This window comes from Ostrea edulis, chromosome 10 (genome assembly GCF_947568905.1).
Source record: "Ostrea edulis chromosome 10, xbOstEdul1.1, whole genome shotgun sequence".
NCBI classification, from domain to species: Eukaryota; Metazoa; Mollusca; class Bivalvia; order Ostreida; family Ostreidae; genus Ostrea; species Ostrea edulis.
The window spans coordinates 7630754-7702842 of NC_079173.1; the positions used below are offsets into that span (position 1 = coordinate 7630754).

Consider the following 72089-nt stretch of genomic DNA (forward strand, 5'->3'; position numbering starts at 1 on the left):
CCACATCTGGTATGTCCACTGGTTGGTTTACTCTACTCCTAACACAATTACAGGAATTAAATAAGATTTATCTTAGTTCATTATCTCGACCTTTTCATGCGTAGAGTTTGGCAGGATATTGACAGGTATAGAATTTGGTAGGATAATGACATGCTTCTAAAGAAACCATTTCGATTTACACGTTGAAGTCAATGAAATAAAGTTTTAGTCTTTAGTTTTGCAATGGAGTGGTGCATTTAAACATCGATAATCAATTATCCAATCTTTGTCAAAAATCGCATACTTGAATGACATTTTACAAACACCTACTAAATTAGTAATTCACGATTATTTACATTTATCTATGAAACATTATATTATAAGAATCTTTCAACTCCAATAAATCGTTCCTAGCAAAAAAGACCCTTATCTTATCCAACAATGTTTGAAAACGTCAAAGGATCTCTTATTTTGCATAATTGTAAAAAAAAAAAAAAAAAATTCTTCTGTGGAATTTATACTTTAGCCCTCTTCTGCTCGGAATGGCTCCTATGATGTGTAAACGTCCTCTTGATAATTAAAATCGGTAAATCGATCGTGCTCTGTTGTTAAACATCTTCCCAACAGCCCGAGAAATTAGATACAAGTCGAATGTAAATCCACACTATCTAGCAAGGATGTCGTTAGTTAAATAGTTAAATATTTTTGGACGTCAAATTCTAGACACATCCGACACATAGGATGTAAGATGTGGACAGAATTTGAAAATTTATTAGAAACATCAAATGGATTTTTAAAATATTGGTAAAAAAAGTGCGGATACCCCAAATTAGAAACTGAAAACCATGTCAAGATTATATAACACGGATTACATAACATCCGGATTAGAGAGGTTGTACTGTGTCTCCCTATTTTTGAATGTTGTATTTTTGACTGAAGGGTGTACAAATTACAGTTCCATTCGCGGAGAGAGATATATCGGTCCTGTTGTTTCCATAGTTACCATGGTGGGACCACAGCAGTGTGTTAAGGAATGTCTGGCCAGACCCACCGTCTGTGGGGGCGTGAACTACAAGAGAACACACTTCCTCTGTGAAATCGTAACATCCATTGATAAAACGGAACCGGATGTGGAGTACGTTAGAATTAGACTTAATGATGTAAGTGTTATAAAAGCTATTTTTATATTCATGAAAATAATTCATCGTCCTTATGACCCAAGCTGCATTTTATCTATATTCATAATGGAAACCTAAACTTGGCATAGCCACATCTTTGAAATACATCCGAAGTGATCGAAAACAACACGAATCGGTAGATTTTTGGACTGTCTGTTTGTCCGTAAATTTTTTAACCTTTACCATAATCTCTTAACGCTTTGTGCTAAGGCTTTTAAATACATAGTGTATTTAACAGTGTGACATTTAACTCCGAACACGATAAAACGTCCGGAGTTTCGCCAGCCCTTTTATCAAGGATTCAGATAAAGCCTTTACAATACAAATACGGGATTTTATGTTCACAAGACATTTACGCAAAAACTTGAACCTTGATTATAATCTTTTCACGCTTTGTGCTAAGGCTTTAATACATAATGTATTAATTCAAAGTGTATATTTTGTGAAAATACCTTTTCTTTGTATCAAAATGTTTGACCTCATGACCTTCACCTTGAAGTTTGACCTATTTATGAAAAACTTTAACTTTGACCTGTGTGAACGCTGAGAGCGAGGGATTTCATATTTACATTCCTTGAATTGTGAAAAGACGGCTAGTTGTGTTCGGCGCGTCCGTGTGTCAATGCTTTCCAGCAGAAATCATCTGTGGTAATAAACACTCAAATATGCTTGATTCATCGCTTCTTTATTACGGAAATAGCATACGCAAATATCAAGCCCAATCAAAAGTTCGAGGAATGTTTTAAGCACTAAGCTTTTTTCAAAGTCAACAAACTAGTGATACTTTGCATCTTTTAGTTGTTCTATTTAATAAACTTTAAAACATATATTCTGCCCTAAACTAGTACTGTTTTTATTTTTTATTTATATGAGAAATCTCATTATTACGATACAACACAGTGGTTCCCACTTTTATGATCCCCCCCCCCCCCATATATATATATATACCTTAACTCTTGTCTGGGTCCACTTGAAGCCAGCCCCCCCCCCCCCCCTTTGCTTTTTTAACATGTCATATTGAATCGAAACCACGTATATAAAACTTGAGCTGGTACTTGATATATTAGGCAGGGTGTGATAAAATTTCAGATAAACTCGTCAGTATTTGCACTATACGAGAATGGATTTAAATTATACATTGATATACAGTTCGTTTGAATAAATCCATGTTCAACTACAGGACTTGGGGCATGGATCATGCTACAACCCCACCCACCTTATTCCTTCTCTGACCTGGGATCAAAACATTTATTTTCATTTTACTTATGTTTTGTAACTATACATTGAAGATTAGACCGATCGAAAAATGCTATTGTTATATCTGTTACGCATTAGTTCTTACAGTCGCTGAAAACGTAAATTCTACTAAAACATGACAGAGGCGAAAAAATACATTTTAGATGATCTTTTTACAATTTATAAGTAACACAAAATATGTGTAGATACCATATCAGAAAAAAGTAAGTAGCCGACAAGACCTTTCTTGAACCAGAATTACTTTGCTTAATACGGAGGCATCAGTGTTCTATGGAATTCGATATATACACATTTTAATATGCAAATTACATGTAAACATCCGTTCAAATTTTCAAATTTAAAGGACTCGGCTTTGCTTGTATTTGTAAATGAAACTAAACATTATACTTAGGTTTCCTTTGAAAGTTATGTTTGACAATTTCTATGTCCCATTCCTATCGTTTTCCATTCATTTCAGTTTCTGTTTGGTGACGTTCATGTTCTATCTATAGAAGATCTACAGGTGTATAACTTCTTTCAATTTGATATCAGATTAAAAACTCTTGATATCGACGAAAACGCTTTCTCAATCGTACAACCGGTCTCGGCAGATCAGTGGTAAAGCATTCGCTTTGTAACCGGAAGTTCGTGAGTTTGAGCTCCGCTCGTGCCATGACCTCATCAAGCCTACGACGTAAACTTAGGGTGGTTTTATTGCAGAGAAACCAGTTTAGGTTCCAACTCGGTTTTTAAAACTTTCCATTTATTTTCAAAACTGGTTTTGAATCGGTGTCAACCCAAAACCCCCTTTTTTTTATCGGTCTTAAACTGAAACTAGTTTCTGGAAAACTTGGGGCGAATTTGTTGCTCATCAACTGGTTAAGGTTTTGGTTTATGAGTTTGAAAATAGTTTTCAAACCAGTTTTGGTTTCACTTTGGTTTACAGCGAAGAAACAAATGAGCAGTTTAAATAACAAATATGGCGTCTAGAAGACAAAAACTAGTATGTGTATCTCTAATCCTTCATAATATATTATTAGAAAGCGATGATACGGAAGATCCTGAAGTTGGGCTTTCTCAAATCCAAATGCAAACATCAATGTGCTCTGCTCTGATGAGCCTGGTCCCCCAAAGTCGGATCAGAGTCCCTACATATCCTTTTTATGTTGAGGAGGTAATTCCCCAGTATACCGAGCATCATTTCAGACACAGATTTAGAATGAGTCAAGACACTTTTACATCCCTCTTGTCAATGTTTGAAAAATTTAAAGACAAAACAATAATATCAATGGAAAAACAATTATTCATTTTCATACGCAACCTAACGACTCAAATGACAATACAAGCCATTGCTGACCAAATTGGAGTATGTGAATATACAGTATTTGGTATCGTGAAACGTCTTGCTAATATTGTTTGTCGAGAATTTCTAAAGGAATACATAAAATGGCTTGTTGGTGAAAAAGTTTCCAACATCGCCATGCTGGATTGATTTCCCGCCTCTTTCGTAAACCGAATAAAACTGCCCCCAGAGGTGGTTTAGTTGGTTTAACGAACTGGTTTAAGTTTTGGTAAAAACAAATAAAAAACCAGTCTTGGTTTTAAACTAGTTCAAAACCAGTTCGAAAAACAAATGAATAGTTTACTAAACTGATTCGAAACTAAAACTAGTTTAAGCACAACAAATTCGCCCTTGAAACCACCTCCGGGTGCGGTTTCGGCGGTTTTAACTCTGTTCAACATTGGAGACTACAGAAGTTTTAGACTGGAGTGTCGCACTAGCCTCCAACAGTTTGATCGTATTGAGCAATTTACTGATCACCCTTGCTGTGAAAAAAACATTAACATTAATTCAGAACATATAACTGACAAAATGCATTTCATAATTATATTGAAAAAAGTCATCTCACACACTCCAAATATCCCTGGAAATATATCTGCAATTGTTTGTAGAAACATATTTGACATAAATCAACAATTGTTTTTCAACTGTGGTTTTCACACAAAAGTTCAAAGATAAGATGAAGAAATATCTTCTGATTCATTGTACGAAAAAATCAAATAGGTACAGAGTATGTAAGTACTATGTTTGCTATTTTTATGCTTTTTTTTCTAAAACCGAAACTTTCCATTTAGTGCCAAACCTTCAAACCGGTTTCGAACTAATGATAAAAACCTAAACCTAAACTCAAACTAGTTTTTAATCAATAAATTCGCCCATAAGTAGCGATTAGCCCTTGACAATCACGTTTCTTTCGAATATGACCTTGAAAACGGAGGTCCCATGTCACGGCGGGCGTCGGTACGTTAGAGAACCTACATTGATACAGCCCTGAGCGATAAGCATAGGTCTAAATTTGTGATGAATCACCTTCAGCGGTGACATTTCAGTGTGAGTGTAAAATTCTCGACGGGACGTAAAACAATCATGCATCCATTTTTGTATAAGCTTTGATTGATGATACATTTTGCTAAAGGCTCTATCAGATTGTATTTACTTATTTCGAGGTGTCTTGTGGCCAGTCAGAATGCATATCGTGTCTACCAGGCGAGAAATGCGTCCGATTATCCAGCAGTCGCACGCATTGTATCAGAGGTACGTCACACGACTCATTTACTTATAGTTCAAGGATATTGCATACCAGTGACCTCTATAGCGAAGGTCATATAGTGTCTGTCAGTATCATGCTCCTCTGCTTTTTTAGGGGTCATCCATAATTGTCAACCATTTTCCAAAGCATGCAAAAAAGCACGCTCGGGGGGAGGGGGGTAAAAAATCGACAATTTTACCGTACGCTCTTTTTTTCTCTTCCGGATTTATTTCATAAAAGTATTGATCATTGTACAAAAGTGTAATGCCTATAAAAAAAAAAGACGACAAGATAAGACAAAGACATCTTTATTTTTTTCTATAAAAACAAAAATCTATTATGTACACAAGATTTGCACATTTATAAAACATTATATCATTCATATATAACAAGAAATAGGGGTACCAATATTAAAGAACTCATTGTTTGAACTAAATTGCTCATAAACTTGATTGTCGACCTTCTTGTTGGGAATTTAAAAATGGTTGATGTACACTTTTTGAGGGGGGGTGGGGGGTCTCAAAAAGTGTGCTTTTTGCACACTTTGGAAAATGGTTGACAATTATGGATGACCCTTAGCTCACCTGATCATTCGTTGTCCGTCGTTTGTTTGTAAACCTTTCACAATTTCATCTTCTCCAGAACCATGGCCAATTTCAATCACACTTGTTACACATCATCCAAGGGTGAAGGGGATTCAAATTTGTCCAATGAAGGGTCATACCCCCTTCAAAGGGGGGGGGGGGTAATCATGAAATGCAAAAATAGGGTGACGTCATTTAAAAATCTTCAAGAACCACTGGGTCAAAGAATTTTACATTTACATGAAAGCTTCCTGATATAGAACAAATTTATTTTTGTTCAAATCATGGCCCCGGGAGTAGGTTGGGGCCACAGTAGGGTTCTAAATTTTAATTTCGAGTATATAGGAAAAATCTTAAAAACCCATCTCAAAACCACTTGCTTGTCGTAAGAGACGAGGCGACTAAATGGGGCGGTCCTTTGGATGAGATCGCAAAATCGTGTCACAGCAGTTGTGGCACATTAAAGATCATTCCCTGCTGAAAAATCGTATGCCTATATAGGCCTAAATTTTGCAGCCCTTCACCGGCAATGGTGACGTCTCCATATGAGTGAAACATTCTCGAGTGGGACGTTAAACAAGATGCTACCAACCAACCTACTGTTACGGCCCTGTGCGCCACCTACAATTAAGGACATCGTGATATAAGTTATTGATTGTGTGATTGTATGTTGTTTAACGTCACTCATCCGAAGGACCGCCCCATTTAGTCGCAAAGGAACCCATAACAGACAACCATAATAATTTACATCCTTATTTTTCAGATGACTATGCTCCAGCTGACTGTACTGCGATATACAGAATGGAATCGTCCTTACCCAGCGGGCTGTACCAAATAAAAATTCCCGCCATTGGTTATTTGAATGTTTTTTGTGAAATGAAGACCGATGGAGGAGGCTGGACAGTAATTATCTCAATTAATTAATGATTAACTATAATTAATTTTACTTATTGATTAATGAACAGATTGTATAAGGTTTACTGGTTACAGAAGCTAGTGGTTATTAGCCAAAGGGGACTTTAGGTTTGCGCTCCGTCTGATCAGTTTTAAGCACTTTTTTCTCTGTTCTTGCTGATATTTATTTGATATTTGGTACATTGCTTTTCCATAACAAGTTACACATTAAGTTCGAATTTCGTCTCGGTCCGTTGATTTGTCATTAAGTTAAGGCCTTTGGTTTTAGAAAAATAGCATGAATTATTAGTGAACATAACAGTTTCTTATTTCTGTAGATAAGAGTACTACACTCATTAAATCTTCTACAGGTAGCATAGTAATACCACAATGTAGCTATATTATTCATAATCACCAACATTTCACAGTTCATTAATTTGGTTAAACACTTAAACTTAATTATAAAGAAGTAAAAATCACTTGGTATGCAATTTCACCTACATAATTACTTTTTTCTTGAATGTCATTGGTTTTTTTTACAAATATTCTGTTATATACTGTCAATTTATATTTGTGTTTACCCAAATTACTCAATACAGATATCTATATGTTGATAGTATCTTTATTTGATAAGCATAAACATCACCGTCATTATATAGAATATATAGTAGATATAACGTAATAGGCATAAACAATTGCAAACTGATGCAAAAGGCCACCTTAAACCAGGAATAAAACACTGAAATTGTTTTACTTGAGTATGACTGTACATAAGTCCATTTGAGGAAATTTGGTTTAAAGTGGCCCTCCTGTTGAAAATGACTGAAATATGGAAAAATCGTTCTCAAAATTTACCTCGAGACTTAGCAGACTGTCAAACGTGAAACCATTAAAGTTGCATGCCTGGGTAGACTAGTGGTTTAGGTGCTTGGTAATCTTACACTTAAAGCATACATTCCGAGTTCAATTCCAATATTTTCCCAATTTTTTTTTTTTTTTTTTTTTTTGGCTTTTCATTGGGGTGTCATCTTCTTGGGGGGGGGGGTATAAATGTGAAACATATATTTTAACAAATAGTAGCCATTTTATCATAACTTCCAATATTTGCAAGTTACGACTTAAAGAAAAGGAATTTATTCTGAGATCACTGTAGTTCCGTTTGTTTACACTAACCTGTTCCTGTGTGCATATGATTTTCAAACTGTAATGTAGCTGACGAAAAGCTAACCAAATACTACAAGAAAAGGGGCACAAATTCACAGCATGTAATAAGTGAAAATAGGTCAAGGGAGGAAAACAACTGTTATACAGTTTGACTTTCTCAAAAGTAAATATAAAAAATCATATAGCAACTGTCATATGATATTAAGCCAAAGCTAGACACTCAAATTATCAACCAAAGGTAAATGTATTGATGAAATCTATTAAAGGTGCTGCAACCGTGTCAGAAAAAGACAGTGAGCTAAGTAATGCCATATGTAAAAGGGTTGTTGTGTGATATGAATGCACCTATGGAAATATTGTACTGTTCATCATTCCACATAGGGACATGGTTTATTGATTACTCATATAAATGTCAGTAATGCTAAACTGCGGCAGTTATTTATATTGGTTAACGAAACATTAAAAACGTTGGCCTTATATTTAAAAATAACACGCCAGTCTATTATTTGAAATCGGTGTTTCCCTTTCAATTTCTGAGTCGGCTGTTTCGTCAGCAAAAGCGCTATACCTCTTTGTCTTTTTTCCTGATCTAGTCTTTGTATCGGAATAGTAGTTGATTTCCAACCATTTCTATCCTGGCTCCCCTTTACCATTAGCTATTTAATGAACTTTGAATATTGTTGCGGTCTAATCATTTTTGCGATCGGTAGGGGACTATATATTGCCATGTAATACTCTCAGAATGCCTGTTTTACCTTATCGATGGTGTTTTATCCATTACCATTATTCATTTTCATTAATGTGCCAAGTCGATATATCCCAGTGAACTCGAAATAAAAGACACCACAGAGTCTTCCACATCTACTTCACACTTGGATATTTTATTGACCAAAACTAACAACTCCCTTTATATGATAAATGGGATGATTCCGGTTTTTCCATTGTTAACTTTCCATATTTATGTACATGAAGCAATATTCCATGATAATGTATGTCTCTCAACTGATTCGATGCTTTATAGCATTTTCTGTGTATGATAGTGTTAAACCAAGGCAGGTTACACACAAGTTAATATTACAGAGGTATCAGCAATCGTTAAAAAATCTTGATATAACGATGTAATTTACAAATATAACCTGTCGATATGTCGAACGCTGTCTGGCGTGCTTCATACCATTTCCTACGCAGTTCTTCAGATACTCATTTTGACTACGAATTACTCCGTTTATCTGGTCAAGGTCACAGCGGGAGAGATCGGTCAACAAGGGGATGCCTACTTCTCCTAGGCACCTGATCCTACCTCTGCCTGTGTTTGCCTCCATCTTTGTTCTGTATTCTTTATCATACTATAGGAATTATGAGGCTGTTCGTTATTTTCAGTTTTCATATAACAAACATTTAAAAACGCTATATGTATAGATACCATCCATGAGTTGTAGTAGTGACGTATGATTTCTCATTATGATGTCATGTAATGTTGTGGAGTTTTGTTGATATTTTGGAACATACATATGTACCCGTACTGCATTGTGATGGACAGAACTGACAAAAAGAGTAGTCCTTTTACTTTTATGTGTACATGTATATAAACTTGGTATTTGTGAAATGATTAAAAACATACAAGTTTGAAGGTAGTGAAATTAATTTCTAATAATATAAGCGATTAAATTAAGGCTTTAAACTGAACTATTCTATAATCACTCATTCTTTCCTACTGAATCTTATTTCTTGTAAGGCAATAATTTCAGCTAGGACTCTGTACTTTCAGGTTTTTCAGCGTCGATTGGACGGCTCTGAAGATTTTTATCGAACATGGTCGGAGTACAAGAACGGCTTTGGAAATCTGACGTCAGAATTCTGGCTAGGTACTAGACAATTAATTGTATTTTTGGCAAATTTTGTTATATATTAAAAAGAACTAAAGTTAATGTGAACTTCAGCAAACATATCCATTATTTCACAATACAATAGCTTAATGGTTAATGGTACTTTCACATTCACGGATTTTTCTTACGGATCCTTACGTATTCCACAAATCCGTAAAAGTACACGGATTGTTACGATTTAGTCACGGATACCGACGAGTGATTTACGAATGCTTGTGATTGACTACGAGTTGGAGATCCGTAAGGACTTGTAAGAAAACTCCACGAGTGTGAAGGTGGTATTAATCGTAAAGTTTAAGTATGTACTCGTAAAGTAATCGTGTCTATACGTAAAGCGCTCGTAATGACTCTGAACAATCCGTAAAGCGATTGTAACCCAACGTGAATGAAATCGTAAATATCACTTAGGCATTCGTAATAATTCGTAAACAACTCGTAAACTATCCGTAACATGTCGTAAACTAACCGCAAAGATTCATAAAAAGAACTTTTTACGAGTGTTTTACGGATTCTTACGAGCAGTTTACGTGTTCTTGCGATCAGTTTACGATATTACGGATTGTAACAAGTTATTTACAGGTTATTTACGGAAAATGAAATCCGTGGACAATGTTTTTGACATGTCAAAAAATTTGCCCCTACTTTCACGGATTCCTACTAGTGTGTGCGGGTTGTGATGAGTTATTAACGGTACCGACGAGTGATATACGAATGCTTGCGATTGACTACGAGTCGGAGATCCGTAAGGACTCGTAAGAATCAAAGTACTTAAAGTACTCGTGGGAGTTGAACATTGTGGAAATTCAGTTAGAACAGATAGCACTGGAAGGGTAGGGGGATAAATGACTGAATATTATCATGATTTTAGATACAAATCAACTGTTGTTGTTTTTCAAAGCGTTACAACAGTAAACATGGATAATGGAAGACCCATGGGCCATAACGCTCCTCGAGTAACTGAAGTCGTGTTGTTGTTTTCTAGAATTTCACCCCTTTATATTCTCATGAAAAATGTGACCACATATTATGGCCCAAACATTCAAATCAATATGGTTATCAATGCCTTGCAGTTATGAAGAAGTTTTTTCCCCTGTATATATACATTCAAGTTTAATCCTAGTTGTAGCTAATTCTAAGGATTCATTACTTGAAAAGGTAGTCCAATATGCTAAACTGTCACCTGAGTATACTACAGTCCTGTAGAGGATCAATGGAATGGTAAATAATTGTATAATAACTCAAAATAAATGAAATGCAAAAAAAATAAAAATTGTCCGGCATCGGAAATGCACAAGCCGAGTTGCGCAAGGAATGGGCATAGAGGGAACCGGCAGAAAAGTTTGCAAGAATTATCAAGAAGGGAGCAAAATTTTGCGTACATAAATTTCAGCAGACTTAAATCCTTTGTGACCTTGACCTTTAACCCTTGACCAAAATCAATAGGCTTCTTTGTCTCATCAAGGGCGATAATCCATCTAAGTTTAATTGAGATCCTATAATTTGTTAAAAAATTATAGTGCAGAAAACAAAATTTTCTCCAAATTTCAGTCTATTTATAGCCACTGTTACTTTGTCCTTTGAGCTTGTGACCCCGTAATCGATAGGCTTCTTGTCTTACTTAATCGATCTAAGTTTGATTGAGATCCTATAATTCGTTCAAGAGCTATGGTGTGGAAAACAAAATTTTCTCCAAATTTCAGTCTATTTATAGCAAGTTACCTTGACCTTTGACCTAGTGACCCCAGAATCGATAGGCTTCCTGGTCTTACTGAGGGTGACAATCCATCTAAGTTTGATTGAGATTGTATGATTCGTTCAAGAGCTATGGTGCGAAAAACAAAATTTTCTCCAAATATCAGTCTATTTATAGCCAATGTGACCTTGACCTTTGACCTAGTGACCCCAGAATCGATAGGCTTCCTCATCTTACTGAGGGTGACAATCCGTCTAAGTATGAATGAGATCCTTTAATTTGCTCAAGAGCTATGGTGCGGAAATGAAATGTTGATGGGTGCCCGCCTGCCCGCCCAAAGGCACTTCATCAGATCATAAGCCGTGTTCGACTTCATCGCAACTCCGCTAAAAATGAAACACTAGTCAAATAATGTTATTTATAGCCAAGGTATTTGGGATATTATACTGTGGCTCAAACTGGGGGTGAATGAACCTGACAGTATGGGAAGCATATAGTGGAATCAGACTTGTGATGCTGGAAATCTATTGTGATTAATAAACTATGCATGTACAAGATCCATAATTATTTTTTTTTCAGTTGGTGAGGGAGAATCCTCATGTCTCTTTCATCTGTAGACAAATAAACAATGTGTTTTGACCAGAGCAATTTCCAATCCTTTTTTGCAGCATAAATTCAACATTGTGGCAACTGGGTTAAACTTTGATAGTGAAGTCATACATGGCAGCACCTTATCCCATGCTCTTAAAATTTCTGTTTGACACACACTCATGACATCCACTCAAACATTACAGAGTGCAGCAAAATCCCATTGTAATAGGGGATTCAAAATGGATAACTGGTACAAAATATGGTACATACTATTCAAAAAGGATAATGAATTTGACATATTGATGTGTTGGAAAAGGAAATTCTGACATCGGGGCTCTAAGCGTTTTCAAACATTGTCATTTGATAAAAGTGTTCTACATTTTTAAAAATAGAGATTAATATGTCTTTACATACATAGGTGAGAAAGTTTCCATTATTCCTAGCCGAGACATGCCATGTATGCACAAAAAATTCATAAACAAATATCACACTACTCACGTAGAAAATGTGGACCTTACCGTCATCAAGCGCAGCGAAACACGCCATTTCGAGATTTTCGTCGACGAAAGCTCGGTAACAGTAATGAATAAGGTACACTCATTTTGTATGATCTATTTTGTGACTTTCTTTATTAAAAGGAACAGTTCTCTAATGTGTAACGTGCAATTACTACGTAATTCAATAACTTGAAGCAGTTTCACTTTGCAACCGGATATAAGAAATTTTATTTCGTATTCCGATCCCAATCGAAAGTTGTTGACTGGGAATGACGTGTTTTAATTCAATATACATGTAACATCAAGCATTTTTTATATCACATTAAAAAAAACCAAATATATACACATACACAATGTTGTAGAGTTATTTCTTGTAAATTTTCTGAGGTTTCGCCACGGTGTCAATAGGTCTTGTGTGCAGTTGTCGTTCGTTTCCCTATCAATATTTATAGGTGACGCTGCGCTACAAACGACAATTTTCAACCTTATCTTTTATTTTTCTATGTATATCAGTATCAATTTGATCGAAATCTTGTATTCAAATTGATTTGAATACAATATCATTGCATTTACTTACATGTCAATTATCAAAATTAGATTAATTCAGAAAAGTTACATGGATTATTTAATGGCGGATGTTTATAAAAGTTTATGTTGATTTACCTAGGAGTAAATCAGCTGACACAGAACCCCCGCTGACGACCACTATACAAATCAATACAAATTACTGCGCAGAAAAGTGCGTGATGACCCAGGGAGATTGAACATAGTTCAACTCCCAAAAATCCGTGAGTGTGAAGGTGGTATAAGACTCGTACATGAAGTCTGTTGAAATCGTCAAGAAAACAAACTACATATATAGCATTTCACATATATGTACTACACACACACGCGCACGCACCTTTCTTTTGACCACCAATCTTTTGAAACCACTTTTCAGAAACATCGTCATATTGTCACCTGTAATGCATTAGTGAAAGGGAAGAACATTGATCAATCTCATATTTCCCATAAAGCAAACTTAAGAGTATGGCACACCCAGAACCCTGAACACACTAGAGGCGAGATCCCAGGAGGAGTAAGCATCCACTGTATCCTGTATTTTCTCTGCGAATTTTTACGTGACCTTATGACGTATAATTAAAAAAAAATAGCAAAACTCGCATTCCAGGTCACCTGACTTCGGGGTCTGTCTGGTGACGTAATGCCAATCATAATTTTAAACGAGAGTCCCACAGGCCGTATCGGTCGCCTAAGTATTAGTTATAAATATCACTAGTCCCGAGTGGTTAGAGCATCGCGCTCAAAATCACACGGCCTCTCACTTCTGGTCGGCGCAGGTTCGAATCCCGCTCACGCCGGTAAGTGAGAAAGTTTCCCAGTTTACTTTCGGAAGGTCGGTGGTCTCTTCCCAGGTACATTGTATCTGGATTCTCTCTTCTACCAATAAAAACTGGGCGCCACCAGATAGACCTACATTCTGCAACCCCTCACCGGCCATGGTGACGTCTCCATATGAGTGAAAGATTCTCGAGAGGGACTTTAAACAATATTCAAACAATCATTCAATTAATTTAGTATCAATAGCATTAAAAAGGTATCTAAATGTTTTACACATATACACTGTATATACCAAGTTCGGCCACGCCCTGGAGTCAGAAGTGAAAACCTCTACCCCGGGGATCATAAAATCTATAATATTGGTAGTAGTCTTCCTTATCTACATGCCTTTAGCTTTCTTATACATGTACGGTTATAAATAAGAAAAAGTTTTGAAAAATGGTCAATTTCTGCTGTGCCCCCAAGACTCCAGAAATTTACAAATTAAGCACCCCTCGTCCCAACGATGCTTCATACAAAATTTGAAAAGAATTGGAATGGTAGTTATTAAGAAGTTATAAATGTTCTATTGTTTACACATTTAATAAATGACCATTTTGGCCCCATCCTGATACCAAAACCCTAACCCTGGGATCATCAAATTTACAATTTTGGTGAAGGACTACCTGCTCATTTTAAACATTCATTTAGTTTTTATTCAGTATCAATAGCACTAAAGAAAGTGTTATTTAAATGTTTTACACATAAATGCTATACCAAGTTTGGCCCCGCCCTGGGGTTAGAACCTCTATCCCGGGGGTCATGAAATTTACACTTTCGGTAGAGGCTTTCCTGCTGAATATCATTATGCATTTGGTTTTTCTAACACATTTTGAAAATTGGTTAATTTTTATAAGTTATTGCCCGCCCCTCAGGCTCTTGGGGTACAAGTGTCCTGAAATTTACAATTATGTTCCCCTTGTCCCAGTGATGCTTCATACCAAATTTGAAAAGAATTGGAATGGTAGTTTAAAATATTCAATTGTTAACACACGATGGACTCAGATAGATTGCAATAGGTCAACTGAGTGACTCAGGTGACCTAAAAAAAAAAAAAGCAATCATTGCGTTATGTTCGATTTCGCATAAATTATGACATTCGTGTTGGGGGCGTATACATTGTAAACGCTGTTAATGAAGCATATCATTCTTGCTTTTTGTTAAAGGTAATGACAAACTACACTATTTACTGAGTCAAGGAGAGTACGAGTTCCGGGTAGACATGGGTGACTTCAACAATCAGACACGTTATGTAAAATACACCACAATTACCATTGGCAACGAGGCTTCCAAATACGTCATATCTTTGACTGGATTTTCGGGGAATGTCGGTAAGATATAACCCAAATCATGAAAAATAACGTCTCCATATGAGTGAAAAATTCTCGAGAGGGACGTTAAACAATATTCAGTCAATCAATCAATTGGAAATTGAAGCTTCAAGAATTTGAATACAATTTGGGTAAGAGGTGTACGGTTAAAATAAAAATTTACACCTCATGAACAACTAAGGGTGTCACTTCTTTCAGGCTATTTCTTACTAGGATCATTGTAAAAGTCATTTATCCATCACGATTTGTGAAGTTTGAGGTAATCTTGAAGTCACTTCCTCACCCAGGGAAGATGACGTGAACAAGATGCATAATAAGAAAGGTGTCATGAACAAGCTATATTTTGTATCATGATAAGGGAGATGTAAACAAGTTACATAGAGATGTCATGAACAAGTTGCATTATGTATCATGTTAAGGGATATGTCGTGAACAAGTTAGATTCAGGATCATGTTAAGGAAGGTGTCGTGAACAAGTTACATAAGGGAGGTGTCATTAAATAGTTACATAAGGGAAGTGTCATGTTAAGGGAGGTGTTGTGAACAAGCTACATAAGGAAAGTATCATGAACTATTTTAAATAAGAAATGTGTCGTGAACAACTTACTAAGGGAGGTGTCCAATAATTTTTGCGACCGGTAAGGGACTATGTATTCCATGCAATATTCTCAAAATGTTTGTTCTGATGGTGGTGAAATCAGATATCCTGGTGATGGTGATGGTGAGTGTGGTCACCTCAGTAGTGGTGAAAACAGATATCCTGGTGGTGGTAAATATTGTTAACCCGGTGGTGGTAAGTGTTGTTAATGTTATTTACCTGGTGTTGGTAAGTGAAAGATGAAGATGACGAACAGCAATCAATCTCACAACTCCTATAAGCAATAGAAAATAGAGAGTTGGCAAAAACGGACCCCTGGACACAGCTGCCTAGGAGGAGTAAGCATCCCCTGTCGACCGGTCACACCCGCCGTGAGCCCTATATCCTGATCAGGTAAACGGAGTTATCCGTAGTCAAAATCAGTGTGCCAAGAACAGCCACCTAACAATCGGTATGAAACACGTCAGACAGCTTTTGACCCAATGATAGGTTGTAGTGGCAAACTAGATCGTTACAACGACCATAGAATTTGTGAAATTCTTACTTTAAACGATACTGTTGAAACCCTTGCACCATCAACTTGATTGTCAGTAGCCTTCCTCGATTTAAAAACTGACAATACACAGAACAACCTCTTGCGTATAGAATCAGTTGAGAGATATAAACACCATATGCAGGTAATAATGGAATAATGTTACATGAATATGGGAAGTTGATGATGGAAAAGCTCTGTTGTTAAACTTGTGGTGGTAAGTGTAGTTAACCTGGTGGTGTTAAGTGTAGTTGACCTGGTGGTGGTAAGTGTTGAAAACCTTCTGGTGTTAAGTGTTGTTTACCTTGTGGTGGTAAGTGTTGATAACCTGGTTGCAAGTGTTGTTAACTTTGTGGTGGTAAGTGCTGTTAACCTGGTGGTTGTAAGTATCATTAACCTGGTGGTGGTAAATGTTAATAACCTGGTAATGGTAAGTGTTAACCCTGTCATGGTAAGTGTTGATAACCTGGTGGTAAGTGTTGATAACCTGGCGGTGGTAAGTGTTGTTAACTTGGTGGTGGTAAGTGTTGTTAACTTGGTGGTGGTAAGTGTGGATAACCCTGTGGTAGTAAGTGTTGTTACCTGGTGGTCGTAAGTGTTGATAACGCTGTGGTAGTAAGTGTTGTTAACCTGGTGGTCGTAAGTGTTGTTAGTGTTGATAACCTGGTGGTGGTAAGTGTTGATAACCCTGTGGTAGAAAGTGTTGTTAACCTTGTGGTGGTAAGTGTTGATAAACTTGTGGTGGTAAGTGTAGTTGACCTGGTGATGGTAAGTGTTGAAAACTTTTGGTGGTAAGTGTTGCTAACCTGTTGGTGGCAAGAGTTGATAACTTGGTGGTGGTAAGTGTGGCTACCCTATAGTTATCCTGTTGGTGGATCCAGGTGTATGGTCCACTTGTTACAGAAGCAACAATTCTATATTTAGTTTGTTTTATTTGTTGTTTTACTCGGGTGACCCTTAAGGTCAACGTATTTTATAATTTCTGTTCATTTGCAAATGTCCATAGCTTGTCTAATCGATATGCATTAGATACTCTCATACTAAATCCGTTTCTCTTTCTCTTCTAAAGACGATTGCTTCACATCATCAGGACAACCAATAAACAATATGAAATTTTCAACAAAAGATCAAGATAATGATGTCTATTCCGGAAGCTGTGCAGTGAAGTTCTCATCTGGATGGTGGCACAGGCATTGTCATTGTTCTAACCCGAATGGCCTCTACCTGGCGGGGGCAACGGTAACATTTGCAGATGGCATCACGTACCACCCGTGGCATACCCATTATTACTCTCTGAAAAATATTCAACTGATGGTTAGAAAAGTGGTGTAAAAAAGTGTCTGGTACAAGACAAAAGTTAGAAGTGTGGCATTGATTCCAGCTGTCGCAGAACAGGGGTTAGATCCGTTCACTGTGGGTATTTTGTGAATGTCATTATGATATACGATATCATTTCTGTACCTTTAAATATTCTTCCTTTACTGACGACTGTATGATTCAACACTTTCCTGACGTTCCTCAGTTTTATTATACTTGCCAGTTAATAACGATATCTCGAATTCCACACCGTTGCATTCAGTAAACTTTTATCCATATATCAAGCATTTATCACCTACATATGGTGTTTATATATCTCGAAGGATTCGATACGCAAGAACTTGTTCTGCGTATGGTCAGTTTTTAAATCGAGGCAGGCTACTGAAAAACAAATTGATGGTGCTGGGGTTTCAACAGTCTTATTTAAAGTCAGCATTTCGCAACTTCAATGGTAGTTATAGCTATCTAGTTTGCCAATACAACCTATCTAGTTTGCCAATACAACCTATCATTGGGTGAAATGCTGTCTGACGTGTTTCATACCGGTTGTTACACCGTTCTTGGCACACTGATTTTGACTACGGATAACTATGTTTACCTGAACAGGATATAGGGCTCACGGCGGTGTGACCGGTCGACAGGGGATACTTACTCATCCTAGACACCTGATCCTACCTCTGGTGTGTCCAGGGGTCCGTGTTTGTCCAACTCTCTATTTTCTATTGCTTATAGGAATTAGGAGATTGGTCACTGTTCGTTATCTTCACCTTTATAGGAATTATGAGATTGATCACTGTTCGTTATCTTCACCTTTATAAGAATTATGAGATTGATCACTGTTCGTTATCTCCACCTTTATAGGAATTGTGAGATTGATCACTGTTCGTTATTTTCACCTTTATAGAAGTTATGAGATTGATCACTGTTCGTTATCTTCACCTTTATAGGAATTATGAGATTGATCACTGTTCGTTATCTTCACCTTTATAGGAGTTATGAGATTGATCACTGTTCGTTATCTTCCCCTTTATAGGAGTTATGAGATTGATCACTGTTCGTTATCTTCACCTTTATAGGAGTTATGAGATTGATCACTGTTCGTTATCTTCACCTTTATAGGAGTTATGAGATTGATCACTGTTCGTTATTTTCACCTTTATAGGAGTTATGAGATTGATCACTGTTCGTTATCTTCACCTTTATAGGAATTATGATATTGATCACTGTTCGTTATTTTCACCTTTATAGGCGTTATGAGATTGATTACTGTTGGTTATCTTCACCTTTTATTACATTAATCACGAGTTCATGGTGTTGCCTTCTTGTTTATGATTTCGTTTAAAGCAACGTCAAAATGGCACATCATTATACATGTACTATATTTATATATCTGAGAGGTGAAATTCATAACAAGGTATCATAGGTGTTGACAACCTTTAGCTTGCTGCCATATTTGACAACCTGAATCAAAATATTCCCCAACCAACTTCACCCAAGTCATTTTCATTCCATGGTTGCAACATAACAATAAACTATTGTGAACTCATGATTACATTGTACAGATATAGATTTGGTAGTTACGTCTTTTGACAGTTTTGTTCAAAGTATTTTTTAGTTTTGAATGTTAATTGAATACCAAATGCACATTTCAAAGAGTTAAAGACATATTGCAATTCAGAGTGTTTAGAGGTGTTAAATGTTGAAAAAATGATAAATCTTTTTATTGTTGTTTTTGTAAACTGTAAAGTCAAGTTGTTATTGATAGTAAGGCAGAAATCACTGCATTTACTCAACTAATGTAAGGATAAACAAGACAGTTATTGACCGGGTCCTCGGACAACAGTTATTGACCGGGTCCTCGGACAACAGCTGTGTCGTTTGGCCCTCAAACTGAAACAGTTCAGTCCTCGCTTCAAACAAAACGCTGTTGTCCTCGAACCCAGTCAATAACTGTAAAATATTGCCCGGTCAACAGTTCGTAAACTGTTGACTGGTCAATAGACCACGAGCTGGTGACGTCTCAATATGAGTGAAAAATTCTTGAAAGGACGTAAAACAAACAATCATATGGCAACACAGTCAAAGGCTGATTCCTCGGACAACAGCAGCTTTGTTTGACCCTCGAACACATCGGTATGCAACTTCGCCAACAAACAAAAACCCAGTCAGTGATTGCATTATATAATCATATGATTTCAATTCACATTTCATTATTATCCTAATTGCAGAAATATAACCTTTTAGGGAAAATTGGAATTGTCTAATCATTGTATTTCAGAGAGCTTTTAACCGGTCCCGTAGCTAATTACTGTCTCTAATTGACTTTCATCAAATCTCCACGTGCACTTTGCAATTATTATCTGGGAGGCCACTATCGCGTTATCTCCAAATACACAATACTTAAATCCCAATCTTTATGTTAACATACACGATTTATCGTTACGCTTTATCGTTCGTGATTAACATCCCTGCTGCAATTACAACAATTTATAAAGTGTTTGACCTGAACTGACCGAGGGTCTCAGAAGGTTAGACCCATTAAAAACCTCTATAACTGTAAATTTGTCAGTAAGGCACATTTCACGAAGGTCAAATAACTCTGTAACACAATATATTTTCAGCGTATTTTATTTCACAACATGTAGAAGGCAGCGTATCTAGAATAAATCGATCTATACATTGTATTATCACAGTAGCCAAACATGGACACCACAGAGACGTCCATTTCTGCTTCATACTTAGATATTTTATTGAAGGTAGACATTAACAGCAAACTGACAACTCAACTGTATGACAAACGGAATGATTTCAGCTTCTCCATCGTCAAGTTCCCATATTTGTGTAGCAAAATTCCATCATCACCTGCATATGGTGCTTATGTAAAACTTATACGGTACCAATTTTGATGCACCAGATGCGCATTTCGACAAATAATGTCTCTTCAGTGATGCTCAACCGAAATGTTTGAAATCCGAAATAACTATGAAGTTTTAGATCTAAATATAGCCAAAAACAGCGTGCCAAACAAGTGGAGCCAAATTCGTCCAAGGATAAGAGCTATGCATGAGGGAGATAATCCTTAATTTTGAAATGAATTTCTAAATTTTATCTCTCAACTGATTCGATACGCAAGAGCTTGTTCTGCGTACAGTCAGTTTTTAAATCGAGGCAAGCTACTGACAAGTTGATGGTACAGGGGTTTCAACAGTCTCGATTGAAGTCACCATTTCGCAAATTTTGTGGTCGTTATAACGATCTAGTTTGTCAATACAACCTATCATTGGGTCAAAATGCTGTCTGACATGTTTCATACCGATTGTTAGGCCGTTCTTGGCACACTGACTTTGACTACGGATAATTCCGTTTACCTTATCAGGATATAAGCTCACGGCGGTGTGACCGGTCGACAGAGGATACTTACTCCTCCTAGACACCTGATCCCACCTTTGGTGTGTCCAGGGGTCCGTGTTTGCCTAACTATCTATTTTGTATTGCTTATAGGAATTATGAGATTGATTACTGTTCGTTATCTTCACCTTTCATCAATATTACTATGAAATATAAATTATCGTTAAATACATGGTTCTTGCAAAGGGTTTTATGAACTGTTAAAATGGCAGTGTAGAGCAAAAGGTAGGCCAATCTTCATCTGAGCATTTTGTCCAGTACTATTGCAAGGATTTCTTGTTTATCAACCGCCGCGGTGACCTAGTGGTTAGAGGGTTCGCCCCGCATGCGGAAGGCTGGGGTACGAATCCCGGCCGTGACAAACTTAAGGTGTTAAAACAGGTAGTGACAGTTCCATCGCCAAACGATCGGCATCAGGTGTGAATGTTACGGGTCCTCGTCGATGATCTTAAAAACGGATGACCCGTGTCGCAGTAAAGAACCGCCACTGCTCAAAGGCCGTAAGCGCCGAGCAAAGGCCTTAATTTGAAGCCCTTCACCGGTCTTGGTGACGTCTCCATATGAGTGAAATATTCTCGAGAGAGACGTTAAGCAAGATACAACAATCTTGTTTATCAAGTATCATATTTCTAAGATGCTCAATATATTTTAGTTTCATGATAGATTATTTCTAATGACCATCATTATCTGTCGTTTTCATGCTTTTACTTTTAATTTATATTTTATTTGTCGATGTACTGAATTGAGAAAAATCATCAGTGCTTCATTCTTGTTAACAATGTAGATCATTAATACTAGTCGTTTTCTCATGGTGTGTGATATTTGTGTATGTAATATATGTATCTTGATAAAGACGCGGGTTGCGTTGAACATTTGAGGTTTGAATAACAGTCTTGGCCTTTCCAATGCGTGAATGACGTCAAATATGGTTTTACTGCGAAAAATGTGATCAAGTAGTATTTCAGTCGTGCTTAAATTTTCGTAGTAGTAGCAATGAATCATTTCCGTACGAGATTTTTTTTTCACCCATTACAATCTCTATAACTGACGGATATTGGAGGTCTCGCACATTTAAAATAAACATAGCTTAATCATTTCATCTGTATGTGTCTATGTCTGTCTCTCAGACTATAAACTCCTGTCCCGTGGGGATCCTGGTTAGAATAGATCCTCGGTACTCTTTGCTTGTCGTAAGAAGCGACTAAATGGGGCGGTCCTTCAGATGGTACCACAAAATCCGAGGTTCCGTGTCACAACAGAGGTGACACGATAAAGATTCCTCGCTGCTTCAAGCACCGAACATAGGCCGAAATTTTGCAGCCCTTCACCGGCAACGGTGACGTCTCCATATGAGTGAAAGATTCTCGAACGTGACGTTAAAATCAATCAACCGACTAACTCCTATCGTTTAATTTTTCACCATTCAAAACCATTTTTTAAAGAAAAAATAAACATCAACTATGAAAAATCAATAATTCAAATGGAAGTCCGTGTCAAGCAGCAGGTACAGGAAAAGTGTATGGTTGTGTGTAAAATGAGTCACAAATTAAAATGTAATTGTAGTTGATAAACAGTAGAATTATTTTATACGTATAATATAGGTTTCCGATTTAGCACAAACATTTAAAGGAATTATTACAAAGGTTGTTTGTTTGATGGTGACATAAAAACTTGATTACAAACGAACAAGATACATATGTTTCGTAATTTTTCTTTTCTTTACTTTTCCCTTTTGATGACTATAAACATCTTCACTGATATATAAAATACACTAAAACTCCATTAGGTTTCATACCGACTAATTAACTATGCAATTTTTATGTATATGCGTCTTATAATATATTACTTCCTTTTCGGAATCTCATTCGCAAACTTCATTGCAAACAATAAAGCATTGATTTATTCATGATTGTATATTGTTTAAGGGAGCGGTCAATATTTATTGGGGGGGGGGGGGGGGGGGGGACCGGTGCAAAATGCAATAGGACACACATTTATTTTGACTTACATACTGGTAGGACTCCAACTTTTTTATTTTCAACACTGATAGGACAGTTATTTTTTTGTTGCAAATGTAGCATTGAACAAAAAATATAATGAAGTATTTCAAACTTTTAATTCAACTATCTTACAAACAATAATACTGAATTGTATGCATGTTTTATTTCATGGCCAAGTTGAATATAGTACAGACAATTTGCAATAAAATACTGGACCTTTGAAAATTTTTAATATCAAAACATGTAATTAAAAATCACAAAAGAAGTATTCAGTTGTTAATAAAATTGCAAAAATTACATGTAATTTTTGCATGGAGTGCGGATTTCAATCATAGAAAATAAAAATGGTATATCATGTTTGTCATAGCTTGAAGGATACAGACCTGAATTTAACTGAAGTCTAAACACATCTTTAATAATTTGATAGTTTTTCAATACAACCTATCATTGGGTCAAATGCTGTCTGACATGTTTCATACCGATTGTTAGGCCGAATAATTTGATAGTTTGCCAATACAACCTATCATTGGATCAAATGCTGTCTGACATGTTTCATACCGATTGTTAGGCCGTTCTTGGCACACTGATTTTGACTGCCTTTCATAGAGAATACCGAGATGTGAAACATACTTGTAAGTACATGAGACAACAATTCGGTAAAAAAAAAATAATAAGCAAAATGTAGCACAACAATTTAAGGGGAAAAAAGATGAAAATAATGAGATTTGTAACTTCACTAGAAAATCACCGAACAAACATGGCAAAGTGAACTTGAATCCCTCAACTGATATAAAATGTTTTAAAGTGATAATTATGAAGAACCCCAGAGAATTTTAAAATGAAGTAAAAATGTTTAATCATGCAAATATATTGCTTTAATAGATAGGCTACACACATTTTTATTACACGTCTGATATAGGACAGGAACTTTTTTTGTATTCTTAGAAGATAAAGCATAGAGGTTTCTTTTTAAATGAAAATATATGGAATGCACCGGTCCCAACCCAATCCCCCATAAATATTGACCGGTCCCTAACATCCCTCTCGAGCATTTTTCACTGATATGGAGACGTCACCACTGTCGGTGAAGAATTGCATAATATATGTCTATGCTCGACGCTTACGGCCTCTGAGCAGTGACATGGGGCTTCGGTTTTTGCGGTCTCATCCAAAGGACCGCCCCATTTAGTTGTCTCTTTCGACAAACAAGGGATATTGGTCTGAGGGCCTATTCTTTTCTTTTTTTTAAATCAAATTAAATAATTACAACATCTGAATTAGTTCCTAGTCTCAACTACTTGTATCATAAATTATAAAATTGAAATACAAGTATAGGGGTATAAAAATTGACGATATAAACCGGAACCTGTAAAATAATGCAGATTTAGAATCTTTTTGATTAAACAATTCTTCCGCCACAAAATGTAGTTCCTATTGGAGTAGATGTGAAGTTACCTGATACTGATTACATTGTTACAGGGTTTTTTTTTTCTTCTTCCCCCATTTTTTTTTTTTTTTTTTTTTTTTTTTTTTGTGATTTGAGAATTTTAACTGTCAGAGTTGCAGAAACTTCATGAGATTTCGACAAATCGGAAGTCATTTCAAATAATAAAGATGAATATGCCCAAATTGATGGATCTAACGACAGTTTTGAAAGTTCTCTACCTAATGAGCCAATCTATAATAATAGGAGAAGTGTATCTCCTTAAATTTTCTCCTGCAATAAAACAGCCAAGCTGATTAGGTGAGCCTTCGTCTGCCTATCCGTTTGAAGAACAACTTGTGGAAAAACTACTTTCCGCACAATCAAAGCAGTTTCATATCTTGTAAGTTTTTATTGATGGATTAAACGTTCATATGAACTCTTGGTTGACGAGACTGAAAGGGAAACACCCAAATGGGAACCAGCAAAAGAGTTTCTCTGATTAGTCAATGTGTATTTTCTCTATCCAAAACACCGATAATATGTCTTTAAGTTAGTCATTAGTATCGTGCGCACACACACACACACACACATGGCGCTGCAAACACGAGTATCCTTTGATAACAATACCTGAGAGATGCTACATGTAGCCTTAGGACACATGTCTTTGAAATCTAATGAAATTCAATTCTCATCACTACATATTTAACCACGTGATATTAATTCTATTTTCTTTCATTTGCATCCGATGCTATTTTCACATTTATAGACTTTCAAATATTTCAAACTTTAATGTCAACGAGGGCATTTGTGTCATACCGACTAATCCAATTCATTAATTGATGATGATATCCATCGTAAAGTAAGCAATATAGTGAATGGTAATTAATTCCCGTCTGGACTAATGAATGATCAGATAAACAATAATGTCATTGATTGTATATTGTTTAACGTCCTGTTCGATAATTTTTCACTCATATGAAGACGTCACCATTGTCGGTGAAGGGCTGCAAAATTTAGGGCTATGCTCGGCGCTTAAACGGTCTTCGAGCATGGAAGGGTCTTTACCGTCCCGCACCTGCTGTGACACAGGGCCTCGCTTTTTGCGATCTCATCCAAAGGACCGTTCCATTTAGTCGCCTCGTACGACAAGCAAGGGGTGCTAATGACCTATTCTAGCCCGTATCCTCACGGGATTACACAATAATTTGTATTCAGATTACACTGGTTCGTACAATGGTTGTCGAACTTTTAGACAGCCGATACTTCGTGTCTTTTGGGCGCCAGATCAAAGAGATGCGACGTCTCACCTTTGGGCTGTAGATGAAATAAATGATAGGGTTAATGGAAAGGTTAATGAGCCACGTGATACGACCACAAATCTGTATCATCTTACTGTCACGCTCACTGTGCACTTGAAAAAAGTTCAACGCGAAAGTAATAGGGAAAATAATGGCTGAAACAATGTAGATCATAATAATGATAAGAATCATCGTAGACATCCGTTTAATTTCTTTGCTGATTCGATACGAGCTGACGGATCTCTTCAGATTATATATCTTTCGTGTATGAAGCACAGTCATAAATGTACACGGAACCAAGATAAGATAACCTCTGAATAGCAGAACAACAACCCCTACGTATTTTTCATCCACTTGGAATCTGGCTAAATAATACGCAAGACCGAATATCACACTAAAAATCCACATCAGAATAGACGCTGATATAACATTGCGTGTCCCCACGGTTCTCGCCTGGAGGGGCATTGCGATCAGGTAGTAACGTAGTCCAAGCAACAACACCACGTGAGCAGCCGACGCATGCGCTGTGATATAAACCAGCGTCATAAAAAGTTTGCCGTAATCATTTGCTAACGTCATATCGATACTCGCTACCATCAAATGGCATACGTATTGTAGCAAAGACAAAAAGTCCGCAACTGCAAGCGTTCCTATGACCATGAATGTAGGCTTGTGGAAGTGTTTCACATGAATTATAATTCCGATTGTTATCAGATTACCGATCACGCCGATGGCTGATATGACAAACAGAAACACAACAGTGGGCGTGTCCTCCACTTCTAGATGAATAGGAATAATATATCGTGTCCCATCCTTCAATGCTACCGCTTTTGTTGTCGTCGCATCAAAATAGAAAGATAATTCATGATCTCCAAATGAAGTGCCCATGTCTTCCTGAAATGATAGTATCAATATACAAATATAGGATGAAAGGTGACGATAATGAACAGTGATCAATCTCATAACTGCTATAAAGACTTGGGCAAACATGGACCCCTAGATATACCAAAAGTGGGATCAGGTGTCTAGGAGGAGTAAACAAAAAATATTTGTAAAATTGGAACAGATTCATGTTAATAACGACTTTAAAGTCTGCAAGATTGCGTTACCCACCAAGCTGTGGGTGAACTCGTTCTGTAAATACAATAGAAGTGTTCTTTGTACACCTACTTCGTCAAATGAATTGTGAAACGCTCCGTGGTGATATTTACAAATATCAATTTTCAACTAACATTTCCGGGTTTATTCTGGAACCTCGTGTCATTATCGAACAGCTGATGCCTTCATTGATTACACTAATTGTCATTTCACCTCTGACCCTTCTACATGCACAGTTGTATATTTCACAAGCCCCTAGTGCAACTGGCTCGTCTCGCTGTGTATGAACTGAAATATTTATATAGAACGACTGTCGTAAGTAATTTTCTGTGAAAACGAATCTTTTTCAAGGTAAAGAACTTCCTCAAATATTTATCCATGACACAAAAAGATGGAATAGTTGGAGTTGAAAATGCTAAATACATGCCGGTTTCTATAGAAACAAAAGAAAGATGCAGTTTCGGTTTATATAGTAAGGAAAGGAACTTGCATGTACTTTTGAGAAAAAAAAATTCAATTTTTGGATCTTAATGACGCTTAAAGCTGTATGGTCCGAATTACAATATTTTTTTCCATTTCGTAAAAACGCTATTAAATCATCGCATCGTATGTAGTTATGAGGCTGTGCGACATATCATAAATTATTTCACCTGTTTTAACCCAAATAATTTGATTTTAAATCGATGTTTACAAATAACCGCGTCACTCTGCCTTTTCAAGTCATAGTCACGTGACCAGTTCAAACTTTCAGATCTCTGTGTAAAGCTGTGTATTTTGTTATAACAGTACTGTACCATAAGTTTAATAGAAATAAAAATATCAAATACCTCTTATTAATTCATTGTTTTACGCTCTTTTAGCCTTAAAACTAGACAGTTGCGTATGAGTTGATACACCATGTTGGGATTCCCCTGACGCGCGTGGGTCTATTTATAGACGTCTATTATGGGATGATTTATATATGTACCCACTATATTTACTTTCTAAATAATATTCGCACTGTTTTCGTTTACATGCAGATGTTTTCAAGCATGTAATTATGGGAAAGTTAATAACTTTATAAAGTAATTAATCTGCTTTAAAGTAATTATGAACAAAAATAATACATGAACATCGGGTCATACAGCTTTAACAAATTAAAAGCAATGGAAGAAAAAGTGAGCAAGCTCACATATATCACGCCCCCACAGTGAATGATAACTGCTTAGTACTCATAATGAATGGCAATGATATGCATAAAATACAACAAATTGTTATGCCTCTGTGCTATACTGTACTATTTACACACGTGTACATGTAACATAACTCAAGTCATACATGCACGTAATATTGTTGAGAAATTTAAATTGTGTAAAATATTACAACAGAAAATATTTTACTTGACTATGGCTTAAAAACCGGCTTCACGCAAGTTGCACAAAATATACATGTAGTATATTTTGGCCAAACTTCTATGTTCAAAAAGGGAATTACTTTGTAGATAATTCTCAGATTTAAAAAAAATGAAATCAGAATTTCTTGTGAATATGCACATCTGCACAGTATGCACACATTGTATACATGAAATTCTGTACAGCAGTTTCAAAGGAGTTGCGCTGACAAACTGTTTTTGTGATATATTCAATTTTGGCCAAACTTCTAAGTTGAAAGGGGCATAACTCTCATAAAAACAAGCATTCTGAGATTATTGCATAGCAATGCATAAAAGATAGTCCTCTACCGGCAGATTTTTTACAAGAATAGAATGCAAACTTCGTGCATAATTTCTGCGAGCATTACAAACAAGTACGGAAAACTGAGTATTTGCGCTAATTGTCTGAATCCAAGGGCCATACCTTGGCACAAAAACCCATAAATAAACGGATTAAAACAAATTCGAACCTGATATATACTTGTCATGGTAACGCAATGTACCAAATACCAAATGAATATTTGCAAGCATGACCAAAAAAAGTGCGTTTTATTTTCTAAGATCAAGGCCCGTAACTCAGTAAAACAAGAGGCCCCGTGAGCTTTTACGGTCACCTATGCACCACGCATCACATTTTCCAAGGTCCATGACTTGTGTGCATGAAATCTTGAAACAATATTAGGTCTAAATCTGAAAAAATCATTTTGATTTGAAAATATGCTATGATGATAGCTTTGTCTGTTCCTTTAACTATAATCATTCAGAAAATTAAAACTAAATTCAGATTTTATCAAAATAATGATTTTGGTTCTATTTCAAATATAGCATTATATAGAAATTTTGTACGCGAAAAAAAAAATGTAATTTTGCTTCCTAAACCTAAATGAAGTAAAAAATAATTAAAAAAATAAACAATTTAGATCATAGACTTTAATTGTACATGTACTTCTACCACTCAATTACAACGTCCGAAAGAGGAAAATCGAGGTGTTTACATACCACTGGACCGCGGTTGATGGATAGAACCAGCTCAGTGTCCACCCTTAACGTCACGTGGTGGATTTCTAAACCGCAGTTTGAGTTAAATCATACTGTATCTGTATTGCGACTATTTACACCCAAATAATAAATAAATGTAATTCAAATTTGCAGATAAACGGATTCAATGTCAACCTGAAAGCTCGTTGTTTTCTTATCAAGAAATAAAACATTGAAAAAGCATCTAGATTTTATCACGGACGAAACAGTGTTAGAATTAATCATGACACACACATGGAGTAACAGGACGGAGACTGATACTCCGCGGACTTTATGAAAGAGACTCTTTGGCGGATTGATTGTATATTGTTTAACAATCTTTCACTCATATGGAGACGTCATCATTGCCGGTGAAAGGCTACAAAATTTAGGCCTATGCTCGGCGCTTATGGCCATGGAGCAGGGAGGGATCTTTATCGTGCCACACCTGCTGTGATACTTTGCAGTCTCGTCTGAAGGACCGCCCCTTTTAGTCGCCTCTTACGACAAACAAGGGGTATCTCTACGGGATATCTATTAAACGTCTTCATTTTAAAAAGTTCCATCACCAATTCACGGTTGCCTGGTAAATAGAACGCTGACTTTTTATTGATTGAATATTGTTTTACGTCCCTCTCGAGAATATTTTACTCGTATGGAGACGTCACCACTGCCGGTGAAGGGCTGTAAAATTTCGGCATATGCTCGGCGCCTATGGCCTTTGAGCAGGGAGGGATCTTTATCGTGCCACACCTGCTGTGACACGGGACCTCAGTTTTTGCGGTCTCATCCGAAGGACTGCCCCATGTAGTCGCCTTCTACGACAAGCAAGGGGTACTTAGGACCTATTCTAACCCAGATCCCCATGGGGTATCTTCATTAGTATGCCTATTAAACGTCTTCATCCTAAAAAGTTCCATCACCAATCTGCCTGGTAAATAGAACGCTGGCTTTTAAACTGGAATATCCTCGACAGTCACGTTAAACATTCATTGGGTCAAATGCTGTCTGACGTGTTTCATACCGATTGTTAGACCGTTCTTGGCACACTGATTTCGACTACGGATAATTCCGTTTACCTGATCAAGATATAGGACTCACGGCGGGTGTGACTGGTCGACAGGAGATGCTTACTCCCCCTAGGCACCTGATCCTACCTTTGGTATGCCCAGGGGTCCGTATTTGCACAACTATCTATTTTGTTTTCCTTATAGGAGTTATGAAATTGATCACTGTTCGTTATCTTCACCTTTTATGCAAGACATTTGAAATAGGTAACGACATGCTCTTCGGACGAGACCTTTAACCGAGGTCACGTGTCATGGTAAGCGTTCTCACGATAGAGAAACCTCACTACTATTCGGCTAGACTTCAATCCATGTACGTAGACAAAATTTGTAGCACTTTATATACAGCTGGTGACTTCAAAATGAGTGAAAAATCTTGAGTTGGATGTAAATCAAGTCCTCTCTTCGTATCCCTGTATACGTCACAGTCTAATGGCTTAACTTGTCGTTTCATTTCCGTAATATTGACTATAGATTAAATCATTTAATTTCCTGTAATAGGCGTTTACTTTCAATGATTATCTCGAGTAATACGATTGCGGCCCATAGATTACGGTCTGATAATTGTTACACAGCGGTCGTTTGATGAATCACGATACCGGAACCAATTAGTTTATATATAAAAAACAAAACAAAAAAACCCGCTATTATCATGTCATCGAGTAGTCGTGTTCGATAAAATTTCCAAGGCAAAAAAAAACAACCAAGATGGTCATGGGCCACATCGCTGACATGAATCACCTTGGCCCTGCTGTTCAGCTACTGTGATTTTTAAAAACAAATTTTTGCAATTTTTAATCCCATGAAAATTTTTGACCCCATATCGTGGTTCCAACCTAGCCCCATAGGGCCACGACATAACAAGGTTTGATACAAAAATCATGGTATCAAATGTTTGGTCTTTCCATGAAGAATATATCTGTATATGTGTGTGTGTACAACACATGGAATCCGTTCAGAGGATGTTGCAGAAGTTAACTTTTCTTAAAAGTCAGTGAAAATCAAAGATAAAGGTTACAACAAATTCTTTGGTACCAAAAAAAAAATGTTTTGTCACAAGGAATGCATACATGTATATGAAGGATGTATCCCTCACTATGCAAAAGTTGTGAGCAGGTAAAACTTTAAATTAAAATTCTAAAAGCGTCATACTCCAAGGTCACAAGGCCAAACATGGCTTTTGACATAAAGAATCTTTATACAATATATGAAAGCACTTAACTAAATCAGGAGATATTGCCTAGGTTAGATTTTCTTCAGAGTAGGTCAAATTCAAAGTTTAAGCTCACAACGGCAAAACTTTGGTACTAAACGAGCGGTCTTGTCACAAGGACTACGTATACCTCCCATCCCCTCACCACACCCCCAGTCATGAGGGTATAATAAAAACTTGAATCCGCAGAGGTTAAGAACATTTTCATTTTGATATATTTAGTGTGGTCCTGTTAATCTTGGAAAAAATTTCTTTTCATTCATTTCCTGTATACTCCATATCAAACTTTGATCTCTTGTTATGGCTCCTTTGATCTCCTATTATGGCTTCTTCCCGTGGGGATCTGGGTTAGAATAGGCTCTCAGTACCTTTTACTTGTCGTAAGAGGCGACTATATGGGGCGGTCCTTCGGATGAGACTGCAAAAACCGAGGCCCCATGTCACAGCAGATGCAGTACGATAAAGATCCCTCCCTGCTCAAAGGCCATAAGCGCCGGACACAGACCTAGATTTTGCAGCCCTTTACCGGCAATGGTGACGTCTCCATATGAGTGAAAAATTCTCGAGAGGGACGTTAAACAATATACAATGAATATTATGGCTCCACCCTACCTTCTTGGCCCCTGAATTGAACAAACTTGAATTTGCACTATTGGAAAATCCTTGCAGATTATTATAACTAAATCATGGTCCTGCCGTTCTTAAAATGAACCTTTTCAAATATGTTTCTAAATCTATTCCATCATAAAACTTTTATCCCTTATTGTAGCCCCACCCTACCCTTGGGGCCATGATTTGAACAAACTTCAAACTACACTACCTGGAGATGATTGCATGCTTATTAATATGAGTATTCATGGCCTTGTTGTAAGATTTTTTTCTTATTTATTCGCATGTAAAACTTTGATCCCTGTTGTGGCCCCACCTTACTCCCGGGGGCCATGATTTGAACAAACTTAAATCTACATTATACCAGGAAGTATTCATAAATTCAGCTTGTCTGGCCTAGTGGTACTTAAGAAGAGGAATGTCTCCATATGAGTGAAAATTTCTCGAGAGGAACGTTGAACAAGATATAATCAAAACACAAAACATACAATTAAAAAGGAAACAGAAATGGCAACACATATGTAAGCTCTTAGTTTCATTCTTTCCAGGGGCCCATGTTTGCCTGCTCTCAATTTTGTATCCTTTTTAGAATATATGAGATTGGTCAATTTTGCATCTTTTTTAAGATCTATAAGATTGGTCACTATTTATTTTCTTCACCCTTTTCGTTGATGCCATTTTCTAAAATCCCAAAATGTATCGATTGCTCTTGACGTTGGAGGATTTAGAAAGTTTTAGGGGGGGGGGGACAATAAAATCGACCAGAGACTTGTCATGCCTATCGTGGCGCATGCCTTGTTTTAGAGTCCCCGCCTCCTCCAAAAAACTCATCTGTCTATCATTCCGTTTGGATTCGAACCCGTAATCGAAAACTGCACCATCAGGATGAACACGAATTTAGTAATAATAATTTGAATGGTGAAGGTCGTCTAAAAATGTCTTTAAATTCTAAAGAAATGATGAATTCGTATAATGTATTAGTGTTTAAAGGGGGCGGGGTATATTGAGTAATTAAGGAAAAAAGACGTGCGACGGGATACTGGAGGAGTTCCGGTTCAGAAGTAGTACGTGTAGTATTTGAATGATTGAGTATTACATGCACAAATTGTGATCTGTCGCTGATCACGAGCAAAGAGTTTGTTTAAAGGGACTGATTCACTATTTCCCCCAAATTTTCTATTTCATTTTTCATGATCAAAATCTACTGTCTAATGTGTTTAAAAGATTCGCATACTATTAAGAATTAAGGTTATACATTATCACAGAAGCTCATTTTAGAAAGTTAATTATTTGTTTTGTAAAAAAAAGATTGCGGTATGTTATTGTTTACGACATTTCAAAAGAAATGGATATCGATCTAAGTTTATTATATCATTCACATTTCAAGCATTTTTGGGGTAAAATGTGTCATTTAAAAGTTAAAATTTGTGACTATGCAAAATTAAGATGCTTTGTATTACAAAATCAATAGTTCACTTGTTTGTTTGTATACATAAAAAGACTCGAGTCTTTGATTACATAACATAAATTTAAGGCTAAAATATTGCTTTTATTCTCGCATTCAGAAGGTCAAAACTTTGGCTGTCAACATTAAATGAGTGATATTTTTAATGTTTAACATAAAAAATTAAACATATTTTTATCAAAAATCGTGAACCAGACCTGCTTTATAAAAGTGTCCTTTTTATCTTTTACATAATTGTGAAATGTGATTATACGCCTCAAATAATCCCACGATCTGAAGATACATACATGTATCGTTACTCGACAATCGACAAGTTTACTAAGTATTCTGTTCATATTCACATGCATTTTCTGATCGTGCTGAGGTTTACTTAGCTGTGAAAAAAAATTTAAAAGTTCATAATTACCTAACACGTATAGTACCAAAATCTTACCTCCACAAGGTGTATTTCTTCACCCGAGATAGTATTCCTGTTCATTTCACAAAACAATCGACGCCCCTAAACGCGAGGTTATCACCATCACTATGAAGTACATACTAATATATAGGTCATGTAACAACAACCGGCGTTGTATATGTCTAAGTATTCTTAGAAGTCATAGGTTTTATAACAGAGGAAAACCGTGTTGACTCACAGGATTAATGGCTGCAAATCAATAGAAAATAAAACCAGTAAAACATTTAAATGTTAATATGTAACAGTATTCCGTACCCATCCTTTACATCGCATTATATATAATACATGTAACTAGCATTTAACGCGCGCTTGCCTGGCTATATGATAATTCAAGAGCTGTGTTAAAGGGGGGATATTTATGCTGTAGTCTATTGTTGGATGAGATCGATGGTGACAGAAAAATTGCTTGAACGACCTACAATTTTATCAGAGTTGTTGGGATAGTCAGCCACTCTGTGAACAGTATTTAATTTATAATGTGATCATGTTCCCAACATTCATGATAAAATTTCATGACGTGCTTGTTTTAGGGGAATGGACGTTGGATTAGCGATTGTTGGCACTTAATAATAACCTTTATACTGGGTAACTTTGATAACAAAATGCATGTATTATCAGACCTCTTCCCACATCTTCTGAATTATTTTGGTCTCATTCTATTTCACTTCATTAGGTTTTGATTACCTGTGAAATAGCAAGACATTTGGGAAACATTTTGTCCGTCCGTCTGTCCCGTCTGTCACATCCTGCAACTTAATCTGTGTTCCTTGTGTGACGGTCATTAAATATATGTAGTCGTTTCTGCTCCCCTGATTTTTTATACCAACATTTTATTGCTTTTTCTATCTATTTTTGAAAATTGAACAGTCGGCGAAGTCGTGATCGGGCGCGTTATTAGAATAGTCGGCGAAGTCGTGATCGGGCGCGTTATTAGAATAGTCGGCGAAGTCGTGATCGGGCTCGTTATTAGTCCCCTACCGACGAAGTCGAAGGGGACTTTAGGTTTGCAATTCGTCCGTCTGTCCGTCAGTTCAGTTTTCCGCACTTTTTTCTCTGTTCTTGCAGATATTCATTTGATATTTAGTATGTTGCTTTGTCATAACAAGTTACAGATCAAGTTCGAATTTCGTCTCGGTCCGTTGATTTTTCACCTAGTTATGGCCCTTGGACTTAGAAAAATAGCAATTATCAGTTTTCCAGACTTTTTTTTCCATTTTTTTGTTATGCTTGAATATATTCATTTGATACATTGCTTTGTCATAACAAGTTGCAGATGAAGTTGGAATTTGGTCCCGGTCCGTTGATTTGTCACTAAGTTATGGCCCTTGGACTTGGAAAAATATGAATTGTTAGTTTACATCCAAGTTTCTTATTTCTGTAGATAAATAATACAACAATGAAGCAAAACTATTCACGATCACCTATAATATTTCACAGTTTATTGACTTGTTTGAAGACCTAAACCTAATTATAAATTTGTCTTTTTTCCTGGTCTAGTCTCTACTTGAATAGTAATTGATTTCCAACCATTCATTTCCTGGTTCCCCAATTTTCCCTTTTACCATAAACTACATATTGAACTTTGAATATTGTTGTGGTACAGTAATTTTTGCAACCGGTAGGGGACTATGTATTGCCATGCAATACTCCCAGAATGCTTGTTACGGGCGGATGTACGTTGATCACTGTTCGTTTTCTTCACCTTTCATGTAAAAATGGTCCAGAAGGTTTGCCCCCACGATGTTCTGTTTACTATTTGTGGTGATGCAATGTCGTACATTTTTTATCCTTTCAATAATTTAAACCCCAACTTTCAATACATGCGTTTACAATGACAAATCATTTTCACGTATCCAATCGTCATACGTTTACAACGATAAAACATTGGTGTTTCACGTATCCCATCGTCATAATTAGAATTTTGGTCAGAATTATTAATGATTGCATTTAATTAAGATGCTCTCCCCATCCCACTATCATGCCAAGCTACATGTATATATATGTATTAATATGTTTACATATTGTAACTACCAATTAAGGGCCCTTGGGGGCATGTACAGTTTTAAAACAAGAAACTGGTAAATACAGTTATAACAATATAAATAATCACCAATCATTCAGACTGTCAGAGTTCACATTGTTGCACTGCACACATTTAACATACTTTCTAGTGTTGCATTCTTGCATGTATTACTGAATTCAGACAAAATTTACATTAAACTGCTTCACACATCTAAGGACATTGCCAGTTTCAGAAACAGTGATAGTGTTGGGTGAATATGTATAAAATTATTGGCCTAATCAATATTAATTTAAGAGTTTAGTACCTACAGTTTGCAAGCATAATACATGTACATGCAAGATCCAGTTGCTCTGAATGTTTCATGTCTACAGCAGGTAGGTTAGAATAATTATAAGAATGTCAATAATTGTACTATATGAATAAAGAAAGCATGACTTGTTGACTTGATAACAGGGGGCACCAAGGGACAGTGCCTGTTAACAGTCTGGTAATGAATTATTGTACCCGACTGTTGGTCTTGTAATCTCAGTAACCAAGAAATCTTACAAGTGTCAAACATGAAACATTGTATATATGTGTACAATGTAATGCGATGTAATACTTGTAGCATTATATTCCACTGTCCAAACTCATTTTACTGATTTGGATGAAGATATTTTTATGAAACACGTCAGACAGCATTTGACCCAATGATCGGTTGTATTGGAAACTACATCATAAAATAACCCTTTCTTCTATTTTAAGACTCCACGAGAATGAAAAAAAAAATGTTTCTCATCATCCACGGAATTGTTGTTGCATCTAAGACAATGTCTCTCGTGTCACATACGCTGCGCTACCAGTGACCTCATTCAATGAATTTGATTTGTAGCTGCACTTTACGTCATCTTCCCAAGCGAAATATTTGTGATGTATCACCTGTCTCATTGGGAATGCGATTTATCACAAAACCTCACACTTGGAAATCGGATTAAAATGAAACTTGCGTTTAATATTTTATGTTCCTATATTGTAAGGGAAAGTACCGCGTGACTTTTTACATCCTGATAATGATTTCATTTGTTGTATTATTTTTAAAAATTCTGACTCATTTCGAAAAAAAAAAACATGTATTGTGATTTCATTATATATTGAATTCTGTCTAATTTAGAAATGGCGTACAATGCATATGGTCTATAAATTTATTTTCTCGGATAATTGTTTTACCACAATGCCAACTGTCTGTAGGTGTATATTATTTCATTAGCGCAGTCATAAAACAATCAAAAGTTCTATACATCTGTTCGTCGTCATCAGGAAAAATTAGATTAATTCATACTCGCGTCAAATAAACGATCGAAACACAGTATATGCATGTGTATGTATCTAAAACCACACACACACACACACACACACTGCAAGAACGCAAACGAACGTCCAGTATTCACGTCCACAGCATTTACACGAGAGGCGTAGACTTACAGATTATGTCTACTCGGTTCACAAGGACCGCTCACTTTAGAAGGCGGATGGTAGGGTACCGTTATTTAACAGTGTCAGTAATATTCACTTCAGTGGTGTGGATACCACATTTGATAGCGTGATCTTCACCGGACGTCTTAATCATCACCAGTGGAAAATGTTCTTCCATTCCATTTGATCATTATCTGAAATCTGTTTTCTAACTTAACGTAACGCAAGTGATTCAATCTTTCGAAAATCAATGTTTGTAAATCAACTTAACAAAAATGATCAAACACGTATCAAAAGAGAAGGGGGTACCATTTTCCCCCGACAATGTCATTACTTGTTAAGTTGGTTATCTTAACAAGCAAAGTTTAATCTATAGGTTGTCCCCTTTTTATATAGTAGTGTTGAATTATAGTGGAATCATTTAATAACTTTTAAAGTGATGACTTAACAACGATGCTAATTGGACGAAAAATTCGTTTGACTTCTGTGTCAAACACAAAATTTGTCCGAAGTTGATATCCAATAAGCACGCGGGGCTACTTTTCTCTGGCATGCGTCTTCCCCATTAGCGGCCGTTCTAATTTTAACGCTATTTATAGAACGGGAATTTCCACACATGCATTGTAAACGAAATTTATTAGTTTGATGCTACCAAAATAAACACAACCAAAGATGTGAATAAAATACAAATTAATTTAAAGAAACAACACACATAGGTCTAGTGATGACGTGGTAGAATAGTCAACTTGATGACTTAGGGCACTGACTGGTAGAAGTAGACAGATTACGGTATATATCGTCTGCTTTACGAGTTCGATAACATGACGGAGTAAGCAGCGACTTTTGATCTGGTAAATATTAATAAAATTGAACTGCGTTATATGGGGTCAGTCAACGAGGGTAATTTAGATGAAGAGGTGTTGAGCTTTTTACTTGTTATTGAAATGGATCTGAGTCGCATTCCACCATTCCTACGATACAACCAGTGTTCAACGTCTCGAATGCAATACAGCATACATCCAGTCACCACTTGTTCTCTTATTCAGCTTTTAACCATTGCACCTTTAATTTGGCGTATAATCCAAACAATCATGCACAGTAACTCTACCTAACCTGAACGCACGGCCAGTTTTTGTTGTTGTTTTCATTGTTACGTATATTAGGTATTCCTACGCGCCATTTCAAAAACGTTAATTGAAGCTTTTTGATGAGAGAAGCTATTTGTTTTTGATTAGACGTATACTCCATTTAATTCTGCACAGCCAGGTTTGTTGTTGTTTTCATTGTTACGTATAGGTATTCCTACGCGCCATTTCAAAAACGTTGATTCAAGCTTATTGATGAGAGAAACTATTTCTCTTTCTCTTTTAAAGATAGAATTAAATGATAAGAAATAAAATTTATTTGATGCATGTATCAAACGAAAAATTGAACGGAAAACTTTCTCATCAATGATGAAGTTTTCCGTCCAATTTTTCGTTTGATACATGCATCAAAGAAGGAATCATAAGTTTCAATTCAATTTAAGGAACCAATGAATTGAATTTCAGGACCAACCTCTTGCAACCTCAAATATTCTGTATCCTAGACTACACATTTACTAACGTAATGATACAACTTTTTATGAAGATTGGGGTAGTGCTACTTTTGTTTGATTGAGTCAAAAGTGTTATAAATCCCCAGGTGACCATTATCGTCATAGTATGTATATAGTATCTATGTGACTGGGGATCTAGGGGCGGGTCCAGGAATTGTTGTGGGGCGCAACTTTATGAGCCAGAGTGGTCTGAGGGCCGCCTTGAGGTCTCCAGTGGGTATAGAGCAAATCCCTGGTGGTGCCACAGGTGGGTGAAGCCCCCGAAACCTCATGGATTTTACAGATTTTATAATGCTTGAAATATATACATGTATATGGAAAGTGTGTGTGTGTGTGTGTGTGTGTGTGTTTCCAGGGGCGGATCCAGGAATTCCGGTTAGGGGCGCAACTTTGCGAGGTAGGCCCCCCAGTGAGTGCAGGGCGAAGTCCTGGTGGGACCCAGGGTGCGAAAATCCTTGATTTTACAGATTTTATAGGGCTTGAAATATGTATCCTATGTAGTCATTTTTACTATATGTATAACATATCGGATACCGCTGATGATATTCTGCAACAGACATGCAGTAATAGGCATGTTTTAGATCAATAGAAAACAAAGCAATTTGTTGTTACCATCCTCAATATACGGATACCAATGAATCCATTCTGAAAAGTCAAATTTCTCCAATTGCATATAAGCTTGTATTTCAAATTGTCATTTTCTTGGGATTAATATAAACAGGAGACACGCACTCTGTATATATGTATTACATAATATCCCACCATTCTATATAGATATATCAAACCACGAAAGGTGGAGATAACACACAATGATCAATCTTTTAGCTCCTCTAAGCAATACAAAATAGAGAGTGGGCAAACACGGACCCGTAAATATACCAAATGTGGGATCAGGTGCCTAGGAGGAGTAAGCATCCCCTGTCGACCGGTCACAGCCACCGTGAGCCCTATATCCTGATCAGGTAAACGGAGTAACACGTATTTTGTTTAGATATATTACATATCCCACCATTTTATATAGATGCTCGCTTTATATAAACCGCCGGTCTTGACACACTGATTTTGACTACGGATAACTCCGTTTACCTCATCAAGATATAGGGCTCACAGCGGGTGTGACCGGTCGACAGGTGATGCTTACTCCTCCTAGGCACCTGATTCCTCATATGGTATATCTAGGGGTCCGTGTTTGCCAACTCTCTATTTTGTATTGCTTACAAGACTTTTGAGGTCAATCACTGTTCGTTATCTTCACCTGTCATATACCATATATACCACCATTGTCTATGATATACATGTAGTAGGAATAAGACACAATGATGAAAACAAACGATGAATAATAAAATAATGTGTTATCTGGCCATCAGTATGTGAGACCATTAGAGATCAATGTATATATATATATATTGAATGAACTTCACACCAGGAACACGCTAATTAAATATGTGATGTGGAGGACGGCAATAAAGACGGCGGACGAAGTGACGCTTAAATGTTGCTAGTCAAGCACAAAATAGAAAAAGACGTGAGTATGAAAGGGAAAATTAAAACGGAAATTTATCGTTGTACATGAGTCATGGTGAAAACAGGGACATATGAAATTTCCCACACAATACATGTATATAGATATTTTAATAGTAATTTCAATCAGCTAAAAATCCAGCAATACTTGTCTATGCCATTTGATAAAGGGATAATCAATTATGCATTGAAAATAGATATATTGCAAATTTTATTACTCCCATGAGGGAACAGAATCTGCTGATGAGAGCGAATCCTCACTGAGATTGTTCTACAGGGAACTATGCATACGAGAAACAAATATTTACCAAACTTAACGGATTCGGTATTCTAAGAAAATATCTTTTGACAGCAAGAGTGTGACCGTTTACATTTATTTGTAGGAATATCATGATTCATTGTTACAAAATTGTATTACGTGTATAACATAAATAAAAGATTTTCAATGTTATATAGAATTTATTTTTTCGCATGATATTGCAAATATCAAATTAAAAGTCTTATCTCCAGAGTAAAATAAATTCAGCAGAAAAATGCTGAATTTTCTGTTTTATTACTTTATTTTCTTCGGTGGTTTTTTTTTTTCAATTCATTTTTTGCATAACAAATATATGTTATGTATAAATTATCAAACCTGTTCTATGATGTACACACCATCGGGAATATTAATTTGTTAGTACCTCTCCTAATAAGGTCAAAACTAAATCTTTAGTAGTGTGATTAATATGAAATTTGCATGGTACATGTACACCTATATCTGCTGGTATGCCCCCTTCTATAGTTTCTGTAAGGAACTTGATAAACCTATCGGTATTGTTGGTTGTATATTGTTTAACATTCCTTTTGAGAACTTTTCACTCTTATGGATATGTCACTATTACCGATGAAGGGTTGCAAAATTTAGGCCTATGCTCGGCGCTCCATATGAGTGCCAAATTCTCGAGAGGGATGTTAAGCAATATACAATTAATCATCGGCGCTTACAGCCTATGAGCAGGGAGGGGTCTTTATCGTGCCACACCTTCTGTGATATGGGGCCTCGGATTTTGCGGTCTCATCCGAAGGACCACCCCATTTAGTCGCCTCTTACGTCAAACAAGGGGTATTTTCGAAATCAACAAATTGTTATTAATTTCTAATCATAATATAACAGGACATGTTTTTTTTGGGGGGGGGGGGTTGGGGAGGGGGTGTCTGATCTCGTCTGTTGATTATTTATGCAACGCGATCAACTCTTTTGAGAAAACCCCTTTATGGTGGAACTGCAAAATTGTTTGTGTAAAACGGAGCAACAATCCTAAATTTCAAAAATTAACGCTAAGATGTATTTGAGACATTTCACTTCCAAAACAAGGCACAAGTCCTGTTTATGTTTACATATTATTGTACAGCAATATTGTTACAAAACACAAATGCGGTAATGTAATAAAAGACAATATAAATATTTACTGGAAACAAAACGTTTGCAATTCTATAGAAAATTCAGTTGACTTACCAATACCTTCAAGCAACAAACAAATATATATCTACTAGGACCATAGCTAAGGGATGTGTGTAAGATTTGAACTCCCTATAAATAGTATGGGGTTATGGCAAATGCCCCGGCCATGGCGAAGCCCTGGTGGGGGTCTCGTTGGGGTCGAAGCCTCCGGAAGCTGGTGGAATCTTGATACCTTGACATGGAGTTTACCACCTTCCAGAGAACACGGAATTTATTTATTTTTAATTTTTTTTTACTTTTATTTATTTATTTTATTTTATTTTATTTTATTTTTTTTTTTTTTTGCTCAGATAATTTGCATGCAATTTTATGCTATACGAAAACATTATAATATAGTAGAAATTACAAATTTGAAGAAAATGCATGCACATTTGTTTATTTTTCTTGATAATTTTTATAACACTGACACTCTCAAGAGGTTTGACTAACGTCGTTTTTTCTTCGAAACATGTAATGACTTTATCCAAGTCGATGGAAAATCCATCTTTATTCATCTGTTTTTAAATTTTGATTTTTAATTTTTATTCTATTTCTTGGAAGTAGATGTGGACGCTTAGAAGTACAAGCGCACGCCTGAATAGACCCCTGTGACATATATATGTGTAAGAAGGTGATGGCAGGAAATAATATAATACAATGTTTTACTATATTATTCATCATCTGTTAGTTATTGTCCCTGCGTCTATGTGTGGTCGTTGTACTGAGTTTAATTTTATATTGTCATTCTCGTTCATTCACTTCAATATGTATTTCCGTAGTCTTTAACGCTTTTCAATGTAATGGTTTAATCTGTCAAGAGTAGGGTAGGGTGAGGGTCATCATATACTACTGTCAAGGTCAACCTATACTACTGTCAAGGTCAACCTATACCACTGTCAAGGCCCAAAAGACATAAGATGGAATAGTTCATGTATACTCTGAGGGGTCATACCTCTTCTGTTGTTTAATTGGTCATAGTCAATAAGGGGTTTCTCTTTGTAAAATATTATACAGGGAACACTAGATTCGCAGAGATTCGAAAGGATGTTGCCACTAAGTATAACTTCTTTTTAATATAGTTTATTTTATAAAGGACATGATAGCAGCCGTGACTCAGTTACCCGAAGCTTATTTAACTTTAACTGACATTAACTTGAACATTTATTTAGCATTAACTTGAAGTTAGTTAAGCTTAATTAACTTTTGTGCAACTGGTCCCATAACTATAAGTAGCCGGTAATCTTATTATATGATTAAATTCAATTAGTAGCTGATAATATCATTCTAGGATTATAACCTCCCCCCCCCCCTTCTTTTTTCCCCCGTAAAAAGTGTAAGCTATGAAAAATACATCGTCGGTTACCCACGGGTGCTTCTATTCGATTATCGTGGTTTTCGACGATGTGAAAAATACTAAGTAGAGTAGAATTCTTGAAAAACTATTTTTATGATGCATGATGGCGAACATCATTATGACGTCACAATCACAACGCAACTAAAGCCATTGTGACGTCATAAGAAAGAGTATTTCATATCTTGTCACGTCTTGTACGGTGTTGTTAGCGAATCTTTTAGAAATGTTGAAATTCTTCCGAAAAGTCTTTGGTAGGAAGAAGCACCGCAATGCTGAATGTCAGGCAGTCGTGATAGACTACGACAAGATTTCGTATTCTGCGCGAGAAATGAGAAAGAATAACAGCGATGTGCACTGCGTGTATCAGTCTGTGCAGGAAAACATCACGGACGTCGGAGAACAACTCCGACGTTCCGAGGATTTAATGAATGAAGTAGCAAAAAGTTTCACAGAGATGGAAAAAATGGCTGAGCGAGCCTGTGAAATTCTCTGCGCGGAGAAAGAAAAATTGGACAAGAAGAAGGAGACATTGTGGAAGTTGAAAGAAGATGTCGGTAAGTTGTAGGTTTATGCCGGGGGAAATGGCGAACTGTAGAAGCATGTTAAAGTATTTTCATAGGCGCCTGGGTCAAGGATATTGCACTATAACCTATATGTAAAAATGGAGGAAATTCGAACCACGAATAAATATTTTTTTCATTTTTCAGGAAGCTTAACTACACGTGTCATTATCACAGAACACTAATTTATCCACGTTTTAAAAAAAATGTCTTATCTCACTGATTCATAATATTTAATATAATAATATAATAAACCATACATGTAGATCGGATCCTTGACACAGGCGCCTATGAGTATTTTGTACATTTTCATAATTTTGTCAATCCCACCGGGAATTTATGTGTATTTCTGACTGTTTTGCATTAGGATACACGGTGGTACTTGCATATAATACAAATAAGTATTATCATGTTCAAATGTCTCGTGTATGAACATTGCTCATACTAATAGTGCATATTTTACTCTTGTTTTGTTTTTCTTTTTATCGTCATTGCACAATGAAATGTTAACAATCAGGTATGCTGTATGCCCGAGAGGACCCTAATTTGGAAATAAATCATATTCTATTCTATACCCTCAGGAAAATTAGAGAGGAGATTCAATTCCGATTTTTATAAGATTTTGGGAAATTTTGATTAAATATTTTAATCTTATTTTGCAATAAGATTCTGTTTGTGAATACATGTGCCTTCAGGTGAGAGTCACCCAGGACTTTGGATGTTTTCTATAAAAAGCAACTGATTCTTGGCTTATTTATGTCTATATAAACTCTACCGTGTAACAGAATACATTCCATTATTAATATCATTTTTTCTCCAGAGGATTCTAAATACCGCCTGACATGTTTGAAAGGATCGGCATTGGAAGAGCACGTGAAAGCAGCCGAAAGTGGGACTGCTGTTAGTTTGGGGTCTTCTGTGCGCAAGGAGCGAGGTGAGTGATTGGGTAGTTACACAATGTTCAGGCCTGTTTATGCCTGTAAAAGCAAGGTGAGGGGTACTGATTGCCTGTGTGTGTCGGAGGGAGGCACATCGTTCCTTTTCTATGGGCCTGCTTTGTTATTTAAAAGAAAATCTCCATAGTGTTGTACAAATTAATTTCATAGAATACCAGCTTATATAGTGTTGATCAGATCCAACAGTACTACACAAGCTCTGAGGAGCTTGTATTTCAACAGAATATAAGTAAAGCAACAACTAAATGAAACAAGAAATGCATACATTACAGTCATGTACATGTATATAGGCATGCAAACGAATGAAAGTCTGCACACGCAAAATATGGCATAAAACGGGTAAACGTGCCACACACAAATAAGTATAACTTGAAAGCATCTTGAGAAATCAACACAAAAATAAGCATAACTTAAGTTAAAAGCATAAGGAGAAATCAACTCAAAAATAAGTATAACTTAAAATCATCAGGAGAAATCAACACAAAAATAAGTATAACTTAAAGGCATCAGGAGAAATCAACATAAAAATAAGTATAACTTAAAATCAGCAGGAGAAATCAACTCAAAAATAAGCATAACTGTGAATTATTAAGCACTAGGGGATAATGACAGGCTTTTTGTAAGTAAATAAAATAAGGGGCAATACAGTGGGCGGGGTAATCCCCTTCCAGCAATATCCCATGGGGATCCGGGTTAGAATAGGTCCTCAGATCAGTATTCCCTTGCCTGTCGTAAGAGACGACTAAATGGGGCGGTCCTTCGGATGAGACCGCAAAAACCGAGGTCCCGTGTCACAGCAGGTGTGGCACGATAGAGATCCCTTCCTGCTCAGTGGCCATAAGCGCCGAGCATAGGCCTAAAGTTTGCAGCCCTTCACCGGCAGTGGTGACGTCTCCATATGAGTGAAATATTCTCGAGAGGGACGTAAAACAATATTCAATCAATCAATCCAGCAATATGTCATTAAGAAAAATAAGATGAGCTATATGCTGTCACAAGACAGGATTACCCACACGCAGGTGTTTACATGTATACCTATAAATAAAATATCCCTCGTACTTGTGTAACTAGCAAAGAGTCACATAATTTACTTGAATATACAAGATTAAATTTGTCATAAATGCTCAGGTGAGGATATGACCTCAGGGAGGAATACGTTACCACATTGCCAGAGGCGTTGTGCGATAAGGAGCCCTAGCATGCACAACTCAACTCATGTTGATGACTTATCTACAGGAATGAAAACGCAAGACAGAATACAAACACACAAACAATTTCTTCTCAGAAACTACAGAACATAATCTGGTGTGTGACATCTTTATAGGTAGAGGGAAAAATCAATAATTCTATGGTCCTTGCCCCGTTTGCTCCAAGGGGTGGAATTATAGCTTTAAGAATGATCAATTATATTTTCTAAAAATATCCGTTCCTCCTGAACATGAAGTAGACTAACTGTGTGTAAAATAACATGTACGAGTATTATAAGGCAAGCCAAATCGTCAGCTGTATGACCCCCTTGGTCAGTGGTACATACACTAGTTTGAGATTAAATACTATATATGTAGTAGCTCATAAAATGAAAATGTATTTCAACCTTTAAAAAAATTAATACTGAATATATAACAGACCAAGTGAGCTACGGTTACCAAACTGCGAAACTCACTGCTGGGTCAGGGCGTTAGACATCAGGGTTGTGGTTAACAGGTCATGCAGTTAAAATATCATAAATTTATCATTAGAATCTCCTCTTTCTCATTCCTGAACATGTACATTTCTAGTAGACAAATGGTACATAGTCCATTACCCTAGGTAGAGTTCAGGACCTTAGATACATCTATTTAATTATACCATGTTAGATAAATCTATACAATCATACAATGGTAACACTGGATGCTTAATCGGATCCGATTGATGCAATTACATGTAACACCAACAACAACAACAAAAATGAAATACGTCCCTGACAATCTCATTTTTCATTACGCAATATTCAGTAATTCGTATGGATATGGTAGAATTTTAGCATCTTCTGGAGATCTATGTTGAACTGTAGCTCTCTGGGAAATATAAATCCGTGATCTAACCAACCCCCCCCCCCCCCCCCCCCCCCCCCGAATAATTTGATAATCTACAATTTTAATTGCATGGTTTTTCTCATTATATAATACATTTCCCCAAAAAGTTTATATTCATTTTACACTCTTACATAAAAATTAAACTGTTAAGCTGATTTACTATTACAGAATTATTAAGATATCAATCCTAATATTACATTTACACTAATCGACTTTTCTCGAAATAGCGAAATGCTCACATGAGTAAATAGAAACACGTGATTATGAATGTATTAATGAATTTCATTTGTAGAACAACTAGAACATCGGCTTTCTGTCGCCAAAACGGATGTGGATAAATACACAGAGCAAAACATGGAGGACGAAGTGGTGATACAGAATGTACAGGTATTCTTACTATAGGTGATTGAGAGTGTACAGGTATTCTTACTATAGGTGATTGAGAGTGTACAGGTATTCTTACTATAGGTGGTACAGAGTGTACAGGTATTCTTACTATAGGTGATACAGAGTGTACAGGTATTCTTACTATAGGTAATACAGAGTGTACAGGTATTCTTAGTATAGGTGATACTGTGTGTACAGGTATTCTTACTATAGGTGATAGTGTACAGGTATTCTTACTATAGATGATACAGAGTGTACAGGTATTCTTACTATAGGTGATACAGAGTGTACAGGTATTCTTACTATAGGTGATAGTGTACAGGTATTCTTATTATAGGTGATACAGAGTGTACAGGTATTCTTACTATAGGTGATAGTGTACAGGTATTTTTACTATAGGTAATACAGAGTGTACAGGTATTCTTACTATAGGTGATACAGAGTGTACAGGTATTCTTACTATAGGTGATAGTGTACAGGTATTCTTACTATAAGTGATAGAGAGTGTACAGGTATTCTTACTATAGGTGATACAGAGTGTACAGATATTCTTACTATAGGTAGTACAGAGTGTACAGGTATTCTTACTATAGGTGATACAGAGTGTACAGGTATTCTTACTATAGGTGATACAGAGTGTACAGGTATTCTTACTATAGGTGATACAGAGTGTACAGGTATTCTTACTATAGGTAGTACAGAGTGTACAGGTATTCTTACTATAGGTGATACAGAGTGTACAGGTATTCTTACTATAGGTGATACAGAGTGTACAGGTATTCTTACTATAGGTGATACAGAGTGTACAGGTATTCTTACTATAGGTGATAGTGTACAGGTATTCTTACTATAGGTGATACAGAGTGTACAGGTATTCTTACTATAGGTGATACAGAGTGTACAGGTATTCTTACTATAGGTGATAGTATACAGGTATTCTTAGTATAGATGATAGTGTACAGGTATTCTTACTATAGGTGATAGTGTACAGGTATTTTTACTATAGGTAATACAGAGTGTACAGGTATTCTTACTATAGGTGATACAGAGTGTACAGGTATTCTTACTATAGGTGATACAGAGTGTACAGGTATTCTTACTATAGGTGATACTGTGTGTACAGGTATTCTTACTATAGGTGATTCAGAGTGTACAGGTATTCTTACTATAGGTGATACAGAGTGTACAGGTATTCTTACTATAGGTGATAGTGTACAGGTATTCTTACTATAGGTGATACAGAGTGTACAGGTATTCTTACTATAGGTGATACAGAGTGTACAGGTATTCTTACTATAGGTGATAGTGTACAGGTATTCTTACTATAGGTGATACAGAGTGTACAGGTATTCTTACTATAGGTGATACAGAGTGTACAGGTATTCTTACTATAGGTGATACAGAGTGTACAGGTATTTTTACTATAGGTGATACAGAGTGTACAGGTATTCTTACTATAGGTGATACAGAGTGTACAGGTATTCTTACTATAGGTGATACAGAGTGTACAGGTATTCTTACTATAGGTGATACAGAGTGTACAGGTATTCTTACTATAGATGATAGTGTACAGGTATTCTTACTATAGGTGATACTGTGTGTACAGGTATTCTTACTATAGGTGATACAGAGTGTACAGGTATTCTTACTATAGGTGATAATGTACAGGTATTCTTACTATAGGTGATACAGAGTGTACAGGTATTCTTACTATAGGTAGTACAGAGTGTACAGGTATTCTTACTATAGATGATAGTGTACAGGTATTCTTACTATAGGTGATACAGAGTGTACAGGTATTCTTACTATAGGTGATACAGAGTGTACAGGTATTCTTACTATAAGTGATACAGAGTGTACAGGTATTCTTACTATAGGTGATACAGAGTGTACAGGTATTCTTACTATAGGTGATACAGAGTGTACAGGTATTCTTACTATAGGTGATACAGAGTGTACAGGTATTCTTACTATAGGTGATACAGAGTGTACAGGTATTCTTACTATAGGTGATAGTATACAGGTATTCTTAGTATAGATGATAGTGTACAGGTATTCTTACTATAGGTGATAGTGTACAGGTATTTTTACTATAGGTAATACAGAGTGTACAGGTATTCTTACTATAGGTGATACAGAGTGTACAGGTATTCTTACTATAGGTGATACTGTGTGTACAGGTATTCTTACTATAGGTGATACAGAGTGTACATGTATTCTTACTGTAGGTGATACAGAGTGTACAGGTATTCTTACTATAGGTGATACTGTGTGTACAGGTATTCTTACTATAGGTGATTCAGAGTGTACAGGTATTCTTACTATAGGTGATACAGAGTGTACAGGTATTCTTACTATAGGTGATAGTGTACAGGTATTCTTACTATAGGTGATACAGAGTGTACAGGTATTCTTACTATAGGTGATACAGAGTGTACAGGTATTCTTACTATAGGTGATAGTGTACAGGTATTCTTACTATAGGTGATACAGAGTGTACAGGTATTCTTACTATAGGTGATACAGAGTGTACAGGTATTCTTACTATAGGTGATACAGAGTGTACAGGTATTTTTACTATAGGTGATACAGAGTGTACAGGTATTCTTACTATAGGTGATACAGAGTGTACAGGTATTCTTACTATAGGTGATACAGAGTGTACAGGTATTCTTACTATAGGTGATACAGAGTGTACAGGTATTCTTACTATAGATGATAGTGTACAGGTATTCTTACTATAGGTGATACAGAGTGTACAGGTATTCTTACTATAGGTGATAATGTACAGGTATTCTTACTATAGGTGATACAGAGTGTACAGGTATTCTTACTATAGGTAGTACAGAGTGTACAGGTATTCTTACTATAGATGATAGTGTACAGGTATTCTTACTATAGGTGATACAGAGTGTACAGGTATTCTTACTATAGGTGATACAGAGTGTACAGGTATTCTTACTATAAGTGATACAGAGTGTACAGGTATTCTTACTATAGGTGATACAGAGTGTACAGGTATTCTTACTATAGGTGATACAGAGTGTACAGGTATTCTTACTATAGGTGATACAGAGTGTACAGGTATTCTCACAATAGGTGGGATATTCAGAAAGTAGCACACTCTAGATGAGAAAGAGAGGTGTTAAAATTTTCTTATACCATTATTTTTGTTATTGAATAATGTTAATCTGAATTACAAAATCTCACGATCGCAAATTTAGTTTTTTGTACAATTGAAATTTAATTTATTTATATATATTTTAATTCATTTTGTTTTATTTTAAATACCACAGCATCGGCTTATGTTGTAAAGTTCCCCACACCATATCACGACCAGTAAAATCAGAATTAGATAATACTTATATTCAATGTATATAATGATGTTATGAAGAGGTATCTTTATTTAGCTCATCAGGGAGAGACTACAACAGGACCATGACAGCCATGTACGTCATCTCCAGAACGAGTGTGTCAATATGGAGAAAAAGAACACACTGTTGAAGTTCCGGGAAAAGCATTTTAACTGTAAGATAGTCCTCTGCCAATGTCCCGTAGTCCTTTCACACCTTTAAGCAAATATCAAGTTAACGTTACTTGTTTGCGTCTATATAAATGTGTCATGCTCTCTACCTAAATTGTTAAATTCATGACCTCTGGGTCAGGGATTCACGCCCTGGGGTGGGGCCAATATGGCCATACAGTGAGACGTCTTAAATGTTATAAAATATTCTCTTCTCGCTCCTATGTGCAAGAAAAACTAAATGCATAGTTATGATATTCATGAGGCCCTCTACTTAAGTTGTTAAAATCATGGCAGATGTATTAAAGGTTTAGGTCCTAGGGGAGGGGGGGGGGGGATATGACCTCTAACCATATACAGTTAAAATGCATTAACTCTCAAATTCGATTTCTTTACTTCCACAACAGTTAAAGATAAACTGAATGCATGGATTGATTTACATGCACTTAAATTGTGAAATGCATTGCCTGGCCAAGGCAGGGTTTCAGACTTAGGGTGGGGCCAATAAGGCTAGTGAACATGTGTTACTAAATGTAAATCTTAGAAAATCTTTTTCTCTACATCGGCAGCAAAAATCTCCTTTAATCTTAATATGTATTGTGACATTAATTTTTGTGCATAATGATTTATGACACAAACGATGACCCAACATGTAGAAAATCTATTTTGATTTGATGTGCATTGTAGGTTTGTAGCCAAAAAAACTGTACTTATGTCGTGTGTATTAATTATGATGAAATTGTGAATAAAAGAATGAAAGTTGGTACATTTCTGTACTGGAAGTATTTTATTTAAAACTTGTTAAATATTTTCCCCTTTTTGTCGTTCTTACTTTCTCACACACGCTATTGATTTATGATGTTTGAAATATTTTACTTCTGCTAAAACTGAAGAGAAACTGACTACATGGTTAGAGTCTACTGAAATTGGAAAATTCATAAACAAATAATTTGGTATACAGTATATAAATCTAAACCCATTCAAAGTGACAAAAACTTCAGTGTCCACGAATGTTATGGACAGTCCTCACTGCGATTCGTCTTTTTGCGTCATTACGCCTTTGTTTTTGTACATTACTACGCCTTTAGGCTTCAGGATCCGCGGTGTCCGACGACTTGTATTGCACATGTATAAAAAAATATGTAAGAATTTTTTTAAAAAGTCTATCATAAATCACATCATCATCGATGTTCATCATTAATTACAGCAAATGAAGGAAAAACAGAGCTGCTGACTTTCTTCAGAGTGCCTAAAGAGGAACAGGAAGCCACCAAGAAGAGATTCGCCTCACTGAAGAAAAGGGTAACTACAATCGGTCTCCTCTGTATGTAGAAGTAGCTGATTTACTTAAGCGTCATATCGGAAGATTGATCGCATGTTTAGATATCACAAAATCACTCTTCGTCATAAGTATAACTCTGAGGTTTTTTTCTTGGACAATGTAAACACTCAGCTACTTGAGCTTTTCAAAGGAAATATGAAAGTGAAGGGCTTTTCCATCAAGATTGATGCATAGCACATTTGGATCTTATAGTCGGAAATACATATCCGCCATTACAAATTATTGTGGAGATCAAGTGCAGACCTCAAAATCGAATATCGAAGCTTCTTTGAGTCAAATATTCTAAAGGCTAAAGGTAACAAACGTGAATTTCAACTATGTTTCATCCAACAGACAGTCAACCTACTGTTTGAATATTTTGCGCAGGTATCCACTATTTTTTGAAGAACTTAACATGGACTTGGTCTGTCATACTTATACATTATAATTTCTAAAAATGACGCGTCAGATCTATTGAAAATGATTATAATAACATAAAACCAGCCAGTCCAGATGCCATTTCCCCAAGACTTTAAAAGATACATTTCTGTTACAATCACTTAGCCATTGCTTAAACTATTTGATTTGTCACTGAGACTGAAAAAAAAAATGGCCTTATATTTGGGGGGAAGAGATTTTTAAAAACCCAAAGATGATGCTTAAAGAATTAATTAATGGTATACTCTACTATCTACTGCTATAGGGCCATGGACACAGTTTGAACTGAAATTGTTCAAACTTTCACGTGCTCTAATTACCACTTCCCAATCTGTTCCCCGCCGATTGCATTGGTGTGGTCGCTATGGATACGGTATTGCCACGCACTACTAACGCAGTACGCGTGTGCATTGTTATCGTATAGTGTATCGTGTCCGTTGATTGCGTTTTACTCGATGCTCCTTAATTATGTTACATGATAGGCACTTTCCCTCAGCTTATGCCGATACTTTCATTTTGTTTTCAACGATTTAGAAAGAGGCATTGCTTGAAAAAGTCCAAGGACAGAGAAAGAGAAGAGTTACCTTGGCGGAATATAATGCTCATTTGGAGAAGAGCATTAAAAAGAAAAAGCATGAGGCCATGTTAGGCTGAAGCTGGTGTCGGATTATTGTACAGTTATTTAAGAATTTGGAACGACAAATTGCATGATGATGAATGTTAATGATGAATACCCGTACATTACTATCCGTATTTTACCTTCTGTAAATCGTTTTAATTTCTCTATTCATTGCCTTGTCGGCTCTTTCATCTAAATATCGCAAAGGTTATTACTAATAGTATTTTAGATCTCAGTAATTTGGTTAAGGTTTTTATATCACAGCTTTCGAACAAATTTTATTCATTCGACAAGTAATTCCCGACTTCTAATTTATTTGTTGCATTTAAAAAAAACTAACAAACAAAAACAAGAGAGAAAAAAACATGTTTACTTAAGATGCGTTTAGTTTTCTTTACAGATTTTTTTTTTTTTTTTTTTTGTGAATGGAGGCATACCTTAAAATGAAATAGTGCTGACAACTCTGCCTCACCCCGGGCCATGATGCTGTAAAGAATCGCGTATTGCATTTGTACATTTTCTGTTCAATAAATTGGTTAATCTTGTCACTGCCTGCAAGTCCTGTGTTGGTTTTATTTATTGTAAGAACAGGAAATGTTTTATGTTCGACTGGGCCAATACGATAACATTTTGGAACTCTTCTGTGTATCAGAAGTTTTCAAATCGAAACAGGCTACTGACAAACAAGTTGATGCTACAAGAGTTTCAACAATCACGTTTAAAGTAAGCATTTTGCAAATTATATGGTCTTTATAACGATCTAGTTTGCCAATACAAACAATCTTTGGGTCAAATGCTGTCCGACGTGTTTCATACCGAATGTTAGGCCACTCTTGACACACTTATTTTGATTACGGATTACTCCGTTTACCTAATTATGATATAGGGCTCACGGTAGGTGTGACCGGTCGACAGGGGAAGCTTACTCCTCCTAAGTACCTGATTCCATCTTTGGTATATCTAGGGGTCTGTGTTTGCCCAACCCTTTTCTTTTATTCCTTATAACAGTTATGAGATTAATCAATGTTCGCTATCTTCACCTTTCATGTACATAATAAGTTTTCGATAAAACATTAACAATTAACTGTGGAGAAGAGACCTCTGCTAGAGTTCGTTTGCACTCAAACCAAATTCTTCCGTGCAGGCATCGTGGGATAGGAAATTCCTGCGAACTACTTTTCATAAAGATGGCCATGGGGTCGTCAGAAAGAACTGAAATCAGCTGAAAAATCATACTTTTTCCATAGCCAGTTGGTAGTAGGCACACAATGTCTCTTGCCTTCTTCCGACTTTAATTCGTAATCTGTTTTGCACGTGCTATGTCTGAATCCATGGGTTTTTTTTTCTTGAAGTGAAAATAGAAAAGTTACATAATTATAACATTTATTTCAATGTTTTATTGAACTTCTCTGTCTTTTTTATATACTCCAACTTCTTACCTTCAATTCATTTACAAAAGTATATGCTATTCATTAAATGAAAATTCTAATGATAAATATGCATTTATTGCCAAATGTAATTAGGCCGCGTTGTACACTGTAACCGCGGACGTACATTATCCCAAATGGGTACATGTTACGTGCAGTATCTGGTAGTGTCTCTGTGTGCGGAGACTCACGGGACTATGGATAATAGGAAGGGGAACTCAAAGAGTATGTCTGACGTAGAGCCTCGTTATCGCTCCCAAAAATATGCATATTCTGGCATGCTGTCATATTAGCATCACACCGCGGGATATACAGCAGATTAACAAAGTGGTGTCAGAATTCCTTTAAAGGCGCTTGGTCACTGAATGTTATCCGTTACTACAGGAAATCCGACACTGTTGCAACAACTGTACCGTAAGGCTTGTTGATAGGACTTTGGCAGATAAACTATATTTTAAATAAAATCTTTAAAAAACATCCTATCTTTTTCCATACATGTGACCAGTGACTATGCACTTTCAGACATAAAAAACAATATGTCATTTTCGTTTTCCTAACAATAGGCGTCATTTTCGTTTTCCTAACAATAGGTGTCATTTTCGTTTTCTTAATAATAGGTGTCATTTTCGTTTTCCTAAAACCTACTTGCTGTCTGTGAAGTTTCATTATGACTAAAACGGAAACGGTTCATCAGACATCATCCAGAAACCCGGTTCTCGTAATTGTGTAATCTGGTGGCCTTGACTGAATTGCATTCATTGACATGCTAATCTTCCATGTTCCGCACAAATTGCGTTAGTATCAATCAATATCGCACGCCGTTCTGAATAACAGCATCAAATTACATGCATGTGAACGGTCATAGACATATTCCGAAGATATATGGGATATGTTTGGAGTGGAGACGAGATGCTCTCCCACGCTCATAACTCAATAAAAGTAAAAGATTAAAAGAATGTTCGTCATATCAAATCGCTTAGGGAGGTTGTGACCGAATCTACACTCGAATGTATGTAACTCTGATTATTACAAATGTATTTATTCTTTGTAATTTCAACTACATGGATCGAGATGAAAATAAGTTAACAGGGGTATACAAGGATCAAAGTATTCATATTGATGTGGTACATTCGTCAATATGCCATATGATACTTAAGAAATAAAGTTAATTTTTGGAAATACATGTAGGTATAAGCCGTAACGTCGGCGTACTCAGAGAAGCACGACAATTACCAAGTTGAATGACACCAACACCACACATGCCTCAAACAAATATGCTGCCACCTGTCTATGTACAAAATTCAAATATCATAATTTCAAATATCAGCATTACAAAATCAAATTGCACCGACAATTCGGGAAAGTACCACAAAACATAGACCAAAGACGAATGGAAAACAAAAGTTGCGTTCGGAGGATCGGTACCAGATGTGTTCTCCGAATTCAAACCAGAGTAATGATATATATCTTGTGTAGGTGCAACAGCCATATAGGGTATCTTAACATCTCCACAATCAGATCCTAAAGGAGGTGCCTGGTTTGAAAACTGAGTCTACACACTCCCCACTGTATGTAAATATATGTGTAACTGATGGGCACCTTGTTCTGCCTACTCCTCTAAGAGTCTTGCAAGTAACTTCAGTAGTGCATTCTGAAGTACAAAGCGTTAGTAACAGTGGGTAACAGTCGTTTTGTGCTGGTCTAACGGTCATTCCGACTGTGACAACTGGTGCAGGACTTAGTTATACCACTAATAACCTCTGTGAGTAAATACCAGAGCCTGCTGGTGAAATGGCCATATCGGTTTTGCCTCCGATAAAGCTTTGGACTGAAACTATTGAGGGAGGATAGATATAGTAAGGTCACGGCAGTGTAACAACTGAGTGAGACAACGGCCATGTTTGTTTCACCTCCAGTTAATGGTGCCGGAGATAGTGATGACGCTGATGACCCTGTGAGACAATGACAGTCTGCAGGAGAAATGGTCGTAACTGTGGTTGTATATTGCTCGAGAATTTGTGACAAATACGGAGACGTCACCATTGCCGGTTGGAACTCTTCAGATGGTGGATCGTTACTGAGAAATGAAGCCAGCGTCACAGTTTGCTGGGGGAAGCTTTGTCAGCTGCACCTCCATTTGTCCCAGAATTTATATTGGTCAGATTGCACAGGACACATTTTCGAACATCCTCAGATATTCACACATGGCCCTACACAGATATACTAAGGTTTATATATTGCATGCATCACATTTGTCATGAAGAGCTACCCAAAGAGAACAAGTGCTGGGCTGTACCTTGGTATGTTGATATTCTAGAGACAACAGCAAATTATATAAGTTCATGACAAAGAAATTTAAAGGGAATTCTTATTTTCCTGCAATATGTCTGCACTACCCACCATAAATAAGTACATGTATACAAATAAGATTTTTACACATTTTGGCATGAAATATATTCAATACAATGAAAGAGAGCTGAATTCACTATGTACAACTTTCAATTTATAACACAAAATATGTTAAACATTTAATGAACAGTCAATATTTTCGGCATATTACACATCCAATGCTCACTATTATGTATTAGTAATTAGTTTGAAACGGTTTCAAGTTTAGGTTTCCATAATATCTCATTTTAGAGAATTCATAAAATCAAATATTTTAACAAAAAATAAGGATATAGAAAGTTAAAAGCCTAATATCATTTATTTATATGTAAGAGTTATGTACTTTGCATTGAAAGATCTGTATCTATGATGTAACTCATTTTTGTCATGCGCAAGAAACTTATTTTGGTGAGTGTATACTTATCTATCGTGGGCAGTGTATAATCTGAGCTCATTTACATGTATCTGTTTTCAAATCCATTTTCGTTGCTAAATTCACTTCCCTTTAGGAAATGCTTATTCCTCCTAGGCACCTAGGTGATCACACCTCTGATATATCCAGGGGTCCTTGTTTGTCCGACTCTCTGTTTTGTATTGCTTATGGGAGTTATGAGGTAGATCACTGTTCGTTGTCTTCGCCTTTCATGAAACTTTTGAGAGGGTTTCCAAGAGGTATATTTTTCTCCCCAATTGTACTGATTTTAAGGCTTAGTGGTCCTCCTTTTCTGCCATTCAAATATCTTTATAAATCGATCTTTTGTGATGTAGTGGTTTACATGGTTGCTTCCTGAGAGCAATCTAGATCCGAAGCCCAGTGCCGCTTCTTTCTTGACACGGTATGTAAGGCGAAGATAACGGACTGTGATCAATCCTACAAGGAATACAAAAACAAAGAGTTGGGCAAACACGGAACCCTGGATATACCAGAGGTGGGATCAGGTGCCTAGCAGGAGTAAGCATTCCTGTTGACCAGTCACGCACACCCGTGAGCCCTATATAAGGGACTGCAACTGCAAATAAGAAAAACGACAATCTGATTTAATATGGATTTATATAAAGTAGGAAACATCACTATACATTGACATCAAAGAACATCAATATACACAAAGAGATATACTAAATACTCTACTTTTTCCATTGAAACAAGTAACGAAAACGGTACATGACACGACCAACAAAATTTTATGTAGGGGTTTTATTTAAGCCATCAATTGTAAATTTTTACTGAAAGTAATGCGAGCCATCATTAATCTGCGACATAATTTCATTTGTATCGTATGAATAAAAGGTAGACACCATGGAAATTACTAAAACCCACGGTATACCCATCACTCTGAATATAAAAAAAATCTTAAACAAATTCTGCTGTTTCAAGCAACACTTATCCGACATAAAACAATCCAAACATTCTACGATTGATATTTATACAGATGATTTAAAAAAAAAAAAATCACTGCTACTGCGGAATAAATGGCATCGATTATATATATATATATATATATATATATATATATATATATATAAAGGCGCTATATAAATTTTATTTATTATTTTTGTGTGACTATATGCCTAACATATGCCTGTGTTGAGCCTACATACATGAATGCCATGTATGTCTGTATGTTTTGTAGTAAATACCATGCTATTGTTTGCTAAATAGTAGTTAAATATTAATATAACCTCGCTGTATATTATTTGACATATATCACAGCAAGCACGACAACAGTGTACAGAGAACGACCTAACAATTAATTGGTATGAAACTCATTACACTGCATTCGGTCTAATGGCAGGCTGTATTTGGAAACTAAATTACAAAAACGACCATAGAATTTCCGAAATTCTACCGAAACAATAAAAAACACTTGATTATTTCCCCAAACGCACTTTTTAAAACAATATACAAATAGATTGGTCGCTCCGATATTCGCAAATCTAAATAAATTGGAACTTGCGGACAAAATTGGAAAAGTCATGATATATAAAGATTGCCCATTACAATAATGGTCATATTACACGTTCATTAAAATTAAAGATGATGGGTTGTTCACGTTAGACGTTAGTGAGTACAATGCACAAAAAGTCAAATTCACATACGACACAACTGCTTAATATTTGTTACGTCATGTCTATCATCAACTTCCGTCAACATTAAGTCTAAATAGGCTAAAATACCGAAATGTGCACATGTCATATTCATCGTATAGCCTTATGCTAACAGATTCGTTTACCCTTTTAAAACTGTTCCTCAAAATTGGTCCCAATTTTCGAATTTCATGTCCCAGAATCGCGTATAATGTATATTATTTCCAAAAATATTTCCCTTCCGATTCTATCTTTGCGCCTCAGTTGACGCAAGGGTTGAAATCAGCCAAGTATTGCTTATGAAAAAAATTAAAAGAAAACTTTATTATTGACATAGACATTACTAGTATATACCGTAATCTAACGTCAAAGAGATGATATATTTCCGTTGGACTAAAATCAAAAGTTAACGTACATAATCCATATCCACGTCATAGCGGAAAAAGATTATTAGATAAGATAAGACAAGTTTATTCCGATTTTGGGTCCAGAGGGCATAACAGGAAGGCAGCTTATAAAGAAGGAAATTTCAAAAAGTTTACAACATTAACTACAGATTACTCTAGCTTATATTCAATGACTGTTTTAGCATGCGCACCAAAATAGACTGCTATTCGTGTATACGGGAGGGAGTATTCTAAGTTTTGAGAATTAGAATAAGAAATGATCCAACCAAACCACGAAATGCCATTACCAAACACATGAAAAGTGAAGATAACGAACAGTGATCAATCTCATAACTCCTATAGAGGTGAAGATAACGAACAGTGATCAATCTCATAACTCCTATAGAGGTGAAGATAACGAACAGTGATCAATCCCATAACTCCTATAAAGGTATAGAAAACGAACAGCGATCAATCTCATAACTCCCATAAAGCTGAAGATAACGAACAGTGATCAATCTCATAACTCCTATAAAGGTGAAGATAACGAACAGTGATCAATTTCATAACTCCTATAGAGGTGAAGATAACGAACAGTGATCAATCTCATAACTCCCATAAAGGTGAAGATAACGAACAGTGGTCAGTCTCACAACTCCTATAGAGGTGAAGATAACGAACAGTGATCAATCTCATAACTCCCATAAAGGTGAAGATAACGAACAGTGATCAATCTCATAACTCTCATAAAGGTGAAGATAACGAACAGTGATCAATCTCATAACTCCCATAAAGGTGAAGATAACGAACAGTGATCAATTTCATAACTCCTATAGAGGTGAAGATAACGAACAGTGCTCAATCTCATAACTCCTATAGAGGTGAAGATAACGAACAGAGATCAATCTCATAACTCCTATAAAGGTGAAGATAACGAACAGAGATCAATCTCATAACTCCTATAAAGGTGAAGATAACGAACAGTGATCAATCTCATAACTCCTATAGAGGTGAAGATAACGAACAGTGATCAATCTCATAACTCCTATAGAGGTGAAGATAACGAACAGAGATCAATCTCATAACTCCTATAGAGGTGAAGATAACGAACAGAGATCAATCTCATAACTCCTATAAGCAATACAAACTAGAGCGTTGGGCAAACACGGACCCCTGGACACACCAGAGGTGGAATCAAGTACCTAGGAGGAGTATGAAGTATATATTCAGTATACATGTATTAAGTTGCTGATGCCATGGAGATGATCTTGGCTTGGATTTCCCGGAAGAAAAAAACTACACACTCAAGTTTTAGTTTTCTTTTTATTCAAAAATCAAAATTTTAGAAAAATTTCAGACTTAAGACCAAGTTTTGATTTTAGTTTATTTCGAGAAATACAGATCTGATCTAATGTCCTTTTGGTGTCAAGGTCACTGATATAAAACAATTGGAAATTCTTGACAGGGTCGTGACTTTTGAATCCATACTAGATACTAAACCACAATGTTGAATGTTGAAATTCAAACGTCATTCTCTATTCACTGTTTTATTAATCGTCCACCACCATATGTAAGTACCTTTATATCAGATTAAACCAGGATGGGGTTTTTTTTTTACATGTTTAGTGTGAAAGCAAGAAAAGATCCTCCTATTTTTACCCCCTGGGTATTAAATTGTACTATAACTTTACTGATAAACAAGCTGATGTTACAGGAGTTTCAATAGTCTCGTTCAAAGTCAGATTTTCACAATTTATGGTCGTATTATAACGACTTAGTTTGCCAACACAATCTGCCATTAGGTCAAATGCTGTCTGACGTGTTTCATAACAATTGTTAGACCGTTCTTGGCACACTGATTCTAACCACGGATTACTCCGTTTTCCTGATCAAGATATGGGGCTCACGGCGGGTGTTACCGGTTTCCAGGGGATGCTTACTTCTCCTAGACACCTTATCCCACCTTTGGTATATACGGGGGCCTGTGTTTGCCCATAGAAGTTATGAGATTGATGACTGTTCGTTATTTTCACCTTTTCAGATACATGTGTATAAATTAAATCTCACACTACTATTTCATGTAGTTGAAAGTACTCCATTTAACATGTGATAGATATCTATTATTCAGGTTTATCATGCTTTAGTTCAATAATTCAGTTATTCATTAAGAACTTTTAAATACTGATTGAAGTTAAGTAGAACTGATAATTGTGTTTTGAAAGCTTGTGATGAGGATATAATTTCACGAAATGATAGCTGGATTTTGAACATTAAGGAAGAGTTGTCAAAGTTAGGATTCTCCTGCAGATGGGATGATATCGACCAACATAATCTTAATTCTATATACAATATTACACAACAAAGGATATTTGATGAACATAAGCAAAACATCTTTCCTATGGTATCAAGTTCTTCTAAAGGGCATTTCCCCCCAGTATATTGTTGACGGATTAGGTCTGCAATCATACTTTACAAAAGCAATTGATTTCAAATATAGAAAACAAATAACTGCGTATAGAATTTATAATCATAGGTTATATATTGAAGTTGGTCGTTATAGGAATATCATAAGGCCCAATATAGATATTAATCTATAAATACACTCTTCATTACAATATCGTTAAGTCCTTTCAAACGAGCAATGATTAGTTAATTGCGTAAAATATACGCAAATTCTTTCCCTAGACAGCTTAATAAAGTGATTAGTGTATAATTTTCTGGCTTAAATGGATCACCCTTGTTTTTATAGATTGGCTTCATAATGCCAATCAACTACTCTTCTGGAACAATACCAGTACCAAATAAATGTTAAACAACATTATACATTGTGTCCTTGTAGAGTACAAGAGTAGCATTTCTGCCTAGCCATCTGTCCCCCCGAATTTTCAATATAGTAGAGAAATACTTCTCATCCTTGCATGTCTTGAATTGTGGAGCAATGACCCAGAGACAACATATAAATAGTATGATAGTGGAGGTCACATGTTACACACGTCACGTATTACCGTAATTTCAATTCAATTCAATTCATTATTGGCACTAAAGCACATGTAAGTGTTGTTATCTATGTAGTATAAGATACATGTAATTATATATACATAGTGTTACATGGTATTATAATTGTAACAATCAGTTTCTAAGGTATAAAGAGTCTCTGATGTCTAAATAAATTTCTTTAGTAGATGCAATATTGAGAGGATTCAGTAATCAAGATACAGGATAATCATATGATATTTTTGTAATTTTTCTTACATGTTTGTATATAAAGTACAATCAAGTAAAAAATGTGTTTCATGCAAGGTGAAGATAACGAACAGTGATCAATCTCATAACTCCTATAAGCAATACAAAATAGATAGTTGGGCAAACACGGACCCCTGGACACACCAGAGGTGGGATCAGGTGCCTAGGAGGAGTAACCATTCCCTGTTGACCGGTCACAACACTGGTCTATTTAGACAATATTTCAGCTGCAGGAAGTGAAACGTTCGTGATCTTGATACTATTCTGCTTCACTAGTCTTCTCGAGAGGGACGTTAAACAATATTCAATCAATCAATCTGTCTCCAGAATGTAGACATTCAAATATAGACTGAAAGACTGGATCAGCTTTTAAGCACAGAGAGCCATTCAAGAATACTTATCGCGCTAAAGAAATCTGTTATGAATGGAAATTGGAGGATATGTACAATAATATTCTTATACATGTAGATTTACATAATTTATTAAAAAATGCAGTTTCAGTAGAAAGGAAGGGAGGGTCCAGTCCAGATTTACAGATCTGACACCAGACGTTTTCCATATCATTCCTTAAGCACGTTCCACCACCGACCTAACAGACTAGACAAGATAAATCTAATAGCAGACTAGACAATATAAATCCAAAAGAACAAAAATATGTTTCTAATATTTATTATCTAATTATGACCCCAAAGAAAGTCGGTGTGGTATTCATCCTTTAAATCGTTTATTAACTATACTGTGTCAAAAGTTGGAACTTCTTCGTCCCCAAAGGGCAATTATTAAGGAAAACGTGCAAAGGTTTTGAAAAGTAATACCTCAAATGCTGTTTTACATATATCACGTTTAAATCTAGGTCACAGTGACATAAATACATGTACCACACCAAACAGATGCAGTTTGAACTCGTCATCTGTGATCTTTTTTAATGTCCATTACACTGCGGAATAATTCGTACACGTAAGCAATATATTTAGAAAAGAAAAATGATACGATTCTGTGCATCATTAAAGTATAGTGAACGTTTGATAGAGAAAAAAAAAGAATTTGAAATATTTATGTGCATTTTCGTATCTTTATGCATGTAGTATTCTCGTGTATAAATTGCTTATTGATTTTATTCCATGGCCTGAAATACTGAAGAACTATTGTTTAACAAGGTTGTCATTAACAAATGGCTGATTGTGAGTGGGGTGACATGCTTTTTTCAGTAATGAGGAAAATCAATATCTTTTCTCTCTTTAAAATTTACATATTCATTAAACAAATTGGTGTCTCTAATCCATGCTCTACAGCGAATATGTGTTGCTAGATGTCATTTCTAATATTCAATATTCCCAAGTGTACTTCCTGTCAAATTTCATCTCGTATAATCACCATGCATATTATAAAATACATGTATTTATGTTACTACCATGTTTATAGGGGGGGAGCGCGGATCTTAAGAGTTTAGAACTTGTGTTAGATCCATTTGTGATTGTGCAACAATGAAATACGTTCAACCTAAACCGAATATATTATTGCTTTGTGAATATAGTATGTATGTTGCTGTAACGCGCTGGCTTAACGTGTGGGTAGGTGAATATAATTTATTTTTATCAGTGTTCCAGCACTTGACAAAGCATAAGTGTTTCCATGACAACATTGCCTAATTCTATATTATCAAATGGACTGTTTGCCGTTGAAGAAAAATATTGTAAATTTTTTTTTATGTTAAACATTGTAAAATATACCAGAAGTGGTGTAAACCACACGTGGATTCTAAAATATTCTAAAGAACTTTTAGTATATTTCAAATTGCAAAACTTTTCGCAAATCGACAACATCTAAACGTATGATTTATCAACATTTTACACGACCATTCCTCACGATAAATTATAGAATATACTTTTTGACATCATAAAGTTGCTTCTTCAACAAAAATGGAAAACGGAAATATTCCTATCTAGTGATCCGTCGTCCAAAATATTAAACATCACTCTGATTCCATGCACAAGTACTCTGGTGTTGAAATGAAAGTATGCTGGAGTTCCTCATTGACAATATATTCGTAGTCTTTATGTTGCGAATCCGCAATTATTTTAACATTTTGAATTATTTCCTGCATTTCTAGTCATTCTGATTTATTATCAGTTTCATTTTATTTGTTATATAGAGAATTTTGATTATTCCGTTTTTGTCTTAGTATGACTTGTCATTAGTTTTTAGTCCGTGTCCGTTTTTATCCGATTGTTTACATTTCAACATTATTAAGACACGAAGTGAATTTAGCAGAAGACAGCTGGACCGACTTGAACGAGTAGAATAAGTAGAGAAGTGAAATAACAGGGTGTTCATAGTAAAGTAGAATACAGATTGAATAGTAAATTACGAATAGAAATAGGTTTGTGTTGGGATATTGTCTGTTTATATCAATAGATCTAGCATTTATTCATACTTCAATAATAGTTGAAGATTATTATTCTGTATCCAATGTGGCGATTTTAGATTTGTATGATTTAGATATATATTGATCTATATTATTTAATTACCTACTCATTTACATATTTCATAATCATTGAATGTGTTATATTTGTTTTATAATGTATCTGTAGATGTGTATCACAGTATGCAAGGTGAAGATAACGATCAGCGATCAATCTCATAACTCCTATAAGCAATACAAAATAGATAGTTGGGCAAACACGGACCCCTGGACACACCAGAGGTGGGATCAGGTGCCTAGGAGGAGTAAGCATCCCCTGTTGACCGGTCACACAAGCCGTGAGCCCTATATCTTTATATGCGTTTTAATGTTTATTAAATGTATGAACTGTGAATTTGCGATCCGTGTGTGAAATCAAGGAATTAAGTAGCCTTCGCCACACTTTAGTAATCATGTATTTCAACAATCTGTAGAAATTCCCATGGACACGAAATGTGTTCCTTTGTTAACTGACCTGTTTTTAAATTATTTTGAAAAGAGTATATTCAAAAGCTTATACATCAGAAGAGAAAACCTCTTGCTGTGGCCTTCAACTCGACATTTAGATATATTGACGACGTTTTGTCTGTTAACAATAATCATTTTTATTCATATGTCGATTCGATATATCCCTGTGAACTCGAGACAAAAGACACCAGAGTCCTCTACATCTGGTTCGTACTTAGATATTTGATTAAAAATGGATATTCAGGAAAAATTAACAACCCAACTTTAAGATAAACGGGATGATTTCAGCCTCTCCATCGTCAACTTTCCATATTTATGTAGCAATATTTCATAATCCCCTGCATACCGTGTTTATATTTCTCAACTGATCCCGTGGGGATTCGGGTTAGAATAGATCCTTAGTACCCCTTGCTTGTTGTAAGAGGCGACTAAATGGGAAGGTCCTTCGGATGAGACCGCAAAAACCGAGGTCCCGTGTCACAGCAGGTGTGGCGCGATAAAGATCCCCCCTGCTCAAAGGCCGTAAACACCGAGCATTGGCCTAATTTTTGCAGCCCTTCAACGGCAATGGTGATGTCTCCATATGAGTGAAAATTCTCGAGTGGGACATTAAACAACATAACATCAATTAACTGATTCGATACGCAATATATTGTTCTGCGTTTGATCAGTTTTTAAATCAAGACATACTACTGACAAACAAGTTGATGGTGGAGGGGTTTCAACCGTCTCGTTTAAAGTCAGCATTTCGCAAATTGTATGGTTGTTAAAATGATCTAGCTTGCTAATGCAAAAAACAATCATTCGGTTAAATGCTATATCACGTGTTTCATACCGATCGTTATGTTCTTCCTCACACACTGATTTTGACTACGGATAACTCCGTTTACCTAATCAAGATATAAGGCTCACGGCGGGTGTGACCGGTCGACAGGGGATGCTTACTCCTCCTGATTCCACCTCTAGTATACCCATTTGTCCGTGTTTGCCCAACTCTCTATTTTGTATGAGATTGATCACTGTCCGTTATCTTCACCTTTATAGGAGTTATGAGATTGATCACTGTTCGTTATCTTCACCTCTATAGGAGTTATGAGATTGATCACTGTTCGTTATCTTCACCTCTATAGGAGTTATGAAATTGATCACTGTTCGTTATCTTCACCTCTATAGGAGTTATGAAATTGATCACTGTTCGTTATCTTCACCTTTATAGGAGTTATGAGATTGATCACTGTCCGTTATCTTCACCTTTATAGGAGTTATGAGATTGATCACTGTTCGTTATCTTCACCTCTATAGGAGTTATGAGATTGATCACTGTTCGTTATCTTCACCTCTATAGGAGTTATGAGATTGATCACTGTTCGTTATCTTCACCTCTATAGGAGTTATGAGATTGATCACTGTTCGTTATCTTCACCTTTCACAATTATACTCTTCAAAGGGGGCACTATTTAGATACTTGTACTGATAAACAGCAGGTGCATCATACACCACCTTAACACCATCATTTTGTGTAGTTAATGATGCTTCTCTTTCCAAACAGATATTGAGTTTGGGAAACAGAAAATAGCAGCAGGGGGCCAAATCTGGTGAACACAGAGGATGTTGGAGGAACGTAATCTTCTCCCGACTCCAAACATTTGGTCACAATGCGTGTCTTGTGAGTATGCGCATTACAAGGATTTTTGCCAAATTACATGTAATGTAATATGTACATTTTCACACGGAAATCAAGAACGGTCAGATGAAAGTTTTATAGAAACGTTTTGGAAAAAAATAAAGACCTACAAAATTTGTCGACCGAAAATGAGACTCTGGTTCCTCGGACTTTTGCATGATAGGCATTTACTGTGTAGCTGTTTATACAGATAACATCTTAATCTTGTTACCTCCATCAATTTAACCTACATAATTTATTATACATAATAAAATATTGTTTAAATAATTTAACCTACATAATTCTTTAAAGGTGGTGTTATCTGTTTTTCTTGTAGATTATTGATGTAAAAAAATAAAAAATAAAAGAAGGCTACCGATGTTTCCTTTCTTATTCTATACATGATACAAGTCAATAAGTGTGTAATAGGGTTTTTATTAACGTTCAGATTCTTCAGGATAATAAAACTATTATGGATTGTTTAGCAGGGACACATCACAAATTATCAGGTCTGAGTAGGGTTATCACCCGAGGGCGCATAAGCGCCCTCGGGTGATAACCCTACTCAGACCTGATAATTTGTGATGTCTCCCTGCTAAACAGTCAATAATAGTATATTGCTCCGTTTTCCTGATCAAGATAGAGGACTCACGGCTGGTGTGACCTATCGACGGGGAAAACTTACTCCTCCTATTCACCTGATCCTAATTCTGGTTTGTCCCGGGGCCCGTGTTTGCCCTTCTCTTAATACTGTATTCTTTAAGGAATTTAGAGGTTAACCACAGTGTGCTATTGTCACGTTTTTCTCATAAATTTGTACTTTGGTTATATAAATGCATAAAGTGATACCAGTTTCATAAGTATGAGTGACATGAAAAAGTTAAGATAATGATGCCAGTTATCATTCTCGTTTATCCTGTGAGGAATGCAATTTAAATTTTTTTCACGGTATATCCCTGACATCCGATCCCAGGGGACTGTGTTTGACCTAATCTTAATTTTCTTTTCTGCATAGGATTTATGAAATTGATCACTGTTCATTTTGTTCACTTTTATCATAAAAAGAGCTGTATAAAGTGTTAAGATTCACCAGTATCCTCTACTGCCTGTCCGAATTCATGGTCACTTTCGTTCACTCCAAGTTTTAAAGTTTTAATCACTGTTGCAACACAGATTGACTGTTGACATCTGCAGCAAATGTCGACAAGCGTCATTTAGGGATGAAAGTGTTAGATTCAGTGACGCTGCGATCCACGCATCAGAAATGAGTGATCTAAAACGATGAATGCCTTGCTAACGCTAATGTGCATTTCTAGCGATTAATCCGGGATTGGCATGTTAAACCACAAAATGTGTTTAATGCATTATGAGTATACTCACACATCAAGCAAAGCAAGTTTTAATACATGCACATATACATCATTATACATGAATCATTTTGTCTGTAATACTTGAGAATTTTCATCCAGTTTATCCCAAAGTTTAAATTCACAAACACAATTACTAAATCATAAATTTTATGATAAAATTTGATATACATTATAATCACGTCTCCATATGAGTGAAAGATTCTCGAGGGACGTTAAAATATACACAATGTACAATCAATCAATCAATATACTATAATCATTTAAATGTCCATTTTATCCACGTATTATTACAACTATTATCACAACATTAACATGCTACTATCGAATGAAACTGATATAGATACAGAAAAGCAAAGACAAAATGTTTGAACTCCGTCTATTTTCCACCCACCACAAGGGTCAGTCCCCAAATTTAAAGAAATAGATTAACTACATACCTTATCTTGTCAAATACCAATACGTTCGATTTGCATCTATTGCAGTTACGGAGGAGAAAGTGGACAAGATTATGCGGACAGACGTATAGACAGACAGACGGACAAAATATTTTGCATTTTGACAGAGGAAATTGTATCCCTTCCACTCTTGTATACGCCACCTTTTGAAACAACTACTCACACTGTAAAACGTCTAACCTTATCAAACTGTTTGTTCTTTGATGAGTTAGGTGTATTGTTTTATAAGTCGCTCAATTTTTTTTTTCAGAACAGGTCCTGTTATTTCTATAGCTAAATCATAACCTGCACATACCCAACTAACGAATGTATTCTCATTCAGAACTTATTAGAGAAAGGTGATGTAATATAAGAACACGTGTATACAACATTAAACGAGAAATGCATATGAAAACAGTTTCCTTGTGTGACGTCATTACAGTCTCCGGCGGCGTCCTCTACGTCTTCTCTCTACATTGTCAGTTCTTAGTCCGATTCTGTTGAAATGATCGAACAGGTCTTTTATGACAGGCCACATAACTGTTATAAGACACGCGAGATATATACGAGAAATTGGAATCCACGACAATAAATCAGCCGTGTAAGGAGAAATAATGTAGTTCAGGAACCATGTCAAAATATCGTAATCTTGCCTGTCGCCTAACCGAATTTCTACATTATCATGCATGTTTTCCACATTCCAACGCAAAATAGGAGTTCCTCTTTCAAATATGAAACCGTCTTGTATTTCAATTACCTTTCCTCCCAAAAGGAACGAGGCTGAATGGCGGTTTCTATTCACCATGATTGCCAAAGAATGCCACTTGTTGGATTTCATTTCTACTGAATAGGACGATAGCTCATTATCTACAGATAAGCAATGTGTGGGAGATGTCCCTGTGAATAACCGATTAACATTACAAGAAACATACGAAAACAGAGATACATTATAATATGCTGATGGTAAAAATTGTGAATTAGTTAGAACCAATGATAAAATCTTATGATCATGGGGAGAGTTCACCTTGAATTCTAGAACATAAACGCATTTGTTTCTACAGTTAAGGAGCATGATGTCTTGATAATTGCTACCCTTGACGATTCGCTTCTGTAATAAAGAGGGGGCGATTTTGTTTGAAATTGTCTTGTTATTGGTTGATATATAAAGATGGGGGTAGAGTGTAGATCTATTAAAAGCAATATTGTCATTTAAAGTACGAGAGGTTACGTGAGCATCGTACGAATAACATGATTTTACAAATCCCCACTTTTTGCCTTTAATTGACCTAGTTTCATCCAATTTTTTATAAGATTTGACATTCTTGTTTTGTATTTCTAACGTTACGGTTCTATTGGGTTTCAAGTTTACGCGAAATGTAAAAGTCTCCTCGTCAAAAACGGAAATAACACCTGTATACACAATTCGTCCATCAGTGTTTATCAGTGTGTAATCTCGGTTTTTGTTCAATATCTTAAGAGACCATCCATACAAATCTTGAGAGGATGGTCCTAGAATATTTCTTCTGTCTATGGAACTCTTCGAAATTCCGAATTCAAAAAGAGTTTGGCCAGGGTAGTATCGTTTAATTTCAGACACGTGAATTCGATAAATGAAGTGTTCACCATTTCCATACACGAATGATTTGTTGGTAAAGGCCCCATTAAAGATGTACCGGCTTTGTTTACTACCACAAGTCTGCTTGGTGTTCTTTATTGGTGTGGATGATGCCATCCTCCTGTCAGTCGTTAAGCACATCAGTGACGTCTGACTGCTATCAAATGCCAAATAGGAACCTGTAACAATTCATAATGTAATTTCGTTTGTAACCCAGATTTTGATTGGCTAAGTAATTCATACTTTATTATTCAATGATATAACTTCCAACTTAAAATATATTGACGTTGTTGCTTGATTTTTATTGAGGGATCCTAAAACGCATTGAAGAGCGTATTTATCAGCAATTACATGAATGAACAAGATAAGATAAATGCCCCATGTGGCCCCTAATTTCACTAAAATTTTCCAAGACTTAAAACTGATCAAGGTATAGGGATCACAGTGGGTATGACCGGACGACAGAGATGGTTACTCTTCCTAGGCATCTGATCCCACCTCTGGTATGTCCAGGGGCCCGTGTTTGCCCTACTTTTAATTTTGCATTCCTTATAGGAGTTATGAGATTGATCACTGTTCGTTATCTTCATCTTTCACTGAGGTCATGGATCTTATTCTTTGAGTCGGGGACTCGTAACCATGCCCATTATTACGAAAATAAATATCAACTACATGTGCCTAGAAGAAGAAAAATATGGGTGACTACTATATTATATAGGTTTTAGACGAACATGGATATGAATATACAGACATTATGAGATCCATTCCTTTGAAGATGAAATTTGAATTCTAGTAGAGAGTTTAAGAATATAAGTCCAGAAATAAACAAAAAGAAAATACTTACGGTCGGTGTTGAAGAAGAGTGTATAAGGTAAGGGGTTAAGCCACAACACTATAGAAATAACTGCAAGCAATGTAGCAAGAATAGCTGAAAATGGTGGCATTTCATACTCTTCGAAAAAGACGGTCCAGGGTCCTATTCGAAATGAACAAATGAAATTATAAAAAATGCTCAGGAATAGGAATTTTAATGTATGCAAATGTGTATTACATGGATACATTTAATATACTTACGTCTACCATCATTTATTGCATGGCCTTCTCTAGTCATTCTGTTTATTCTTTCTTGAAGTTCAACGATAGGAATTTGTAATTTCAAGTCTTCTTTTGGTATTGTGTCTAACGGCGTATCAACGTCAGACTGTTTGAAACCATTCAATTTTTCTGTCAAAGTCCTTTCTACCGACAAAAATGCGACGGCATTATTTCCAGTCAGAGCTTCTTCTGAAATGGCACAACATTCTGTGGCATTTTCAATGAAAT

At 36.1% G+C, this 72089-nt stretch overlaps 4 protein-coding genes across 6 annotated transcripts in view; 2 read left to right on the plus strand and 2 right to left on the minus strand.

The window, feature by feature from the left end:
• Positions 1-234: 234 nt before the first annotated feature.
• Positions 235-19166, plus strand: LOC125666692 (ficolin-2-like). The gene is made up of 6 exons (XM_048899899.2): positions 235-1139; positions 4902-4989; positions 6332-6471; positions 9395-9491; positions 14840-15004; positions 17204-19166. The coding sequence occupies exons 1-6, from the start codon at positions 825-827 to the stop codon at positions 17464-17466; spliced, it is 1068 nt and encodes a 355-aa protein (XP_048755856.2). The 5' UTR covers positions 235-824; the 3' UTR covers positions 17467-19166.
• An 897-nt stretch (positions 19167-20063) lies between these two features.
• LOC130050914 (thyrotropin-releasing hormone receptor-like) lies at positions 20064-34309 on the minus strand. The gene is made up of 2 exons (XM_056151814.1): positions 33897-34309; positions 20064-26477 (listed from the first exon to the last, which is right to left on the minus strand). The coding sequence occupies exons 1-2, from the start codon at positions 33939-33941 to the stop codon at positions 25497-25499; spliced, it is 1026 nt and encodes a 341-aa protein (XP_056007789.1). The 5' UTR covers positions 33942-34309; the 3' UTR covers positions 20064-25496.
• A 9261-nt stretch (positions 34310-43570) lies between these two features.
• On the plus strand, positions 43571-53784 carry LOC125666693 (intermediate filament protein ifa-1-like). Its single transcript, XM_056152456.1, has 6 exons — positions 43571-43901; positions 44728-44841; positions 47231-47325; positions 50736-50853; positions 52056-52150; positions 53142-53784. The coding sequence occupies exons 1-6, from the start codon at positions 43571-43573 to the stop codon at positions 53259-53261; spliced, it is 873 nt and encodes a 290-aa protein (XP_056008431.1). The 3' UTR covers positions 53262-53784.
• A 14946-nt stretch (positions 53785-68730) lies between these two features.
• The window catches only part of LOC125666695 (tripartite motif-containing protein 45-like), an 8486-nt gene continuing 5127 nt past the window's right edge, over positions 68731-72089 (minus strand). For 2 of the 3 annotated variants that reach the window (XM_048899912.2, XM_048899911.2), the window contains 3 exons: positions 71841-72089; positions 71611-71742; positions 68731-70945 (listed from right to left, as the gene is read on the minus strand). The exon at positions 71841-72089 is cut by the window's right edge. In XM_048899912.2, coding sequence (XP_048755869.2) covers positions 69588-70945; positions 71611-71742; positions 71841-72089 — 1739 coding nt within the window. In that variant the 3' untranslated portion in view covers positions 68731-69587. Of the gene's footprint in view, positions 71445-71610; positions 71743-71840 lie in introns of all 3 variants that reach the window. The other variant, XM_048899914.2, reaches the window with a different exon arrangement.

Coding starts and splice junctions, on each gene's coding strand:
- LOC125666692 (XM_048899899.2), top strand. CDS start 825: ATGTCAAGATTATATAACACGGATTACATAACATCCGGATTAGAGAGG. Junction 6,472..9,394: donor CCGATGGAGGAGGCTGGACA/GTAATTATCTCA, acceptor CTGTACTTTCAG/GTTTTTCAGCGTCGATTGGA. Junction 15,005..17,203: donor TGGATTTTCGGGGAATGTCG/GTAAGATATAAC, acceptor TCTCTTCTAAAG/ACGATTGCTTCACATCATCA.
- LOC130050914 (XM_056151814.1), bottom strand. CDS start 33,941: ATGAACAGGAATACTATCTCGGGTGAAGAAATACACCTTGTGGAG. Junction 26,478..33,896: donor AAGAAATACACCTTGTGGAG/GTAAGATTTTGG, acceptor CTATCATTTCAG/GAAGACATGGGCACTTCATT.
- LOC125666693 (XM_056152456.1), top strand. CDS start 43,571: ATGTTGAAATTCTTCCGAAAAGTCTTTGGTAGGAAGAAGCACCGCAAT. Junction 44,842..47,230: donor TTCTGTGCGCAAGGAGCGAG/GTGAGTGATTGG, acceptor TTTCATTTGTAG/AACAACTAGAACATCGGCTT. Junction 52,151..53,141: donor TCGCCTCACTGAAGAAAAGG/GTAACTACAATC, acceptor TCAACGATTTAG/AAAGAGGCATTGCTTGAAAA.